The 63,057-nt window shown below is 48.0% G+C and overlaps 1 protein-coding gene and 1 non-coding gene across 4 annotated transcripts; both read left to right on the top strand.

Annotated features, from left to right (window-relative positions):
• The first annotated feature begins 5,064 nt into the window (after positions 1-5,064).
• CMTM7 (CKLF like MARVEL transmembrane domain containing 7) lies at positions 5,065-51,803 on the top strand. Of its 3 annotated transcripts, XM_043442726.1 has the most exons (5): positions 5,077-5,308; positions 42,301-42,474; positions 46,162-46,260; positions 49,541-49,622; positions 51,202-51,803. In XM_043442726.1, exons 1-5 carry the CDS (start codon positions 5,150-5,152, stop codon positions 51,210-51,212), a joined length of 525 nt encoding a protein of 174 aa, XP_043298661.1. In that variant the 5' UTR covers positions 5,077-5,149; the 3' UTR covers positions 51,213-51,803. The 3 variants fall into 3 exon arrangements, with proteins under 3 accessions (XP_043298660.1, XP_043298662.1, XP_043298661.1); XM_043442727.1 differs by lacking the exons at positions 49,541-49,622; positions 51,202-51,803 and adding an exon at positions 46,741-46,860 and having other exon boundaries at positions 5,074-5,308; XM_043442725.1 differs by lacking the exons at positions 46,162-46,260; positions 49,541-49,622; positions 51,202-51,803 and having other exon boundaries at positions 5,065-5,308; positions 42,301-42,855.
• TRNAG-UCC lies at positions 23,145-23,217 on the top strand. The gene has a single exon. It is a non-coding gene; the product is annotated as a tRNA-Gly (tRNA).
• Positions 51,804-63,057: the final 11,254 nt, after the last annotated feature.

Genomic DNA, 63,057 nt, shown 5'->3' with positions numbered 1-63,057 from the left:
AGGTCTCCCATGATGCAGGCAGACTCTTTACCGGCTGAACCACCAGGGAAGCCCCAGGGACCTTAAGGGTTATACTGTATCCACCCTGCCTGTGCTCCATCAGTGAAACAACAAAAGCCTGGATGACAGCACATCTGTTGACAGCATGGTTTACTGACTACTTTAAGCCCACCGTTAAGACATACTGCTCAAAAAAAAAAAAGATTCCTTTCCAAATATGACTGCTTACTGACAAAGCACTAGGTCACCCAAGCGCTCTGGTGGAGATGAATACGAGATTAATGTTGTCATGCCTGCTAACACAACACCTGTTCTATAACCGAAGGATCATGGAGTCATTTTGGCTTATTATTTAAGAAATATATTTTGTAAGGCTTTGACTGCTGTAGATAGTGATTTCTCTGACAGATCTGGGCAAAGTCAGTTGAAAACCTTCTGGAAAGGACTGTTTTTTAACAACTGATGTCATTTAGAATATTCGTGATTTGTAAGAAGAGGTCAAAAGGCCAACATTGCCAGCAGTTTGGAGAAAGTTGGTTCCAGCCCTCGTGGAGGACTTTGGGGGATCGAGGCTTCAGCAGAGGAAGTAACTGCAGATGTGGTGGGAATTGCAGGAGAGCTCGCTAGAAGTGGAGCCTGGGGCCTTCCCTGGCTGTCAGTGGTTAAGACTCCGAGCTCCCAATGCAGGGGGCCCAGGTTCGATCCCTACTCAGGGAACTAAGATCCCACATGCCGTGGAGCAGCCAGCAAAGAGCCAACCGGCAGATGGGGCCCAGTGCTGCCTCTCCTCTCCTGATGAAACTTTAATGTGTGAGGAGTTGCTTATGGATGAGAAAAGACAGTGGTTCCTTGAGATGGAATCTGCTCCTGGTGAAGATGCTATGAAGACTGTTGAAATGACAACAGGGGATTTAGAATATTACATAAACTCAGCTGCTAAAGCAGCGGCAGGATTCAAGAGGACTAACTCCAATTCTGAAAGAATATCTGTGGGTAAACGCTACCAAACAGCACTGCCGAGTGCAGAGAAATCATTTGTGAAAGGAAGAGTCAATCTATGAGGCAAACTTCACTGTTGTCCTATTTTAAGACTAAGACAGCCACTCCAAAATTCAACAGCCAAAATTCAACTTATTTTTTTAGCAAATAAGTATTTTTAAATTAAGTATGTACATTGTTTTTTAGACATAATGCTATTAGTAGACTATAGTATAAACAGAACTTTTATATGCATGGAGAAACCAAAAAAATGTGTGTGACTCTCATTATTGTTATGGTCTGGGACCAAACCCACCCAGTGTCCGAGGAAAGCCCATATCAGCCTAAATGCACACAGATGCACAGTGAAAAAGGGCAACCTGAGAAATATTTCCTAACTTGGTGTTACATAAATATTCTGGCTACATTCTGCTGCCGAAGTAATTGTAAGCAGACAGAGGTAAAAGAAGGTAGGTTACTCTTCCAGAGTTGATGACTTTGGACAATGAGAAAGATCAGAATATCTGTTGTTAAAAGTAAACTTACGTATTTGGTGTATATAAAAGAGGGAAAGTGCTTGGCAACCCAGAGGCGATGATTTTTCAGAAACTTAAGGTGAGTGGCAGGAAAGTTGAGGCATTCATTTCATTTGGAAGGTGTGTTTCATGTCAATAGCAGACTTCTTTTCTAGAGTATTCAGACTAACATTTAAGTCAGGATGTAGCAGACCTTGCCACTGCGTCCTCAGCATCCCTTCTTCCTCTTGTCATCTGACTGCCCTAGTTTTTTTTTCAGTGTCCACACCACCCACTTACACCCCAGCGACTTCAGGGAAAGCCAGCTCCACTGTGCCCTGGGATGGAGCGTGTGGCCAGGGCTAAGCCCATCCCACCCTGGCCGCAGCAACTGGCTCAGGAGCATGTGATCCAGGCTTGCTGGGGAGTTCTGAGGAAATGTACAAGCGGAAAGTTGACAATTATCTTGTGACCAGGAGGAGGAGCCAGCCATGGGATGAAGGCAACTGGAAGAAAGATGAAGATGGAAAGATACTTCAGGGAGACACAGTGGAACTGCCAGCTCCTCCTCCAGCCTAGCGGACAGAAAACATCTGTACTGTGAGAAAAGGAAGTAGGTGAACACTGCATAGGCTGTGGGAGTGAAGTGGCACAACATTTCCAGAAACCTGAGTGTGTGTGTGTGTGTGTGTGTGTATATGAAGAGTCTTAAAAATGTTCATTCCCTTTGATTTGGGGATCCTTCTCTTAGGAGTCTTAAGATTCATGCCTAAAGATGCTAATCCTGGTCTTATGTATAATAGGAAAAAAAAAATTAGCCTAAAACCCTAACAGTGGGAGAATGATGGGTCAATGAATCATTGAATGAAACTTTATAAATGAATGCAGTGTAACCCAAGTTTATTCAAAATCAGAATTGGCTAGCACCATCATTGATGATTTAACTTTGTATTTCTCTGGGTCAGGAAGATCCCCTGGAGAAGGAAATGGCAACCCACTCCAGTATGCTTGCCTGGAAAATTCTATGGACCAAGGAGCCTGGTAGGCTACAGTCCATGGGGTCGCAAAGAGTTGGACACGACTGAGCAACTAACACTTGTATTTTTAACACATTTTTTAAGCTGTGCTTGAACTGTGGTTGGTAGGTTGATTACAAAATTGAAAATCAGTTGTTAAGCTGCTGTCTCTTTAAATATATAGAATGAGGAAAAATAAGCTATACACACACTAAAAAAATCAATGCTGCCACAAAAAAACTCTTTGTGAGGAGTTTCTAACAGGAAAGTGTGGTGTAACTCAGAGCTTAATTGTAAAGGATCATGCGGTGATTTTTAATTTCTTTGTTTTTCCTGGAAAAGAAAAAAAGAATACACAGTGAGCATTTCTGTTCAGACTTAATTTAATACAACAGTGAAATTGATCTGACCTGTTTGATGGTCACAGTTATTCTTGGGCTGCATGGCTGTGCTGTGCTCAGGTGTGTCTGACTCTTTGCGACCCCATGGACTGTAGCCAAGTTAGTGGGCCCCCTCACTCTTGTGAGTGCACCCACCTAAGCCCTTGCTCCCCAGGGGGCAGCCCTTCGCACCAAGAGGGCATCCCATTGTGTAGACATCTCCATGTACTTGGCCACAGGTCTGATCTGTGGAGCCTCTTACCCTCCAGGCCAGCACATGGCTCTTGTGCTGCTAAGCCTCTCACTCCAGCTTTTTAAAAAAGAAAAAAAATTTATTTGGCTGCACCAGCTCTCAGCTGCAGCATGCAGGATCTAGTTCCCTGACCAGGGATCGAACCCCAGGTCCCCTGTATTGGGAGCGTGGAGTTTTAGTCCCTGAACCACCAGGGTAGTCCCTCTCACTCAAGCTTTTAAGTGATCATGATAAAGTGATTAACACAGAGTGGGCCACCACCAGTGATCTAGGCTGGGTGGCACGTGGGCCAGGGGCAGTCAGAGAAACCCAGCCCAGTCTCAGCTCCACTGGACTTGGAAAAGACAGTGGTTCTCAAACTCTGAAATGCATCTGAATCACATAGGAGGTTGAGGGCTGACCTTGCCAGAACACAGGTTGCTGAGCCTCATACCCGGAGGTTCTGATTCAGCAGGTCTGGGCAGATGGAGGGGGGAAGCGGTCAGATTTGCATTTCTCACAAGTTCCCAGGTGATACTGGGAACACATATTGAAAATCACTGATTTAGAAGATTGGTGGCCCCTGGAAGGAAGCGTAATCCAGGGCTGGTTTTTTTCTGCTTCCCTGAAGCCTTCACAGCAACAAAGACCTCTTGTCATCTCCACAGTGTGTTGTGAGCCCTTGGAAAAGCACAAAAGTGAAGATGTGAAACTATATAGAAAATGGCATGCGATATCAACTTCATGCCTGTGGCGTCTGGAGCTGTCACAGAGCACCTGCACGGCTGTCCCATTGTCACAGCAGCCCTGAGATGCAATTACCTTTGTTTTAGAGAATGAAATGCAAGTACCAGGCACTATGACTGTTGTCCAAACAGAAAAGAGATATTGGAGGCAGTTTCTTTTTTTGGTCATGAAAATTTTCTAATGTACACAAAAGTAGAGAACGTGGCGTCATGAATCCCCAAATGCTCCAGCTTTGGCAATGACTGGTTCTCAAACTTGAGCGTTCAGTAGAAACACCTGGCAAACTTGTCAAAGCAGAGATTTCATGAGTATCTCTACATTCTAGAATTATCAAAGGACTTCTCCAGTGGTCCTGTGGTTAAGATGCCATGTTCCCACCGTAGGGGGCCTGGGATCTTAGTTGGGGAACTAAGATTCCAAATACCACATGGTCCGACCAGAAAAAAAGAATTATCAAGACTTTGCCAAATTGACAGTTCTCTGTTGACAGGATAGCACAGGCATCCAGTGACCTCAGGAGGTAGGTTTTTGTGTTCTGTGGAAACATTTGATGGTATAACAAGTTTGATGACTATCTCCTTTGGTATGATATGCTTGCTCATTTGAAACATAACCCAGAACGCGGGAAACAGCATCTCTCTTGGATAGCTGTTTGACAGCTTCTTCTAGAGATAAACCTATGCACACTTTGTGACCCAGCAAACCCAGTGATAGTTACCCGCCCCCCCAGAGAAATGAGAGCTTCTGTCCACCAAAAAAGTGGACAAACGAAAAAGCAGCAAAACGAATCTATAGCGACAGGAAGTGGGAAAAGAGCGATGGAACTTTTCCCCCGTGGGCGGTGATTATACAGATGTACACTCATACAGAACAATTAATGGAGCTGAACACGGAAGGTTTGGGCATTTCAGTGAGTGTAGTTTATACTTCAGGGGCCCTTAGCACACATCCGCAGCCGCGCCCACACCAGATCCCAGGAGGCTCAGACCAGCTGTGCCCGGCCTCGCCCACCTCGGAAAGGCTAACACTCGGGGCATCCGTTTCCCTCGCCCCCTCCAGTCCAACTTCCGCGCCTCCCCGAGGGCGGAGGCTGCAGCCACCTTTCAGCTGCGCCCCGGCCTGTGGGTGGGTGGGCGTCGCCCGCGCGGGCCCGGGGCTTTGCGCCCCGCCCACCAAGGCCCCGCCCCTCCACACAGAGGCCCCGCCCACACAGGCCCCGCCCCTCTGGTACTGGCCCCTGGCCTCCGCCGCCGGAGGCGGCCCGCGGGCAAGGGCCGCGCGATGTCGCACGGAGCCGGGCTCGTCCGCACCACGTGCAGCAGCGGCAGCGCCCCGGGAGCCGGAGCCGGCGCGGGGCCGCTGGGCGTGAGCTCCTTGGAGAATCTGCTGGATCCCATCTACCCCCGCACCCACGGGGCGATACTGAAGGTGGCGCAGATGGTAAGAGAGGCCAGGGCGCGGGCCGGGGTCCTGCGGCGTGACGCGGAGAGCAGGGTCCGGGGAGCGGACGCGGCTGCGGCGGGAGCATCGCGCCCCGGGCGGGGTCGCGAGTCACCCCAGTCAAGTTGAAGGGGGCTTCCTCCGGCGAGGAACTCGGCGCACCCCCCCGGCCTGCTCCCCCGGCCCCTGCTCCGGGCTCCCAAGTTTCTCCAGCCGCTCCGCGGGGTCGGTCTGCCTGGGACCGTAAGAAACCACGGCCAAAGTTCCCGAGCGTCTTCCTTCCTCTTCTCGGGCCGCGCCGCTTCGGACCCGCGCAGGGGGTGGGGAGTGCCAGGGGCGGCGCTCAGGCCGCGGAAGCCGACCTCTTCCAGCGCTCTGGCCGCCGCGTCTTCCTCGCGAACCCCGCGCCGCTGGGCTTCCTGCCACCCGAGCGGCCTCGCCCGAGCGCGGGGTCCACGGCCCGGCCTTCCCGGGGGCAGAAGGCGCGGGGACCCTTGGGGCAGCTGTCCCGGGCCCTGCCCCTCGACTCCCAAGGGAGGGCTGGCCCTCGGGGCCGCTGGACGGCAGTGGTCACTGGGGAGGCCTCTGTACTTTGTTGGGGAGTGGGCATCTCCGGAAAGGGAGCCGGGCGGGACAGAGGCGGGGGCCTCCAGCAGGGCAGACCTTGCCCCGGCGTGTTCCCCATTCTTCTCTCTCTTCCCAAGTTTTTCTTCCTCACAAGTTTTAAACCTGAAACACCTTTCCCCTTCGTCTGATGTGTTTGGAAACTCGGCCGGGCTCTTTTTGATTCCACTCCTGATAATGTTTGCAGCGAGAATGGTAGAGGAGAAAGTGGTAGTTTTGAAAGGAGGGAGGCATGGGGCTTATACACAAGGCCACAGACCCAGAGGCCGGGCCTGCCTGGACACAGCGTGAGGGCCTCACAGGCATCCACAGCTCTGTTACTCTGGGGGCCAAGGGTGTGTAGAGGGGGCTCTGGTTTCCTGCTTAGGCCAGACCTGAAGGGAAGAGGGACTGAGTTCCCTTTTCTCAAAGAAGAGCATCTAGATGGACTAAAAATTAGGAAGTGGAAGTATTTTAGCTACTAACCAAAATAAATCATGTGCAGCTGTGTTGGCTTTGAGTAGGGCATTTTGGGGGATTCAGACTGAGAGATCTGATCAGCCAAATAGAGGGGACCTACCTACCTCCCCATCCTTAAGAAAGATGAATGGGAGCCTTGGAAGGTGTATCAGGAGCTGAATGATGAGTTTGGTGGACAAAGATTGGGGTCAGAGCCTCTATTTTCATCCATAAGTTTAATAGACACACACAGTGGAGAAGAGAAACCTCCCCTTCATTCAGCTTCTAAACTAGCCTCTTACCTTTGGCCCTTGGGCCAAGTTGCAGGTGACAGTGATGGCCTGATGTCCCAGAGAGAACAGAGACTTGGAGAGTTGCATCTCTGAGTGCCCAGAAGGTTCTTAACACCTTCTTCCTTCCCTGGGGACTGCCCTGTGGATGCAGGCTGGTTTGAGCAGACCCTCTGGGAGTGAAGTTGCTGTTGCCATGGTCATATTACTACACAGAGACCATTTAGGGCTGATCTCCTCCTCCTCCTCCTCTTCTCTGGGAGTCCCCCCAAATCCACTACTCGAGGAAGGAAGGCCCATCTGGATCCTCACAGAGTGTGAGCTGGAGGTGGGCCTCCTGGCATCATCCAAGTCCTTGAGGGGCCTGAGCTGGAAGGAGTGCCCTGACCCCTGCAGGCATCCAGAGGGCCTTCCTGGGGCTCCCCCAGCACCCCTCATCATTTTATTTGTTCATCAGACTTTGGTGAGTGCCATGTTCACCTCTGTTTCTCCGGAAACAGATGGCTGTGACAAAGCCCTTGCCCTCAAGGATTCTGTGGTTTTGCTGAGAAGACAGACTTGTCCCCAAACTGCCTGGTTGAGGAGTTGAAAGATCTGTGGTTGCCCACATAAGGAAGGAAGGACGGAGGGAAGATTAAGGTGACATTTGAGTTGAATCTTGAGTTGAGTGTGGGTGTGTCAGGCTGGGCATGCCCTGTTGGCCTCCTAGTGACTTTAGTCCGGCGATTCTGGGCAGGGGGACGTAGAAAGGAAGGAGGTAGGGTGAGAAGAGGGCCAGTGCTGGGCAGTTCTTCCTGACATTTAGAGAGGGGTTTATCTCTCTTATTGAGCATCTGCTCTCTTCTTACCTCTGTAGAAGCCAAGCCTGTGGAGTACAGCCGTTAACAAGATAGATCCTTTCGGCAGAGACTGTGACATTTGCAGAACCATAATAAGGACAGAGAATCAGAATGTAGTTTCGTAAGCAGTGAAGATGGCAACCTTAAGTGTCTTCCAGAAACTTCCTTTTTTTAAAGTTTTATTTTCAGTCACGCTGTGCAGCTTGTGGAATCTTAGTTCCCTAATCAGGGATTGAACCCAGGCACTCGGCAGTCAGAGCACCGAGTTCAAACTACTGGACCACCAGAGAATTCCTAGAAGGTTCTTTTATTTACTCAGTAAATATAGAGCACCTGCTGTATGCTAGGACAGTGTGGAAGGCCCAGTGAACAAGAAGGGTCAGGAACAGCCCCTGACCTCTTTATAGTATAATTGGGAAAATAAACATTAAGTGGTTTTAAATATAAAATTGTACACTGGGACAAAAGTTATGAACAAGAGGCCCATAGAGCAGCAGTCCCCAACCTGTTGGGCACCAGGCACCAGTTTCATGGAAGACAATTTTCCATGGACTGAGGGCGGGAGATGGTTCAGGATGATTCAAGTGCATTACATTTATTGTGCACTTTCTTTCTATTATTATTACATCAACTCCATCTCAGATCATCAGGCATCAGATCCCAGACGTTGGGGACCCCTGCCGCAGGGAATTAACTGGGAGGTCTACCCTGTCAGGGAGGTAAGAAAGGGCTTTTCTGTGGAAGGGATATTTGGAGGATAAGGGAACAGCATTGCCAGAAGAAGGAAGAGCACAGACAGGGGCTCAGTGACCGGAGGAAGGAGGAGTGATGATGGTTGGAGGGAAGGGGACAGGGCTGGGAATGGTGTGAGTGAGTCTGGAGAAATATGCCAGGACTAGCCCATCCAGGGTCTGCCGGAGCGTGCTGAGAATACACTGCTTGTTCTGAGATTATCCTGGAAGTAATCATATCAGTATCAATTCACTATTGAAGCGATGGTTCTCAACCTGGGACTGCACAGCCCCCTGGGGTCATTTTGGAACTTCATGGAAATTGTCTTTTGGTTGTCTTTGGGATTAGGATCGTATCCAGGATGTGTTTCATTCATTTCAGCAAAATAATGAAGGCATGACAATTACTTAACTATCCTAAAGAGAGGTGTTATCAGGAATACTATTGAAGGAGGAGACTAAGTAGGTGTGTGAGTCTGGGGAGAGTTCCTGAGTTTTCCTGGCTTCCTAAAGACTTTCTAGGAGTGTGGGGCAAGTACAGACTTCCCTTGGGTATTCACAGCCCACATCCCAGATGGAGTTAGACGGTGGGGGATCGCAGCCTCTGATACAGCCATGAAAAGACCTGTTAGTGGAGAATGAGCAAGCATAGCCCAGAATGGCTCACCTTTCATGTTCTGTCTCAGGTCTGTGTGGAAGGAGGAGCCCCAGTTTGGTTCCCAAATGCAGTTGGCATTCCCATGCCCTGTTTCATGGCAGCTGGAGGGTTGTGAGCAGCAAAGAACCTCATGTCATGAGTTTTTGACCCTTTGGGACTTCCCTGGTGGTCCAGTGGCTAAGACTCCAAGTTCTTAATGCAGGGGGCCTGGCTTTGATCCCTTGTCAGGGAACCAGATCCCACATGACACAACTAAGACCTGACCTAGCCAAAAAATAGTCTTTCACCCCAACCCAATCCCAATCCAACAACAAGAAACTGCTGTCCATCAATGGTCAAACAAATAAAAATAATAAGACGTAACTTACAGGCTTTATTCCCGATAACAGAAGTAATACTTGTTCATTGTAGAAACTTCGGGAAACCAAGAAAAAACTAGACCCTCCCATTCCCTCTCCCCCCGGGTTTATTACTGAAAGTAAAATTTTACACTATTTCATAGGCGACACACAATTTGCGGTTGCTGGTTTTGTCTTATTTTTAGAAAAGTAGGATGACACGCTACAGTTTTGTAAAGTGCTTTTATTTGCTTAACAGGTAATGGGTGATTTTTTCATGTCACCTAAGGTTTGCACGCAATGAGGTTTTCAACAGTGTTTTTGCAGCCAGTTATAAGTGCATCATGGTTTGTGTGACCAGCCCCCTCCCCTGTTTTTGTGGCTCGAGGAGCTTCCAGTTCTGCCTGTGGATGAACAAGACAGTGATGAACCGCCCTGCGGAGAAGTTTTGGTGTGCAAAGCCATTAATCCTTCCTTTGGATAAATGGCCATGACCTTTCACAGAGAGAGAGATGGAGTGCGTCTTGCCCTGCTGAGCATGCTGGCATTAAACAACTCTCTAGCCTTGTTAACGTCCAGAAATCAATGATTGTCTCTGTATCATCCAGAAATTTCCAGGAGCCAAATGTGGTAGTAATAATATTTTAAGTCACAGTCTTCTTTTCGGTGTCTGATGGTTTAGAAAAGAAACAGGTGGGCTAAAAGACTTTGTTAAGGGTTTTATTTTCTTTTTTTAAGAGCTTCATAAGAAAAGATTTATTTCTTTGACATTAACATCAGTCATTGGTTGCTGGTGTGAAAATATCTCCTTTTTAATTCTTTGACTCAAGGGTGATACCGTTGGTCAGAGTAGTCAACGTGTCCTTTTCAAAAGCAAGAGGTCTTGGAGAAATCTGTGTGTCCAGAATGAAATAAGAACTGTATAATGTCCATTGCAGTCTCTCTCTTTTATCACATACTTTTGATGTGGACCATTTTTAAAGTCTTTGTGGAACTTGTTACAGTGTTGCTTCTGTTTCTTATGTTTGGGTTTTGTGGCCACGAGGTATGTGGGATCTTAGTTCCCCGACCAGGGATCAAACCCGCACCCCTCAGTACTGGAAGGCTCAGTCTTAAGCACTGACCCACCAGAGAAGTCCCTCTTTTCATCCAATACTTTGAAAGGCAGTTGTGTTTAAGCAATGGCAACAGCCTCCACGTACATCGGAAGGATGACGACACCTCATGGGTGTGAGGATTTATTTATTCAGGCTGCAGACCATGTGGATTTCCTAGCTACTGGCAAGAGTTCCCCTGCAGGACACCCCAAATAACTGCACCCCGATCCGGAGCCACTGGCCAGAGGAGAGGGTCCTGATGAAAACAGCAGCTGAAGGGGTCCATCAGGCTAGGGGACGAGGGTGGGGGTTGGGGGGCTGTGTGTGGTCTCACATGAGTCCAGACAGTCTCACAGGGTCCCTGGCATCACCGTGGATCCTGGAGACCCTCCAGAACATTCCGAGGCCTCCCTATGTGGGTCAGCGCATTCATTTCAGTTCTTTCCTCCCTTCCTCCCAGGCACATCCCCTGCTCTCCAGGCTGACGCTTCCTGCCTGGGGGCCCCTGGCCGCCCATCTGTTTCCTCACCCTGCCATCTGCCCGCGGCACCGGCCCAGGCCTGCCGCCCGGGAGCCTCCCAGTGACCCGCCGCCTGCCTCATGCTGTCCTCCTTTGTCACCAGTTTGGCTCAGAGGTTTCTTTGCCCGCTGCTCACTCCCGGGCATTCCTCTGCCGGGTTCTTAGCAACCCCCTGGCATTGGTGGCCTGGCTCAGGGCCTGGCACTGGCTGCTGGCCCTCCATCCCCTAGCCTTCCTGAGAGATGAGGGCTCGCAAGGAGAAGGGGCCCTCTTCCCAGCGCAGCCGCATCCTCTGGACCAGCGGCAGTCCTGGTCCAGCCTTTGACCTGGTCTGCGTTTTACTTGGCAGTGACAAGGCTCTTCCTTTCCCTGGGGCAGCCTTTTCCCTTTAAAGAGATAGGTGGACAGATTCATTGATAGAGAAAGAGAGAAGTTGTCTCGAAAGTGGTTGCCACACATTACCTGCAGAAGAGATTGCTGTGAAACTTCAGAGTAATGCGGGTATCACTCTCATTCATAGAGGTGGAGACACTGAAAGGAATTCAGAAGGGAGTAGGAAAGGGAGAGGAGAAATGAAATAAATGCTTTTGGGCACAGGGTGACTTGGACCTTCTGGAGTGCAGAGAATGACCTCCATACTAAAGAGAGCATGACCTCCATACCTTTTTACTCACTTCTTCCTCTTAGGTTTTCTTTTTTTTTCTTTTCAATTTTTATTAATTTATTATTTTTTTTGGCTGCTCTGGGTCTTCGTTGTGGCATGCGGGCTCTCTAGTTGGGGTGCTTGGGCTGAGTTGCAGCATGTGGGATCTTAGTTCCCCCACCAGGGATTGAACCTGGGCCCCCTGCTTTGGGAGCGTGGAGTCTTATCCACCAGACCACCAGGGAAGTCCCCTCTTAGGTTTTCTTTATTCCCCTAGGGAGGCGGCAATAATGCTAGTATTGTTTAAAGGGAAGTCTTTTTAAAACTTTTTCTCTCATATGATGAAAGTGATACTTAGCTAATAATAATAGTAATAATAATAGCATTTATCATACATTGAGTTCCTGTTAGGTGACAATGACTAGGCTAGGTGTTTTACATGTGTGGGCTTATTCAGTCCTCAGAATAGGTAGTTCCTATAATTATCTGCATCTTACAGATGAGGAAACAGAGAAATTTGGCAACTTGCCCAAAATCACAAAGCCATAAATAATGAAGCTGCATTTGGGGCAGTTTGAGTCTAGATCTTGAATTCATAAAAGGACAACTTGGAGTCACTCTTTTTCATTATCAATATGCCATGAAAAGTTTCCCGTGTCTTTAAACCTTTTCTTTTTTTTTCTAATTACTTATTTGGCTGTACTGGGTCTTGGTTGTAGCACAGAGGCTCTTTGATCTTCTTTGCTGCATGCAAGATCTTTAGTTGCAGCGTGTGGGAGCTAGCTAGTTCCCAGACCACGGATTGAACCCAGGCGCCCTGCCTTGGTAGTGCAGAGTCTTAACCACTAGACCACCTAGGAAGTCCCCTCATGTTATTAAATCTTAGCTGGAAAGGATGCTGTGGTAACTACATACGAGTCCATTATTTGGTTAGAGGACCCACCTGGCTCCTCTTTGGTGGGCAGGCAGTCACAGAGTTAAAAGGAGGTGCTCTGAGATGTGCCAGTAGATGCTGGTGACAGTTTCACCTTTTGCCAGAGATGAACTCAGTCTGAGTGGGGAAATCCCTCTCTGGGGAATAGGACAGACAGAGTGTGTCGTATTTTAGAAAGCATTTCACATATTTCTCTCTGGGCCTCTGGAAGGCTTAAGAGGAAACCATTAGTAGCACTTCCCTGGCTCCCTGCTCAGAGAAGTAAGATTCTGCGTGTCACGTGGAGTGGCAAAAAAAAAAAAAGTGAAATCATTAGTATCATCCTGGTGTTATGTCCTAAGTTCCTCCCAAGAGAAGAACTAAAGGGCGAGTGTCTGCTTTGTCATGTTAGGCAATTTCACATGCAGTTTCCCTTGGCTAATCCTTAACGACTATTTGTTAATTATTTTCCCTTATTTTCATTGAATGAAGGCTGAGAGATTTTGTCACTTGCACAAGGTTGGAAAATTCTATTTATTTCTGGAGCCAGAATGGGATCCTAAGTGTGGCCACAGACTAACCCTTCCCCCCTCCATGGTGTGCTATCCCTCTGTGTGTGGCAGGCAGGCTCCAAGGCTCCCCCTCTGTGGCTGACACACCCTAGGGGGACCCCTCCCGTGAGTCCCTTGTTGTTCAGTTGTTCAGTTGTCTGTGATTTGTTGTCAGACTGTCAAGTGTCATGACTGTTGGCATGTTGTAGATCCCATGGGCTGCAGCATGCCAGGCCTCCCTGTCCATCACCAACTCCCGGAGCTTACTCAAACTCATGTCCCTCAAGTCAGTGATGCCATCCAGTCATCTTATCTTTTGTCATCCCCTTCTCCTCCTGCCTTCAATCTTTCCCAGCATCAGGGTCTTTTCCAGTGAGTCAGCTCTTTGCATCAGGTCGTCATAGTATTGGAGCTTCAGCTTCAGCATCAGTCCCTTCAGTTAACATTCAGGGTTGATTTCTTTTAGGATGGACTGGTTTGATCTCCTTGCAGTCCAAGGAACTCTCAAGAGTCTTCTCCAATACCACAGTTCAAAAGCATCAATTCTTCGGCGCTCAGCCTTCTTTACAGTCCATCTCTCACATCCATACATGACCACTGGAAAAACCGTAGCTTTGACTAGATGGACTTTTGTTGGCAAAGTAATGTCTCATCCCATGAGTCACAACCCTATGCAGTTCCATCCTCTGAAGTGTGGACCGGACCTTCGACTTTTTCTCACCATTCAGTTCAATTCAGCTCAGTCGTGTCCAACTCTTTGCGACCCCATGAGTCGCAGCACGACAGGCCTCCCTGTCCACCAGCAGCTCCCGGAGCTTACTCTAACTCATGTCCATCAAGTTGGTGATGCCATCCAGCCATCTCATCCTCTGTCGTCTCCTTCTCCTCCTGCCCCCAATCTCTCCCAGCATCAGGGTCTTTTCCAATGAGTCAACTCTTCGCATGAGGTGGCCAAAGTATTAGAGTTTCAACTTCAGCATCAGTCCTTCCAATGAACACCCAGGACTGATCTCCTTCAGGATGGACTGGTTGGATCTCCTTGCAGTCCAAGGGACTCTCAAGGGGACTATCAAGAGTATTCTCCAACACCACATGTCAAAACTGCAGTTTTTCGGTGCTCAGCTTTCTCACATTCCAGCCCCTCTCACATCCATATAAACTACTGGAAAAACCATAGCCTTGACTAGATGGACCTTTGTTGGCAAAGTAATGTCTCTGCTTTTTAATATGCTGTCTAGGTTGATCATAAATTTTCTTCCGAAGAGTAAGCATCTTTTTATTTCATGGCTGCAGTCACCATCTGCAGTGATTTTGGAATCCCCCAAAAATAAAGTCAGCCACTGTTTCCACTGTTCCCCATCTATTTGCCATGAAGTGATGGGACCAGTGCCATGATCTTACTTTTCTGAATGTTGAGCTTTAAGCCAACTTTTTCACTCTCCCTTTCACTTTCATCAAGAGGCTTTTTAGTTCTTCTTCACTTTCTGCCATAAGGGTGGTGTCATCTGCATATCTGAGGTTATTGATATTTCTCCCGGCAATCTTGATTCCAGCTTGTGCTTCCTCCAGCCCAGCATTTCTCATGATGTACTCTGCATATAAGTTAAATAAGCAGGGTGACAATATACAGCCTTGAGTACTCCTTTTCCTATTTGGAACCAGTCTGTTGTTCCATGTCCAGTTCTAACTGTTGCTTCCTGACCTGCATACAGGTTTCTCAAGAGGCGGTCAGGTGGTCTGGTATTCCCATCTCTTTCAGAATTTTCCACAGTTTATTGTGATCCACACAGTCAAAGGCTTTGGCATAGTCAATAAAGCAGAAATAGATGTTTTTCTGGAACTCCCTTGCTTTTTGATGATCCAGTGATTGTCAATTGATCTCTGTTCATCTGCCTTTCTAAAACAACTGAACATCTGGAGTTCACGGTTTACACATTGCTGTAGCCTGGCTTGGAGAATTTGAGCATTACTAAGTGTGTGAGATGAGTGCAATTGTGCAGTAGTTTGAGCATTCTTTGGGATTGCCTTTCTTTGGGATTGGAATGAAAACTGACCTTTTCCAGTCCTGTGGCCACTGCTGAGTTTTCCAAATTTGCCGGCATATTGAGTGAAGCACCTTTACAGCATCATCTTTCAGGATTTGAAATTCTCAGCATTAAGGAATAGCAAAGGAGATGTGATGTCATTCCCCTGGTTATGTGATGTGCCAGGGGGAAGGGATGCTGCAGATGTAATTAAAGCTCCAAGTCAGTTGATTCTGAGTTGATCAAGATGAAGTTATCTTCAGATGAAAGTCCCTCAGTCATGTCCGACTCTTTTTGACCCCATGGACTGTAGCCCGCCAGGCTCCTCTGTCTGTGGGATTCTCCAGGCAAGAATACTGCAATGGGTAGCCATTCCCTTCTCCAGGGGATCTTTCCCATTCAGTGATTGAACCCGGGTCTCCTGCATTGCAGGTGGATTCATTCTTTACCATCTGAGCCATCAACCTGGCTTAATCAGATGACAGTCCTTAAGAAAGACACTGGGTTCTTCCCAAAGGGAGAGATTCTCTTGCTGACCCCGGAGAACTAACCTGCCTTCCTGGGCCCAGCGGAGGCCACGTGGGGTGCAGCTATGGGTTGTGTCTAGAAGCTGAGAGCAGCCCTCAGCTGAAATCAGCCAGAAAATAGGACCCCATAGTTGCAAAAGCGCATGAGCTTGGGTGAGAACTCCAAGCCTCAGAGGAAACCCCAGCCAAGCCCCCACCTCGACCGCAGCCTCATGAGACCCTGAGCAGAAGACTAGCAGAGCTCCCGACTGCTGGAAACTGTGAGATTTTAAATGAATATCAGTTTAAGCTACCTACTTGGGGTAATTTGTTAGGCAGCAGGAGATATCTCATACACCCACAGAAACCCGTGTCTCCTGCATGAGATCTGGTGCTTTCACGGCTGCTCCTCAGCCAGAAAAGAAGGGGAGTGGAGCGTCAACAGCCGTGCAGGAGGTAGGAGGTACAGTGGCCATTGAAAAAATATATTTACTTTACTTGGCTGCATTGGATCTTGGTTACGGCTTGTAGGATCTCTGTTGTGGCACTTGAGCTTACCCTGTGGCATATGGGATCTTAGTTCCTGGACCAGGGGTCGAACCCATGTTCTGCACATTGCAAGGTGGATTCTTAACCATCAGACCACCAAGGAAGTCCTTACAGTGGCCATTTTTACCATAACAATTAGATAAGTTTTTATCTCGGCTGTGGTCTTGTGCAGTCAACCTGTTGGTTGGAATCCTTGCTCTGGGCATTGTGCTAAATGCTTCAAAAGCCAAGAATTCACTCACTGTTAGGACCCAGGTTCAGATCTTCCCTGGTGGCTCATATGGTAAAGCGTTTGCCTATAATGCCGGTAGACCCCAGTTGAATCCCTGGGTCGGGAAGATCCCCTGGAGAAGGAAATGGCAACCAACTCCGGTACTCTTGCCTGGAAAATCCCATGGATGGAGGCTGGCAGACTACAGTCCATGTGGTCACAAAGAGTCAGACTCAACTGAGGGATTTTCACTTGAAGAGAACATTCTTTTCATCAGCTCAGAGTCAACTGATTTGGAGCTTTAATTACTCACCTCTGCGGCATCCCTTCTCCCCAGCATGTGACATAACCATGGGAATGACATCACATCTCCTTTGCTATTTCTTAATGCTTAGAACAGTATTTCCACTTTACATACAGATGAGGAGACTGTGCGGGGAGTTTAAATACCTTCTGTGCAGAAGAATGGCCATAAGACAGGCCTCCACTGCCCAGCAGTCCCACTGTCCTCCAGGGTCCCTTCCTAGAGCCATTCTAAAAAATGAAAATGCTGATCCTCACAGTAACTGTGGTTTTACAACTGTTAAAAGTGTATTTCCTATTTTTGAGTAGATAACATTCACACCATCAAGATTTTAAAAGTGCATAAACTCTTCCAGTTTCCACATTTCCTTCCTGGAGGCTCCCACTGATAACTGTTTTCTAATATATCATCAGGAGTTATTCATAGTTTATGTTTCAGTGTGTTCTACACACAGAGAGGTAAAATATTAATCTCTCCATTGGCTTTCCGCCTTGGGGATCATTCCGTATGCATTCAGAGTGTTCTCATTCTCCTCATGTTCCTTAAGAGCTGCGTTGTGTCCCAGAGAATGGATTGACCATATTGTTTTTTAACCAATCCCCTGTTGATGGGCACTTGGGTTATTTCTCATCTTTTGTTATGTCGAAGTGCTGTCGTAGATACCATTTTACATATCATAGTTCTCTGTGTGTACAAGCTTATAAGAAGGAGAAATCCCTGAAGGTGGAATTCCTAGGCCCGCCAGCTGTTGCCTGCCCTTGGCCATTTTTTCGTCTGTTCTGTAACTCAGATTCTCAAACATCTCCTGTGATCTCCTCCCAGGGGGTGTCAGAGGTTTTCCACATCCACTGTCATTGGGAGGCTCTACTTGGGGTTCAGGGTTCAGAGTTCAAGCTCTCTAGACTCGTACTTGACTTAAGATGTTAGGGACCAGAAAAGCCTGGAGAACAAGAAGACCTGTGTGATCAGCATAGTTAGAATTTCCCAGAATCCATCACAGGGAGTGTTGAAGTCAAGCTTCTTAAAAATAGAGCTCGAGATGGGGATTCTTTTACTTATTTAATAATATGTATTTTTATTGGAGTATAGCTGCTTTACAGTGTCATGCTAGCTTCTGCCGTATAGCAGAGTGACTCGGCTGTGTGTGTACACGCACCCCTCTGTTTTTCCTCCCTCCCCATCTAGGTCCCCACAGAGCTCTGAGTAGATCCCCTGTGCCTTGCAGGAGGTCCTCAGTAGTTCTCTGTTGTGTACATGGATTGTGGATCCCAGTCTCCCAGTCCATCCCACTCTCCCGTCCCGCCTTGGTGTCCATGCTTTCGTTCTCTGTGTCTGTGTCTCCGTTTCTGCTTTGCAAATAAGATCACCTCTGCCTTTTTTTCCCCCCTAGATTCTACATATGTGGGTTAATAGCAATATTTGTTTTTCTCTTTCTGACTGACTTCACTCTGTTTGACCGTCTCTAGATTCGTCCATGTGTCAGCATATGGCACAGTCCTGCTCCTTATTATGGCTGAGTAATAACTCCTGCAAAAATTGCCTGAGTGAGGGCTGCAGTCCAGGGCAGGGGAGGACTAGACCATGGGTTTGAGAAGTCTAGCCTCAGCCTGATCTTGGCGGGAGCTCTGGAGAGTGAGGGGTCCCAGAGAGATGCTCCCATTTGGGGCAGTGGAGCTGGGCTTTGGTTCTGTTCATTGGCTGCAGACCAGAGAAGGGGAGTCGATAAACTCAGGATGGGGGGCCTCTGAGCCAGACAGCTCCCACTGTGCAAGGAAAATCTTTAGAAGGTTGCAGGTGGGCGGAGTGAGCTGCGCCCTCTGCGGTAGCTGGGATGTGGACACTGACCTGGTAAAGGGGAGCTCAGTGGAGCCGGGGTGTCCCTGAGAGCTCAGTTGGTGAAGAATCCGCCTGCAACGTAGGAGACCCCGGTTCGATTCCTGAGTCAGGAGATCTGCTGGAGAAGGGATAGGCTACCCACTCCAGTATTCTTGGGCTTCCCCGGTGGCTCAGCTGGTAAAGAATCCGCCTGCAATGAGGGAGACCTGAGTTATATCCCTGGGTTGGGAAGATTCCCTGGAGAAGGGAAAGGCTACCCAGTCCAGTATTCTGGCCTGGAGAATTCCATGGACTGTATAGTCCATGAGGGGTCGAAAAGAGTTGGACATGACTGAGTGACTTTCACTTTCACTTTTCACTCACTTTCAGTGGAGCAGCGCCTGCCTGTGTTTCTCGGGAGCCTTTGGAATGAACGGCTTTGCCTCTGGTTGATCCCTGACAAGGCCCTAAGGTGGTGTGCTCTGGGGACACGCAAACCTGACCGAAGCCTCCCTCCACCTGCAGAACTGGTTTATCAGTATTTTTCCCTGGGGCACACCCTGGATCTGCAAGGCCAGTCTGCACCGAATTCGGATGTTACTTTTTGCTGTTCATTTAAACAGTTTTGTTATTTTTGTTTTCAACTCTCATTTGAAACGAGGGGAGATGAAAAGAAATCAATATTTACTGAATGAAAAAATAAAATCAATAGGAACCAAAGTTATTTCTGTAACCTTTCAGGAAAGAATTGTGAGCAGTATCATGGTGGTATAAATAACTTGACCATATCTATTTTAACTCCTTGGAGGGACCTAATGATTTCAGAGATGGGGGCCTTATTGATATATCGTGTTTGTTGTGAGTCTCACATGGGGAAGGTAAGAAGAAGCACCACTGACCTTGTGTTGACAATGTGCCATTGGTTTTACAAGGGTCCTCAAGTGTCATCATTATGGAGCAGTGTTGACTGACTGCCACTTTGGGCAGAGGACAAGCTGCAGTGTATACGAGAGAAATTAACACAACATTGTAAATCAAAGCAAAACTGCAGTGTAGGGACGTCCCTGGTGGTCCAGTGGTTAAGACTCTGCCTCCCAATGCAGTGGGGCATGAGTTTGATCCCTGACTGGGGAGTTAAGATCCCACACGCCTCTGGGTGTGCCTGAAAAAAACACCCTGCAGTGTGACATGCATCCCCTAAAGCTGATGGGCGTCTCCTTGCGGACGGAACGTCTACCATCACAGTTTGTTGTGTACATTTGGTTCCAGACCACCGCAGTAAAGTGAGTATCACAGTAAAGTGAGACATGAATTTTTTGGTTTCCCAGTGTTATATAAAAATTATGTTTGTACTGTATTGTGGTCTATTACCTCTGCAATAGCATTATGTCTAAAAAATGTACATACCTTAAGTGAAAAATATACTCTATTGCTAAAAAAAAAATGCTAACCATCATCTGAGCCTTCATGTGTCATTGTCTTTTTGTTACTGGAGGATCTGGCCTTGATATTTGATGACTGCTGACCGATCAAGGTGGTTATTGCTGAAGGTCAGGGCAACTATGGCAATTTCTTAAAATAGGACAACAGCGGAGATTGCCGCATAGATTGACACTTCCTTGCATGAACGACTTCTCTGCAGCCTACAGTGCTATTTGGCAGCACTTGACCAAATAGTGGAGAACTTCTTTCAAAACTGGAGTCAGTCCTTTCAAACCGTGCCACTGCTTTATCACCTTAGTTTATGTAATATTCTAAGTCCTTTGTTGTTATTTCAGCAAACTTCGCAACATTTTCACCAATAAACTTCACAACTCTGTCTCAAGACACCACTTCCTTGGCTCTTCCGTAAGAAGTGACTTCTCATCCACTCAAGCTTTATCAGGAGAGGCAGCAATTCATCCTCATCTTCAGGGTCTACTTCTAATTCTAGTTCTCTTGCTGTTTCCACCATATCTGCAGTTACTTCCCCTACTGAAGTCTTGAAACCCCTTGAAGTCATCTATGGGGGTTGGATTCAACTTCTTTCAAATTCCTGTTAATGTTGATATCTTGACCTCTTCCTGTGAATCATGAATTTTCTTCATGGCAGTGACAATGGTGGATCCTTCCCAGAGGTTTTCAGTTAACTTTGCCCAGATCCATAAGAGGAACCCCTGTCTATGGCAACTGTATAGCATTACAAAATGTATTTATTAAATAGTAATACTTGGAAGTTGAAACGACTCCTTGATCCATGGGCTGCAGAATGAATGTTGTGTTGTGTGATAAGTCACTTCAGTCATGTCCAACTATTTGTGACCCTGTGGACCTAGCCTGCCAGGCTCCTCTGTCTGTGGGATTCTGTAGGCAAGAACACTGGAGTGGTTGCCATGCCCTCCTCCAGGGGATCTTCCTGACCCAAGGATCAAACCCATGTCTCTTATGTCTCCTGCATTGGCAGGCAGATTCTTTACCTCTAGCGCCACCTGGGAAGCCCAGCTATGTAGCCTTACAAAATGTATTTTTTAAATAATAAGACTTATAGCATACTAACACTTATATATGGAATTTAGAAAGATGGTAATAATAACCCTATATGCAAAACAGAAAAAGAGACACAGATGTACAGAACAGACTTTTGGACTCTGTGGGAGAAGGCGAGGGTGGGATGTTTCGAGAGAACAGCATCGAAACATGTATATTATCTATAGTGAAACAGATCACCAGCCCAGGTTGGATGCATGAGGCGAGTGCTTGGGCCTGGTGCACTGGGAAGACCCAGAGGAATCGGGTGGAGAGGGACGTGGGAGGGGGGATAGGGATGGGGAATACATGTAACTCCATGGCTGATTCATGTCAATGTATGACAAAACCCACTATAATATTGTAAAGTAATTAGCCTCCAACTAATAAAAATAAATGAAAATAAATAAATAAATAAAAATAAAAACATTTCTTGGCAAAATGCCTATTTACATTAAAAATAAATAAATAAATAATAAGACTTGAAAGTTGAAATGACCCGTGAGCTGCAGAATGAATGCTGTGTTAGCCGGCATGAAAACAACATTGACTTTGTACATCTCAGAGATCTTGGATGACCAGATGCCTTGTCAATGAGTGGTCAGATTTTGAAAGCAATCCTTTTTCAGAGCAGTAGGTCTTAAAATATTTAATAAACAATGTTGTAAACAGATGTGCTGTCATCCAGGCCTTGTTGTTCCATTTTGAGAGCATAGGCAGGGTAGATTTAGCGTAATTCTTAAGGGCAGCAGGATTTTCGGAATGGTAAATGAGCATTTAATGTTGCAATAGCCCAAAACAAGAAGATGAGCCTGTCCTTTGGAGTCAAGCATTGACTTTGTCTCCAGCTATGAAAGTCCTGTAGAGCATCTTCTTCCCTGCATGCGTGCTCAGTCCTGTCTGACCTTTGCTACCCCATGGATTGCCAGGCCCCTCTGTCTTTGATATTCTCCAGGCAAGAATACTGGAGTGGGTTGCCATTTTCTTCTCCAGGGATTCATTCCAACCCAGGATCAAACCTACATGTCCTGCATTGGCAGGTGGATCCTTTACCACTGAGCCACCTGGGAAGCCTGCTGTCTTCTTCCAGTAGAAGGGTATTTGTCTAAACTGAGAATTTATTTTATAGTGTGGTTAACCTTCGTGAATTATCTTATCTAGTTCTTCTGGAGAACTGGCTGCAGCTCAGCATCTGCACTTGCTGCTTCACCTTGCACTTTGATGTTAAGGAGACGGCTTCTTTCCTTCCATTTCATGAACCAACCTCTGCCAACTTCAGATTTTCTTCTGCAGCTTCCTCACCTCTCTCAGCCTTCCTGGAATTGAGGAGAGTTAGGGGCCTGACTCTGGATTAGGTATTGGCTTAAGGGAACGCTGTGGCTGGTTTGGTCTGCTACCCAGGCCACTGAAACTTTCTCCACATCAGCAATAAGGCTGTTTTGCTTTCTTATCATTATGTTTTTTTGCTGGAGCAGCACTTTTCATTTCCTTCAAGGATGTTCCCTTTGCATTCACAACTTGGCTAACTTTGGCGCAAGAGGCTGAACTTTCAGTCTGCCTGGGCTTTCAACACACATTCCTCACTAAGCTTAATCATTTCTAGCTTTTGATTTAAAGTGAGAGACGTGCGACTCCTCCTTTCACTTGAACAATTGGAGGCCATGGCAGGGTTATTAGTGGCCTAATTTCAGCATTGCTGTGTCTCAGGGAGCAGGGAGGCCTGCGGAGAGAGCGAAAGACGGAACGACTGGTCGGGAGACACAGTGCTATTTGTCCCCAGGGCTTGAGCGCACATTTCCCAAGAAGGCCCTTCTCTTACAAACTGCTCTACGGTTCGCTCTCAAGAGATCTGTGACATCAGTTCGGGTTTCACCAGTTGACCCACTAACGTCCTTTCTCTGGTCTAGCGTTGCCTTCAATGATTGTGTCTCTGCAGTCTCTTCAGTCTGGAATGGTCTGTCTGATTTTTCCTGACTTTGACACATGTGAGGAGTCCAGGACAGAGCAGCCCATCATTGGATGTTAAAGTCAGTGTGGCGGGAGCCTCTGACTCTTGGCGTTCCGTAGCCACCACGGAGGCAGGAGAGAAAGAAAGGGAAGAACATGTGTTTGGATCGTGGTGACCTTATCTCTATTTTACTACTTCTGTTGTCACAAAAGTCCCTTTCGCAGACTTGCTATCCAGAGCTAATAGTTCAAGTTGGACTTGATTGCATGTCCTATTAATAATAATTAATAAAACACAACAGCTTAGCTCAAAGATAACATCCTTGGGGGACTTCCCTGGTGGTCCAGTGGTTAAGACTCTGTGCTTCCAATGCAGAGGGCACAGGTTCGATCCCTGGTTGGGGGACTTAAAGGTGACATTCTTAGAAGAGTGGCTAAAGTTGCTTGAAGGATTATCACCCACCACATCCTGTTCTGTGAACTTGCCTGAATTACCTCACTTAATCCTCAACAACGGCCCTATCCTCTAGGTACTATTATTTTTCATATTTTTGGCCAAGCACCCGAGTCCATAGTACTTACACCGTCAGATATGGAGTCCGGCACAGGTACTTAGCAGTTCTCCAAAAACCAGGCTGCTTCTGCCGGGCTGCAGGCTCGTTTCTGGTTGATGGCTGTGCAGAGGCAGCTCATTGTCACCAACGGAGTGAGCAAGAAGGGCTGTTGGTTACTTCCTCTCTGAGGCTCTGCCAGGAGCAGGATCCTCTACTTTTTGAATGCAGGGGACTCCAAGCCCTATTTTGCATATTTAAAGATAAAGAATTGAAACAATCCAGGAGTCTGTAAATAGCCTGCTTTCCCTCCCTAACCCTACCCCTCCCAGCCTGGGAAGAATTTCCCAAAACCCCCACCTAAGGTGGTCCCCCCAGCCAGCCCCGCGCGCCGATTCCACCCAACTGCTGCCCCCGGCACTCTGTCCTGTCGCCCAGTTCTGCTTTCTTCCCAGCACTTCTTCACCTGAAATCCCCTTTCTTTCTTCTTCCTCACTTGGTGGTGGTGGGCTTTTCCACCAGGACGTGACTGAACCGCAAGGGGGCAGTGACCACCCTGTCTGGGTCACCAGGGGATGCCTGGAATTTAGAAAACACTCAAAATCTTGGTTGCTGTTGTTGTTTGTCTTAACTTAAAAAAAAATTTTTTTTTTTAATGAAAGTATAGTTGATTTGGGGCTTCCCGGGTAACTCAGTGGTAAAGACTCCACTTGTCAATGGAGGAGACGTGGGTTCGATCCCTGGATTGGGAAGATTCCCTGGGAAAGGAAATGGCAACCCTCTCCAGTATTCTTGGCCTGGGAAATCCCATGGATAGAGGAGCCTGATGGGCTACAGTCTCTGGGGTCGCGAAAGAGTTGGACATCACTGAGTGACTATGCAACAGCTACAATAGTTGATTTACAATGTTGTATTCATTACTGCGGTACAGCAGAGTGATTCAGTTATACACACAAATACATTCTTTTTTAAAAAATCCTCTTTTCCTTGGGACTTCCCCAGAGGTCCAATGATTAAGACCCTGCACTTCCAATGCAGGGGGCCTGGGTTCTATCCCTGGTTGGGGAACTAAGATCCCATGTGCTATGGGGTGCAGTCACACAAAAAAATTTTTTCCACTATAGTTCTTATAGGATATTGCATATAATTTCCTGTGCTATGCAGTAGGACCTTGTTGTTTATCCTTCCTATATAGAGAAGCTTACATCTGCTAACCCCAACCTCCCACTCCATCTCTCCCCCACCCCTCCCCCCTTGGCATCCACAAGTCTGTTCTCTGTGTCCATTCAGAATCTTTTTTTTTTCCTTGCATGAATGAAAGAAGATTTTCTTTACCAAAGCCTCTGTGAATAGCACTCGTTTCAGAAAAGTCAGCCTGGGTAAAGTGCTTGAGAGATGTGGATCTTCTTCTGAAGACCCAAAGCTAGTTATTAATCATGATCATGAATGGTGATAACGAGGGGAGAGGGGTGACCTGGCTATGGGAGGGCCCAAGTCACTGGCCTCAGGCCTGCAGGCCAGGAGGCAGAAGGGGGAGCCAGCGGGGAGAGGCTGAATGCCCGGCGTGGAGTTTCCGGTGGAGACGCAGTTCTGTGCTGGTGGCCAGTGTGGGAGAACCTTTCTTTTTTATTGAGTTGGGCTGACAGCTTTGCACTGACTCACACACTCAAAACGGGGGGTTCCGATGCCAGGGCAAACAAAGATGAGCCATGGGGTTAGAGAAGCATCTGCCGGTCTGTCCAGCTGTCAGGACTGGCTCCTGATTTAAAGCGTCACCAGCAAACTCTGAACAGTAGCATCGCCACAGTGGATTAAAGACTGAGGGCATAGTGTGCCTGACGCGGGCCGCTCACTCTCAGACTTCGATTTCTGGCTTGAGTGATGAGCCTCTGTGTGGTCCTGATCGTGGCGCTTCCCCTGGCAGAGGCTCAGCTTCGGGTCACTGCATCAGATGTTTATTTGGTGTCTCCTCTGTCCCAGCTGTTCGGGGGTACAGCAGTGAACAAGGCCGATCGTACCTTTCCCCTTGGGCAGAAGATGTAGAGGTGTTATACATCCTCACCCCCAAGGCCCCATTGTTTTAGGCGCTGCTGGAAAAGGAAGCTGGTGTTAACTGTGTGAGGACACAAATCTCATATCATCTAGAAAATTTATGCTCACTGAAAGAATTCTTTTAGACTGAACTAAATGGAGATTTTATATACTCTTGAAAGTCACTCAGTCGTGTCCGACTCTTTGCGACCCCGTGCCCTATACAGTCCATGGAATTCTCTAGGCCAGAATACTGGACTGGGTAGCCTTTCCCTTCTCCAGGGGATCTTCCCAACCCAGGGATCAAACCCAGGTCTCCCACATTGCAGGCGGATTCTTTACCAGCTGAGCCACCAGGGAAGCCCTTTTATATACTCTTGTGATTACCTAAAAAGGAAAATTGATGAAGGAAAATAAATCGGTGAAGATATTCCTAAAATGGCCCTTCTCTGTTAGCTTTTTTTTTTTAAGAATCTTTTTTTTTTTTTTAATATATTTTATTTATTGATTTTACTGCTCCAGGACTTAGTTGCAACACTCAGGCTCTTCATTCTTTGAGGCAGTATGTGGGATCTCGTTCACCGACCAGGGATCAAATTCAGGCTCCCTGCATCGGGAGCACAGAATCTTAGCCACTGGACCAGACCACCAGGGAAGTCCCTAAGGAGTCGTTTTTTTTTGTTTGTTTGTTTTTTAAGAATCCTTTTTTAAGTATTTTCGCATACTCTGGTCCTCTGTGTCATCAAGAGTGTGAGCAGTGCAGCGTTCCTTAGAAGAGTCCATGGAAGAACCGATAGCCATCGGTGCTGGGCTCATAAGCCAGCTGGCTTTTGACTCCTGGTTCTGGGAACGATGCCACACGTGCCCGGTTCACCATGTTGCCGTCTCCACCCCGCAACCTCTGGTCCCAGGGTTTCAGAGAGTGCTCTGCTCTGGCCTCGGGGGTTTTCTTACGTGTGCTGTGACGCCGTTCCCAAGTTTTGAGCCGGCACATGGCAGGCAATGGTAACTGCTTCACGACTGCTCTCCAGCCTGGCCAGCAGAAGGTGTAGGCCCATCTCTGGCTGGAGGGAACTGAAAATGTGAGAGACGGAGCATCTCTGAATCAGTGACGTGTGGATAGTGTGAGGGTGATGAGCCTTCTGCGGGAGGAGGCGGAGAAGGCCGTGATCTCAGCTAACCGGAGTCCTCCCAGCCTGCACTCATACCTGCCTGGGAAGGGAACCTGAGGCTGAGATCTGAGCCTGGGAAGAGAGTTCCGAAGGAGGCAACAGCCTGTGCAAAGGCGTAGAGTCGGAAAATATTCTTGATCAGCTCCCAAACTGGGCTTTTGGGTAGTGGTGCAGTATGGAAGCTCTATTTGTTGTTCTGTTGCTCAGTCGTGTCCAACTCTTTGTGACCCCATGGACTGCCTGTCCTTCACTATCTTCCGGAATTTGCTCAAACTCATGTCCTTTGAGTTGGTGATGCCATCCAACCATCTATCATCTGTCGCCCCCTTCTCCTCCTGCCCTCAATCTTTCCCAACATCAGGGTCTTTCCCAATGAGTTGGCTCTTCTTCATATCAGGTGGCCAAAGTAGTGTAGCTTCAGCATCAGTCCTTTCAGTGAATATTCAGGACTGATTTCCTTTAGGATTGACTGGTTTGATCTCCATGCAGACCAAGGGACTCTCAAGAGTCTTCTCTAACACCATAGTTCAAAAGCATCAGTTCTTTGGCACTTAGCCACCCAAAAAGCCTGCCAGGCTTTGATTGGGATTGTATTGAATCTATAAATCAGTTTGGGGGATGGCATGTTAACTATATTGCATCTCCTGAGCCATCAAAATCTCTCCTTTTATTTAGGTGTTCTTTGATTTCTTTCATCAGTATTTTGTAGTTTTTAGCATACTATAAAGTTAGATTTATATCTAATAAATATTTCCCTTGTTGCTGCCACTATAAATTGTCCTGTTTATTTCAACATTTAATTTCAGTTGTTCATTGCTAATATATAGATCTACAGTTGATTTTGGTACTGATCTTGCAACCTCTGACATTGCTAAGCTTATTTGTTTTAGGATCTTTTTCTGTAGATTCTATTGGGACTTATAAGTAATCTTGTTGTCAACAAATAAAGCTGTTTGGTTTTTTTTTTTTTTTTTTTTACAATTTATTTATTTATTTGGCCATGTGACATGTGGGATCTTAGTTCCCTGGCCAGGGATCAAAGCTGTGCCGCCTGCAGTGGAAGCACAGAGTCCCAAATAAAGTTTCATTTTTTCCTTTTCAGTCTATATGCCTTTTATTTCTTTTCCTTATTGCAGCCCGCAGAAGAACATGGAATATGAATGGTGAAAAAGGACGTCTTTGTTGGCTATCTTAGAGGGAAGCTTGCATTCTCTCACCACCAAGTACACTGATTATTTTGGTCTTGTCGTTCAGTTGCTCAGTCGCGTCCTACTCTTTGTGACCCCATGGACTGCAACACACCAGGCCTCTCTGTCCTTCACCAGATTATTTTGTAGGTGGCCTTTATCTGGTCAAGGAAGTTCCCTGCTATCCTGAAAGTTTTTATAATGAACGGATATTGAATTTTGTCGAATGCTTTTTCTGCGCCAGTTGATAAGAATATTCAGGTTTTCTTCCTCTGTTAATGGGCGTCTCTTGTGGCTGAGCGCAGGTTCTAGGTGCCCAGGCTTCAGTGGTTGCCGCTTGCGGGCTCATTAGGGTGGCATTCAGGCCTTCAGGCGCTGGGGCTTTAGTGATTGGGTGTGTGGGCTCAGTTGCCCTGCAGCATGTGGAATCTTCCCGGGCCAGGGATCAAACCCATGTCCCCTGCACTAGCAGGCAGATTCTCATCCACCATACGCGAGGGAAGTCCTGTGCCCTTATTCTTTGGCGGCTTTTGATAGCCTGGAAAGAGTTGATCCAGCAGCTTGTAATGCTCCGCCGAGACTTGGGCGCACTGGTAGCCGAGCTCGGGTTCTTCTTTTTGCTCTTCCTGTGGCTGCAGCCCTTTGGGCTTTGCCCGTGTCTGACTTCTGCACACACCTTAGAACAGGATAAAGTTGTGAAACTCAGTTCAGACACAGGATGCAGGAGGAAGCCCTTGACTCCGTGGCTAGATCTAAGTTGACTTGCCTCACCTTGCTGAGGCTCTGCTGAGTGCCCGGCCCCAGGGCAGCCGTGGGGACAGTATGTCCCTGCAGCATTTCTCTGAGCGGGTCTCTTAGCAGGTGCCCAAGAGGAGGCTTTGTTTAGCAGGAACTGTTTGCTCCTGTCTCTGTCCTCCCGGCTTCCTCCAAAGGCATCGAGACCAGGGCGGAGGCAGGACGGAAAACCTCTGTGTCTCACCAGCAGGCAGCTTCCAGCAGCCAGGAGGCCTGCAGGGAGCCTGCGGGCCCGGGAAGGGGAAACGTGGGGACGGGCTGCGCTCCAGCCTAACCGGGGTTGTTTCGTAAGCAGAGGCCGAGGGGGTGGGGAACTTTCTGGAGGAAAGTCTTTGTTTTCACCTGGCACACGGGTGATTTGAAAGTGAGAAAGTCGGGGAGAGTGAGGCATGGGAGAGAGGCTGGCTTGGGGGAGTGATGTTGCCGAAGCCGGGGGTGCGGGTCACTGTTAACTGTGCCTTTGAACCAAGGGTGTGGCGGCTGGAGACGGAAGCGGTCAGGGGCCAGGCATATACTCCTGCCCGTTGTCTTGTCCCCTCTGGGGAGTCATTTTCCAAAACCCGACCAAAGAGCAGCAGAGGGGACGCTGACGGCCCTCTGGAGGCAGGGGGCCTGGCGCGTTTTATCTTTCATCCAGGGCTCTGTTTGTGCAAAGGTCTAGACAGACAGCTCTGCCAGCCGGTTTGGAGCCTGTGGTCAGCAGTCTGAGGAATCCGAGGCAGCCATCTCCCATTTGAGCTCGCGGGGGAGTTTCCTGTCTGCCCCCGAGAGCTGTGATGCAGGAGGGGCTCCCCACGTCACCCCAAGGCCCCCCCGGACATCTGTGCCACCTGTCACCCGCGTCCCTTCCTCCCCGCCGCCTCTGTATTCCTCCGGCTGGATTCTGCTCCTTATCCAACCCTGCCGGACACAGGCTCCCCCTCTCTGAGCCATCTCCACCGCCTGTGTTTTCTAAGCCTGAAGTTCCACTTGTGGCTCTTCCTGCTCAGTGATCTTCACTGGCTCCCCACTGCCCACCCCTACTCGCCCCTACCGTCTTCTTTCTCTCCAGGACCTGTTGCCCCCTTTCCTGCGCCAGTTTAGTTTCCATCACACAGGGAGGGTTTGCTAACAGTGGACAGCTCACCCGCCCCCAAATATCTGCCCCATGCTTCTCCAGCCTCACCTTCCCACCAGGTTCCCCCCGCCGCCCGACCGCCTCCGCTGGAAGCCTTCTTCGCTTCTCCACGTGTTCGAATCCTGCAGCCCCTGAGCCCACCCTGAACCACACCTGCTCTTTACAGAGGACGTGCCTGCCTTCCTGCCCTCCAGCAGCCTTCCTCACAGATGGTACCTCCCTGATGGCGTTCGTCCCGGTTTTCTTTTCTTTTTTTTTTTTTTTAAGTATTTATTTGAGCTGTGCTGGGGCTTAGCTGCAGCATGCGGGATCTTGAATCTTCATTTGGGCATGTGGGCTCTTTAGTTACAGCATGTGGGATCTAGTTCCCCGACCAGGGATCAAACCCGGGCCCCCCTGCGCGGAGTCTTAACCACTGGGCCACCAGGGAAGTCCTCGTCCCCTTTTTCTTTTAATGTCCCCGTGTCTGGGTCTGAAGCCCCTTGTCCTTTGAGGCAGGGCCCGGGTCTAAACTGTCCTCACGGTGCACTTATTGCCTGCTGACAACTCGCGTGCTTAGATGAGCCACCGGTTAACGATTGCCGTCTGCTCAGAGCTTCTCAAACATCATCCCGTGTTACTCTTCTCAGAATACATCCGCAGGGACTTTTAATACTTGGTCAAATGTTTACTAGAGCACTACCAGCCATTCTAAGTGTTTTGCTCGAATTGTCTCACTTAATCTTCACATCAACTCTTTGTGGTAGGTTTTCTTCTTACCCCATCTTAAAGATGAGGAGGCTGAGGCCTAGCGAGGTTAACTGGCCCATCAGGACTTGTGTTTGTTAAGTGAGTGAGTGACCCACGGGGTTTGCTGGCTGTGATTCCAGCTCCTTTCAGGCGCACTTGTTCCGACTGAAGACCAGCCTCTGGCTTACACTCAGGTTTCCTTCTCCTCTCTCTGGGCACCATATGACAATAATATACCCTAATCGCTGTGGTTTTCCATCAGTGATACATGCTTACAATCCCTCAGTGGCTCTTGTGTACTTGCTTTGTCATTTTTTATCCCAGACTAATTTCTTTTTCCCCCAGGCCGGTACTGAGTTGGCATCATGCTGCCTGGGTTTTTAATCAAGGCAGCCCACACCCACAGTGTCAAATCCAGCAGGCACTTACTTCTGGCAGGCGCCCAGGGCTGGATGCCAGGCCTGCTGCTGGGGCCGGACCACACAGCTTCTCCAAATATTTACTTCACCAGGATCTGGCCAAAGCATTGAATGGCGTAACTCACTCTCTCCTGCGTCAAGGTTTCCTTAGGATCGTCCTTGGCAAAATGGAAACCAGTGTAGCCTTGTGTTCCTAAGCAGGGCTGGGAACATCGTTAGGACTCAATAAATAATCACTGAATAAATAACTTTATTCTTCTTTCCACTGTAAAAACTGGGGTCACCCGAATGGGAAACCAGGGAAGTTCTGAAAACACATGCGTCAGTTAGCGGTTGCTGCATGACAAACAGCCCTAAAATCTTGGCGGCGTCACATGATGGGGGTCACTGCAATTGGCCCCGCTGATCATGACCCCAGCTTGCTTCTGTGTCCGGAGGCTGGCTTTTCATCCGATCTGGACTGGGTCCATCTGGAGTAACTGGGTTTCAGGACTGTCTGAATGTCTGCCACCAGACATTTCCTCCTTAGATGCCACTGCAGAGAAGCCCAGACCAAGAGCTGGTGGAGGTAGCCTGTGACTGTCAGTGGCATTTTTCGTTTTTCTCAGCCGAGCCCGGAGCATCCAGGCTGGGACCTAGCAGCTTTGAGTCTCCTGATGTGGCGGGAAGTGGCGTCGTCACAAAGCACGTGGTGGGGTACCTGCTCCCCAGACTTAGGGGCCTGCCTGTGCTCAGCACTGTGGAGACAGTCGCTGCCCTGAATTTGAAGAAGATCAATATATAGATGTATCTGGTAGGAAGATCTTCTCTTCAAATGAAATCTTAACCAGAAAGCATAAATAAGTGGTTCTCACCAAGCTGAGCTGCTTGGGGTGGACCCAAGAGAATTCAGAGATGGCCATCCAGGGCTCCTTCTTTTTCATTTTTGCTGCCTTATGCAGCCTGTCAGATTATAGTTCTCCAATGAGGGACCATACTTGAGTCCCTCACATGGGAAGTGCAGACTCTTAACCACCAACAGAGTCCTGGGTCCTCCTGCATCTCCTTCTTAGATGCCACTGCAGGGGAGCCCAGACTGAGAGCTGGCGGAGTAGCCTCGGACTGTCACTGGCATTTTTTCATTTTTCTCAGCTGAGCCCGGAGCATCCAGATCCAGCAGAGCCTCTCGTTGAGGACCATCCAGGTTGAGCATCGTTTTGGGGGTGTGACATGGGATGGAGGTGGGGATTTATGGAGCCGTCCTCAGCCATCCCCACTGCAGCCAGGGGCTGCGCTGTGTAATCATCAGCGACCGGGTTCTTGGAGGCAACAGCTGCCTCCCAGCTGAGCCGCCCGAGAGCTCTCGGCAGAGGGGCTGTGTCTACGCCAGGGTCCCAGGTGGGGACCCAGATGTGATCCCTCACCTGGGCCCTCTGCTGCCCTCTGAACGGACCTCAACTTCCCTTTGCACAAGAATCAAAACACGAAACCCAGAACAATGCATATGCAACTTTCAAAACAGGCCAGGCGGGACATTTTTTTTTTTTTGGTTTAAGTGCCTACTCTAGCTACTATGGTTGCACCGCAAATTGCCGCTAAAGTTAGTGTGTGTTAAACAGCCACTCGCTAGGCTCACAGATTCTGTGGGTCAGGAGCATGGGCGGGACACGGTGAACAGGGCTTTGTCTTTGCTCCATGGTGACTGGGCAGCTGGGAGAACTTGAGAGCTGGGCCGGAGGAGCCGAAGGCTTTGCTTTCTCGTGCGTTGAGCTCGGTGCTGACCGGTGACCCACCCTCAGCTGGGGCTTTGGCCAGACGCCCACTCTCAGCCTCCCCGAGTGACCTCTGGTGGGGGAGCTCCAGGGGTGCATTTGCAGGTGGGGTAGGGGCTCAGGAGAGTTGCATCAGCGTCCCTGGTCCAGCCGTGGAAGGCCAGCGGGGTCACTTTCACCACCTGCCAGGAGGCCGTTCAGGCGACCCAGGTTCAAGGCAGGGGATGTGTTCTGCTTCAAGATGAGGAGCAGCCAGGGTCTAGAAGAACACAGGACCCTGGAATTGTTGCTACGTCTATCCTCTGAAAGCACAGTCAGCTGGCATGCAGTAACGAGGGGTGAGATGTTCCTTCTACCCCTCACTGCTGAGGCTGAGGGCGTCAGAATATCTGGCTGCAGGGAATTTAAGCCTCTTGTGCAGTCCATCCTGTCTCCTACCCCAGACCATTGAGTCCTCAGGGAGAGCTTTATTAAAACTTTGCCAATGAAGTCATCTGCCCTGTCCCATGTACGTGCGTGCATGCTAAGTTGCTCCAGTCGTGTCTGACTCTTTCCAACCCCATGGACTGTAGCCCACCGGGCTCCTGGGATTCTCCAGGTAAGAATACTGGAGTAGGTTGCCATGCCTTCCTCCAGGGGATCTTCCCGACCCAGGAATCCAACCCACATCTCTTTCATCTCTTGTGTTGGTAGGCAGGTTCTTTACCACTGGGACCACCACCTGGGACCTCAACCTGGGGAGAAAAAACAAACATAAAAGGGGGCAGAAGCAGGGTTCTGTGATTAAGAACCAAACTGTGGAATTGGATGGAAAAGACTGAATCCCTCCTCTGGGCAAATAGCTCTATGGCCTGTGATGGGCACTTCCCACATCTCGGTTTCCTCATCTGCATAAGGGGAATCATAGGAGCAGAACCCAGGGCCAGGCTCGTGGGAGGTACCTGATGCACAGTAGCCATCCCTGAGAATAAGCTTCATCATTTTAGCACTTTGTAGAAAGCTCACATCCCAGCAAGGGCCGTTGACCCTGCCCCTGCTCCCCCCAGTCCTGGAGAAGATTCTCTGCAGTCTCTCTCTTTTACTTTCTTTTCATGATTCATCAGGGAACCTCTGAGAAACACTAGCTCCTAATCTTGAGTCAGACCCTAGGAGGGGCGGGGGGGGGAGGCGGTCACACAGTGGGGTCTTTTCATCCCATTCTCTAGATTTTAGAATCTTTAAAAGAAAGAAAGAGAGAGAGCATTTCATGTATTTTCTGTTTTCCCCCATTCTAAATTAATACTGTGTTTCCTCAGTTAAGGGCTTCCTGTTTCAATAGGATAATTTAGTAAAGATGATGTTACTGGATCAACAGATGTGCTAATTCTTTTTAGATACATGACAATTGGGTGTTAAATCGGGCAGTGCCTCCCAAGCCTGAGCTTAGTATTAGTCCTCATGTGTTAGGTCAGTGTTAACTGTTACTTCATGGTTCACTGCATGCGTGTTTGGGGGTGAAGCACCAGGACGCTCCGTGTGTTACTCGAAGTTATTCTCATCCCATCTTTACCTGCATTGCCTGTGGCGGCAGTCACCACCAGCTCATGCCCAATCCTCCTTGATTTTTTTTTCCTATACCTCGTGGCAGATGAGATCTTAGTTTCCTGACCAGGGATGGAACCCTTGCCCCCAACAGCAGAAGCTCGGAGTCCTAACCACTGGACCAGCAGGGAATTCCCTCCATCCTCCTTGAATTATACCTTCACCTCCTTAGACTTCCCTTTTAATTTGTAATAACTTTATTGATGTATAATGTACATACCATAAAAGCTCCTCATTTCAAGCGTACAATTCAGTCATTTTTAGTAAACTGACAGAGTTGTGCAGCCATCACCATAATCCAGTTTTAGATCTTTTCCGTCATTCCCAAAAGATCCCTCATGCACACTTGCTCCCATATTATTCTGAAGAGGCAGCTCCTTTACTACTGTATTTATCTCATCCATAAATATTTCAGGGTATATGTGTGTGTGTCTTTTTTTTCCCGCATGGCACGCGGGATCTTATTTCTCCAACTAGGGATAGAAACTGGGCCTCCTGCTTTGGAAACGCAGAGTTTTAACCACTGGACCACCAAGGAAGTCCCAGGGTGTGTCTTAATCATCCAGTGCTCTGCGTGCTTGTTGTGGTGGCCCCTGCTAAGGCCCCTTCCCGCCTGGGAAGCAAGCGGACCCCTGAAAGCAAACCTCTGCGTTCAGTGCTGTCTCCCGTAACTCGAGCCAAGGCGACGTGATTGCAGAGAAGAGGCTGCCGTCCACCTACAGGCCGTGTTTACCCTGGGGCGCTGGTGAGAATCCAGTTTTGCCCCAAATTCAGTCCTGCACCCATCATCGAAGGCCTCCTCGGTGCTGGGCCCTGCCCTTGCGCCCACCGCTGAACTGCGTACAGAGAAGAACGCACAGGGCTGGGGTGGCCAGCTGGTCACAGCATCACTCTGGCCCGATCCGCACCTGAACACGTGTGTGCGTTTTGCAGAGCTTCCCTGATGACCCCTTGTGTCTGGGGTCAAAGCTTGCGCTTGTTTCAGATGCACAAGAGAAGCCTGAACGTGCGGGTCTCCTCCCACGTGTTAATGGTGGGGCCTGTCCCAGGGGATGCTTTCTCCTTTCTCTCTCCCCTTCTCGGCATGAGGGGGCAAGAGCGTGGTCCTGCCGGGTGCCTGCAACATGGAAGGCCTCGGGAGTGGGTGGACTGTAAACTGTATTCATTCATTCCAGCCAAAAATATTAGCTATGGAGAATCCATGTGCCATTCAAGGTCCTGACTTTGGAACAACAACAGTGAGCCAAACAGACCAAAACCCTCAGCACCGTGGGGCTTACAATCAGGGGTGACAGACAATAAAAACTAAACAGATGAAATACACACAGGGCTCTGAAGCAGAATAAGTGAGTGAGGACGGACTACACATGATAAAATACTTATCTTTTTAAAAAGCAGGGTGTAGGGACTTCCCCGGTGGCCCAGGGGTTAGGACTCCACTTTCCAGTGCAGGGGGCATGGGTTCCATCCCTGGTTAGGGAGTTAAGATCCCATAAGCCTCCTGGCCAAAAAACCCCAAAACATAAAAAAGAAACCAGAAGTGATATTGTAACAAATTCAATAATGACTTTCAAGATGGCCCAGGTAAAAAAGAAGTCTTCTAAAAAATGAAAAGCATGGTATAAAACAGGGTATAGAGGTTTCCTTGGTGGCTCAGTGGCAAAAAAAAAAAAAACAAAATCTGCTTGCCAACGCGGGGGACACAGGTTTGATACTTGAACCAGGAAGATCCCACTTTCTGCAGAGCAACTAAGCCCATGGGCGACAACTACTGAGCCTGCACTCTAAAGCCACAGCTGCTGAAGCCGCACGCCTAGAGCCCGCGCTCTACAACAAGGGAAGCCACTGCAATGAGAAGCCCCCACTCAACGCAACTGGAGGAAAGCCCACGCAGCAGCAATAAATAAATAAAGTTTATCTAGCGCAGCCAAAAATAAATAAAAATTATCTTAAACAGCTGTACATAGCGTGCAATCCATTCTTTGAAAGGGAAAAATAATATGTATGTGTTCAAAACATCCATGTGTAGAAAGAAATACCCTAAACTCCAGAGGTGGTAGTTATCTCTGAGAAGTGGGATTATGGGTGATTTTTTTGTTTTCTTAGACACTTCATGCGTTGATTTTCTATTCTGTATAAGTATCGATCATGTAATTAGAGTGACCCTGTTACTTAAGCGGGACGCCTGACATGACTGTCATTTCTAAAGGGCCCCCCCTTTCTGAGCCAGAGCCCCAGAGCCCTGCCTCCCGGTGTGAGAGCATTGGAATCAAGGCAGGTTTCCCTTCTATTATCCAGGATCCCACAGGCTGTTCTGTGCTTGCTCCCAGCGGGAAGCAGACAGAGGGCTCAAGCCCTTGGCTGAAAGCAGAGGCCAGGAGCCAGGAGAAGGGCCTGGAGAGACGCAATCAGGTCCCATGGGCAGGGCGGTGTTGTGAGGAGCAGGGGTGCACAGCCATGTGCCTTATTTTCCTTATAAAAGGATAACAACAGGATTTGCCTCCTAGGACTGCTATGAGGATGAACGTGGTTAAAAACTGTAGAGCACTTACCCCTGGGCCTGGGTATAATGCCGTTAAAGATCTCCACGAGGTCTCATAAAGCGCCTTTTACAATCCTTTGGCCACCTGATGCGAAGAGCTGACTCATTTGAAAAGACCCTGATGCTGGGAAAGATTGAGGGCAGGAGGAGAGGGGACGATAGAGGATGAGATGGTTGGGTGGCATCGCTGACTCAATGGACATGGGTTTGGGTGGACTCCGGCAGTTGGTGATGGACAGGGAGGCCTGGTGTGCTGCGATTCATGGGGTCACAAAGAGTCAGATACAACTGAGCAACCGAACTGAACTGAACTGAACAACTTTGGGGATTTTTTTTTTTTTGGCCAGTGCCTTGCAGCTTGAGGGATTTAGTTCTCTGACCAGGGATCCAACCTGTGCCCCCTGCAGTGGAAACGTGGAGTCCTAACCACTGGACTGCCAGGGAATTCCCCATATGTGATCTTTATGATACAAGAAAATAAGTGAATTTTACCACGGAACAGTCCATTGGCACATGCCTTTCCATGAGCTGGCGCGGGGCCATTTCCTGGAGGCTAGAGGAGGGGGCTTCACCGACAGGCAGGGGTGCGTCTACGCGAGCCAGGGCAGAGCTCAGCCACAGCTGGAATATCGCAGTCTCCTGCCATCCTCCCCACCCCAGGCAGAGCCACCGATGGGCCCGCTTACACCTACAGATACATTTGCCCATCACTGCATCATCTCCCACATCTCTGACTTTTTGAACAAGCCAGCTTTCATCTCCTGGCCTTTTCCAGAAAAGCCTCTTAGAGCGGGTCTGCGGCCTTTTGGTCCTGCCTTTCATCACTTACTTTCCCTCCTCCTGTCTGTGTCTCTCACTGAAACATTATTCCAAGGTCAGAAGAAAAACCCTGCGAGAGGGTGGGGTGGGTGAGCTGCCGGCACCCAGCCCCGGCAGGCTCTCACACAAAGGTGCGTGATGCCATCTGCAGCCAGACGTGGGCAGGGTGTTAGGGGACAGACCTGCCGAGGGGATGTCCCTGGGCAGTTCATCTCCTGAGCACCGCCGCTGGAGGCTTGTCCAGAAATTGTCCGTCTTAGACTTCAGAATTCCATTTGCTTTTTGAAGGAGACCCACCCAGCCTGAAAGCCTGGGCTCACTGCCTGGCACGTGGCCGTGGACTTCAGATCTGCCTGTGTTAGTCTCCAGAGTTCTCAGGGGATGACAGTCATTTCTCTCGGGTGGTTTCATCTGTGAAATCGAAACTCATGCTTTCACAACACTCATCTCCTTCCTAATAGTAAGAATTCTGATAGCACGGAGTCCGAAAGAACTCAGTCTAGGGGAGAGGGGGTGGTTTCTCATCTGAGGCAAAGCCAGGGTCTCTCCAAACAGTGCCATGGCAGATCCGAGAGACGTGGCTTTGAGTTGAAGGTTCTTGCACCGTGACTTTTAAACCCCTGGACTTTTATATTAGATGCCTTATTTTCAACTTGCGTGACAGTTTGTTATAAAAGAACAGATTGGGAATTCCCTGATGGTTAAGACTCAGAGCCTTCACTGCCAGGACCTAGGTTCAGCCCACAAGCCGCGTGGCACAGCCGGGGAAAAAAAAAAAAAAAGACAAGACCTATATGAGAGGATCTAGAGAATTCCTTGGATAGAGGGCTACAGTCCATGGGGTTGCAAAGAGTTGGACATGAATGAGCAACTAACACACACAGGAGGTACCCAGAGAAACAAGTGAGTCCTTCAGGTGGTATCACACTGATAGTACTCTCAACAGAACTAATTGTGTCTTCCAGAAATTCTCCAGCCTGCTTCACTTCAGTTTCTCTGAGTTCAGACTTTTTTAACTGGGAACACGAAAAGGTCCTAATAGATAAACAATAAGGACTTACTGTACAGCGCAGGGAACTATATTCAGTATCTCATAATAACCTATAATGGAAAAGAACCTGAAAAAGTACATATATATATGTATAACTGACATATATATGTTTGTGTGTGTTTATATATATGCATATATAACTGAATTACCTTACTGAAGCTAACACCACATTGTAAATCCACTCTACTTCAATTTTTTTTTAATGAAGGGGGAAGGGGAAAAAGAGGTTCTGAGAGGGCTGATTATGGGGGCAGCGGAGTTGTCCACATCCCAGCTCTTTTCTCTGCATTGTCTGTTCTTTCTCTTGCTTCACCCTTCCACGTGCCCCCTGAGTGTCAATCTGGAGGATTCAAGGCATTTGCAGAGGTTACTGAGGAGTTCCTGAAAAGTCTAGAATACAGTGCACTAGCTAAGATGCTGGCTAGCTAAAGTAGCAATGATGCCTCCTTGGGCAGAAAGGAAGCTTTTGGTAGCGTGCACGAGTATACACCATCTGCCCTCTAAATGAGATTGGCCAGAATTGGGCTTTACTGGAGAAGAATGCATGACTGGCGGCCTGAGACCCAGGGATGAGAATTCGGGGAGTCTTATTTCATAGTCAGGGTTCCCAGAGAAGATGGAGATAGTTTGGGGTCATAGAGCAATCGTGTACTTCTCGGCTCAGCCCTGGGGCTCGAGGGGAAGACCTGCCTGGGCCCCTTCTGTTGCTTGGGGAAACTTACCCCCGTGTCCGCAGACTCAGTCCCAGATAAAGACTGATAAAAATGATTCTAATCTGTGCATTCAATGAGGTGCAAAATTGCTTCTCCACCTCGAAATCACACTGCATAATCCTGGGTTATTTGCATTTTAAGTGAATTAAACCACCCCAGCCTGTGTGAGAGGATCCTTGCCAGGTGGGGGGACTCCCCCACCTAACTCCCCAGATAGGCGAAGGCTGGAAATGGAGGGGGGGGGTGTTGATGGAGCAGCAGAGCTGTGACCATCAGGCACACTCCTGGGTGAAGCAAAGTCTCCCTTTGGAGCTTTAAAACAGCTTCAAGGTGTGAGTCGTTATATCATCCGTGGCCAGTGGGCTGGAGAGGAACCGAAAAAATGAAACTCCTCAGGCTGCTCATTAGCGAAGGGAAATATGCAAACGTTGAGGGTCCCTGAGTGTCAGGGCCACATTCTTCTGCTTTGATCTGTTAAGTAGAACACTCTTCACGCCCACTTCAGGCCTCAAGCAGAACGTTCTCTGCTGGCTGATGTCTCTGTAACCTAGGACCTTGATAGAATGCTAGCAACGAGGAGCTTTAGAAAACAGCGTTTTTAGAGTTGGCCAGCCTTAGATTGATTTCGTGATTGAATTCTCATGATAGCCGCTCACTTTCTGCAGTGAGGTTTCTCCACGGCAGCACCGTAGCTTGAGGGCTACACTTGAAGCCAGATAGTTCTTTATTATGGGGGCTGTCCTGTGCATGGAGGGGTGTCAGCATCCCCCCACCACACACACACGCACACACACACTGTGACAACCAGGAATGTCTCCAGACATCACCAGCTGTCTCATGGAACACAATATTACACTCCCTTGAACAGTCACTGTTCTGTAGGCCAGAGGCAGTATGAAAGATTTAACCTTTGTCCTAAATTGGTTGCACTTTTAATATTGACTGAGACTTTACATACATTTAACACCTGTGTTATCAGTTCATCCCCTGTTTGGGCTGAGCAACACTTTCTTCTCTGTGAGTGGCCTTCATAGCAACTCAGCCTTCTCTTCCCTCTTCCAGTCTGCCCTCCCGTGTTTGTTTGTTTGTTTGTTTTGGCCATGCCGTGCACATGCGAGATCTTAGTTCCCCAACCAGGGATTGAACCTGGATCCCCTGCATGGGATGCATGTCGTCTTAACCACTGGACCACCAGGGATGTCCCTCCCATGGTATTCTTATGTTGCTAATAATCGACCCGACCTGCGCATTCATTACTAGGTCATGAGTTTATTACTTGTGCACACTCATTCATTCAGGCAACAATATACTTACTTAGCGAGTTCCCATAGCAGGCCCCAGGATGGGGCAGGGTGCGGGGCAGGGGGGGCAGGGCATGGAGCAAGCACCACCCTGTAGCCGGGATTCCCACACGTTTGATGATGCCTCTGGCCTCCTCAGGTCATTTGTGGTCAGGGCTTACATTTTGGAAAGCAAAACTGCATCCGAAGTGGAGGAACATGATCCCTGGAATCAGTCTTAAGACTCAAATCCCTCTCCCACTGCTTACAAACTGGGTGTTAGTCACTCAGTCGTGTCCGACTCTTGGCGACCCCATGGACTGTAGCCCGCCAGGCTCCTCTGTCCATGAGATTCTCCAGGCAAGAAGACTGGAGTGGGTTGCCGTTTCCTTCTCCAGTGGATCTGCCAACCCAGGGACTGAACCCAGGTCTCCTGCATTGCCGGCAGATTCTTTACTGTCTGAGCTACCAGGAAAGCTCTAACTGGGTAGCCGTAGGCTGATGATGGAGACTGTCTGTCTCCATTTCCCCACAAGCAGGAATGGGGGGATTTTGCTGACTTGGCAGAGTTCTGGGACGTCTCAATGAGATCATGTACATCAAGCAATCAGTACATGGTAACGATGAGGAAAATTGTAAATTTTCTATGGTAGAACAATCAAACTGAGACATAAGAAAAAAAAAAAAAAAGCCAGCAATAACTAAGGACATGCCCTCTTTGTGGACCTTTCCCAAAGTGCAGTGTGAATCTATGTTATTCATTAACCAGACCTCCTCAAAGCAGAAAGATGAACTCAACCTTTGAGAAGAAGGCCTCTTTCTTCAGATTCTTTATAACCCTATGATTAATATATTTCTTTTCCATCTCAAACAAGGGGTCACATTGACCAAAGGCTTATCTGTACATGCATAATTGAAAAAAACAAAAACACTTCAACGAACTGTGTACTCAGTGCTAACCTGTCAATATGATACATAATTTCTTTGCCTTAAAAACGTATAAAACTGCACCTCTCACTTCTGCTCAATGGAGCAGTTCTCAGAGTTTCTGAGAATCTGTTTGCCGGGTTATCATCCTCGGTTTGACTCGAATAAAATTCTCTTATCTGTCTTCTTAGCTGGATTGTTATTTGATTTCTTGTCAACAGCTACTTACCTTCTGCCAGCTGGTAGGTTATTTGTATGAACTGACATCTTGGTGGGTCAAAAATAGTCAAGTATTGGCAACTTCCTAGGTCAACCTAATGGAACGCTGGGGTCCACTGTCTGACTCTGTGGAGGTTGAGCAGATATGGGAGTGGTCCTGCCTGGTTATTTCCAGAACCCCTGCCCTCTCTCTAAGGTTGCACCCTGCTGCTACATAGACTACTTAGAGCGGACACGCCACTCCCTCCCATCCTGTGTTCACAGTGGCTTATGTGTCAGAAGCTTGTCCTGTGGGGGAACTGCTCTGTTCCTTGCCAATTTGTGAGGAAGTAACCTCAACTGTGGCAGCTCCTCAGTCCCCTGTGGTTGGTTGTGTTCCTGGTGTTTTGTTTTATAAATCTATCTTATCAACGTATTCATTTTGTTTTGTTTTCTGGGCCTGTGGGATGTTAGTTCCCTGACCAGGGATCGAACCCGGGCCCCCCGCAGTGGAAGGGCAGAGTCTTAACCACCGGACCTCCAGGGAAGTCCCTGTTGTCTTGTCCGTTCCCTGGGTGCCCATCTCGGGCCGGCACTTCTCTGATGTGTCTGTGTTCCCACCCCAGGTCACGCTGCTGATCGCCTTCATCTGCGTGAGGACCTCTCTTTGGACCAGCTACAGCGCCTACAGCTACTTCGAAGTGGTCACCATTTGCAACCTGATCATGATCCTCGCCTTCTATCTGGTGCACCTCTTCCGCCTCTACCGCGTGCTCACCTGTATCAGCTGGCCCCTGTCGGTAAGGGAGCTGCCGGCCCGCTCTCCCCCGGCGCGAGTCAGGACGCAGGCTGGGTGCTTGGACCTGACGGCATCCTTCCCGTCTACCCACCCCGCCTCCTTGGCTGCCTCAGCTCTGAATTTCCCACTGTCGGGTGGCCCTCTCTGCCTCGTGTCCTACTGGCCTCTAAAACTCACCTTCAAGCTGCAAGAAGGCTGTGCTTCTCATCGCATGCTGGTTTTCTCAAGTGACAGAAAATGGGCTGAATAGGGGGTGACTTGGAGGTAGAATGTGGAAGCAGGAAGCTGATAGAGGTGGTGGGTATTTACACTGTCCTACGGATAAGATCTGTCAGCTAAAGTGGACAGGCAAAGTGTGAAGAAAGATATCAGAAGTTGCTAAGGTTTCTTCTTCCCGTTATATTATTTTTAAAACGGCTTTATTTACACTTTGTTGACATGTCATACAATTACTGATTGAAGTGTACAGTTCAGTGGATTTCCGTATGTTTCTAGACTTGTGCAACCGTCGCCTCATTTTTAGAATATTTTCATCACCTCAAAAAGAAACCCTGTACCCTTTAGCTGTTACCTCCTACCCCTCATCTCCTCCAGTCCTGAGCTACTGCTAATTGACTTTCTGTCTCTATAACTTTTCCTATTCTGGAGATTTCATGTAAGTAGACTCATAGATGTGGTCTTCTGTGACTGGCTTCTTTCACTTAGTAGAGTGTGTTCATGGTTTATCTATTTATAGCATGTATCAGCACTTCATTTCTTTTTATAGCTAAGAAATAACCCATGGAAAGGATATACCACATTTTGGCTTTTTGTTGATTTGTTTGTTTGTTGCAGGTGCACCACGTGGCATGTGGGATCTTAGTTCCCCGACCAGGGATCGAACCCATGCCCCCTGCAGTGCAAGCATGGAGTCCTAACCACTCAATCACATTTTGTTTATTCATTTATCATTGATGGATATTTGGGTTGTTTCTACCTTTTGGCAATTTGAATCCTGCTGCTGTGCACATTTGTATACAAGTTTTGTGTATGGACATGTTTTTATTTTGCTTGGGAATATACCTAAGAGTGGAATTGCTGGGTCACATGGTAACTGTTTAATTGTTTGAGGAACTGCCCGGCTATTTTCCAAAGTGGATATAACATGTTGCATTCCAGCAGTCTTCTCGCTTTTTCTTTTTCAGGATTATTTTGAATTGTAGTTCCGTAAGAACTTTATAATCAGCTTTTCAGTTTCCACAAAGAAGTTAGCTGAGATTCTAATAAGAATGACATTGAATCTGTAGATAAATTTGGAGAGTATTGCCATTTTAATAATATAAAGTCTTGTGATCCATGAGCATGGAAGGCTTTTCCATTTATTTAGATCTTCTAAAACTTCTTTCAACAATGTCATGTAATTTTCAGAGTATGAGTTTTATACTATTTTTGTTTAGTGTGTTGCTAAGTATCCTACCCTTTGTGATACTATTTCAAATGTAATTATTAATTTCATTTTCGGATTGTTCACTGCACGTGGATGGAAATACAATTGATTTCTGTTTATTGATCTTGTATCCTCAATTGTGTTGAAATCATTTATTAGATCTAATAGACCGTTCATTAGTGGATTCCTTAGTGTTTTCTATCTATGGGAGCATACTGTCTGTAAATAGAGATAGTTTTACATTTGTTTGCAGTCTGGATGCTGTTTACTTCATTTTCTTGGCTTATTGCAAGAAGTTGAATGTTGAAGTGGCAAGAGTGGATATCATCTTGTTCCAAGTCTTAGGAGGAGACTATTAGTTTTTTATCATTCAATGTAACATTAGCTGGGGTTTTTGTAGATAACTGTTAGTCACTCAGTCATGTCCAACTCTTTGCAACCCCATGGACTGTAACCTGCCCTGCTCCTCTGTCCATGGAATTCTCCAGGCAAGAATACTGGCATGGGTAGCCATTCCCTTCTCCAGGGCATCTTCCTGATCTAGGGATCAAACCGAGGTCTCCTGCATTGCAGGCAGATTCTTTACTGTTTGAGCCACCAGAGATGGTATTTATCAAATAGAAGACATTATCTTTAATTCATTTGTCTATTAAGACAATCATACAGGATGATGAATCCCTCTAGGATTTTGTTATTGTACTGATTTTCATATGTGGAACTAACTTTGCATTCCTGGGGGAAATTCTGATTGGCTGTGATGTATAATTCAGTTTACATGTAGCTGGATTTGGTTTGCTAGTGTTTTGTTGACATTTTTGCATTGGTGTTCATAAGAGATATTATTGGTCTGTAGTTTTCTTGTGATTTCTTTGGTTTTGTTATCAGAAGTGTATTCTTCTCTTATGTTTTTAGAAAAGTTTTGGAAGAGTCGGTATTGATTCCTCTCTAAATGTTTGTAATTCTGCATGGAAGCCATCTGGTCTGGGCTTTTCCTGTGGGTAGTGTTTTTATTATTCATTCAGGTTCTACTATTATAGATCTTACTCAGATTATTTCTTCTTGAGTCATTTTCAGTAGCATGTTTTTCTAGGAATATCTCCATTTCATCTAACTTATATCACTTATTGGTGTACAACTGATCACAGTATTCTTTTAAAATCCTTTTTATTTCGTCAGTAGTTATGTCCCCTCTTTCATTTCTGATTCTTGCCATTTGAATGTTTTTCTTCTCTTTTTTTTTTCCCCTTGGTCAGTCTAGCTAAAGTTTTCTCTATGTTGTTGATCGTTTCAAGGAACCAGCTCTTGATTTCATGGACTTTCTCTGTTCTTTTCTCTGTAGCATTTGTTTCTGCAGTGATCCCTATTTCCTTCTTTCTTCTTGTTGTAGGTTTTAGCTTGCTTTTCTTTTCCCAGTGTCCTAAGGTGAAGGTTTAGGTTATTCATTTGAAACCTCTCTTCACTTTTAATATATGCCCTAACAGCTACAAATTTCTCTTTAGAGCACAGTCCGCTCTCAGTGGCCCTAAGCCCCAGTTCGCCCTTCTGATCTGGTGTTGGTAGGGAAGGGGCAGCATGAGGCGAAGCATCCTCTTGTTTTCAAAAGACAGAGACCCCCACCTCCTCCAGGACCTGCAAAGGGCATAAAGAGATGGCCCTATGGACCCAAGGGAAGCAAAGATGGAGTCAGCCCTTCCTGCAGACCCTCGGCAGTCTGGCCTGAGGGCATGTTTTCAACAGTCAAGAAGAGGGAAGACAAAATGTGGATAGAACTGGGAGGACTTTTGTCCGCAGAATGGGGAGGCCCTCCAGGCAGCCACCAAAGCCAGCACGTTGCGAGCCCAGACCTTTCTTTGCAGCGGAAGCGAAGGCACACATCTCTTTAAGGGGCTTTTCTTCTCAGAGCCAGAACTGCACTGAAACGCTGCAGCCTGGAAATTGCAAGCAGCTCATTTGCTTGTTAGTAGCTTTAGCCTGAAGGTCAAGGTAACCATGGACAGCCTGACCTCAGGAGTGGAGCCATCCTTAGGGGACATCTCTGCTCACCTGGGAAGCATCTCTGTCTCTGCCGCCTCTCTTCCTGCCTGCCCAGTGTCTTTTCTCTCCTGCTTGGCCTCATCCTGGCCAGCCGTCCATCCTTGTTGCCTGTGAACTCCCCTGCCCCTGCTGGGGTGTTACCAGGAGAAGAGGAAGTGTCTGTCCTTCTCTCCTGAGAACCGGGAGCAGAGCTCCCTCCCCACTGACCTGCTCTGTTTCTGCCCGCAGGAACTCCTGCATTATTTAATCGGTACCCTGCTCCTCCTCGTCGCCTCCATCGTGGCAGCTTCCGAGAGTTACAGACAGAGCGGACTGGTGGCTGGAGCGGTGAGGACGCTTCCCAGGAGGCGGCAGGGAGGAATTCCTATTCTGAATGCCCACTTTCTTCCTCACAGGGCGGCAAAGGGATTGTTCTCTGGGGACTTTCTTTCTCAGGACTGGTCTCCACCTTGATCCATCGGCAGTAGTCCCCAGAGAGCCTGAAATGTGGGCCCATGGCAGAGGGCGTCAGGTGGTGATGGGCAGGGCTGTGCAAACTCAAATGGCCCCAGCGGCCCAGACCTCTTTCTCTTACGGCCACTCCTTAAATCAGGGGATAAGTAGGTTTTAATTCTCATGCTTGCCCTGGTCATTTGCTCGGGGCTGTCTCAGCCCTGTGCAGGGAAGGGTTCTGCACAGGGAAGTTCCCTTTGGGGCCCAGGGAACAGTCCTGCGATCAGCTAGTGATACCCACCATGAGTCTCAGCTTTGCCATTCCTGACTATTCACAGTATTCAGACCAGGAAATAACACTTCTGTACCTTTCAGAGGTGAACACTGACCCACTGGCTAACCTGAATGGAAGTAGCATGAAGTGGACAAAAATAGAGCATGGTGGGAGCTACATGTATTTATCACCCAGAGACACACAGATGTGTCTGTGTGAGTGTGACTCACTCAGTCGTGTTTGACTCTTGTGACCCCATGGACTGTAGCCGCCAGGCTCCTCTGTCCATGGAATGAATTCTCCAGGCAAGAATACTGGAGTGGGTAGCCATTCCCTTCTCCAGGGTATCCTCCCGATCCAAGGATTGAACCCAGGTCTCCAGCATTGCAGGCAGATTCTCTACTGTCTGTGCCACCAGGAAACCCACATGTGTCTTAGAAGTCACATATGGGAAGCCATATTCTTTAAAAGATCTATAGGTTCCTGTCATCTGATTTCTGATTTAGCTTATTGTTTATAGTTTGGAAGCCTGTGGGCTACAACCAATTTGCCTCACTTTTCAAATGAGTTTGAAGAGAAGCTGTCTGTGTGATATTCACTCACTTCCATATGGAACTCAAAATCTCTTGACTTTGGGCTGAGAGCCAGTGAGTGCCTGGGATTCCACCAACGGGTGGAGTCTGCAGGGGGCAGAAGGTCCCTGCAGAGGGGCAGCCGGACCTCTGAGCACTCATGCCCCTTGAGCTTAGTCATTCAGTCGTGTCTGACTCTTTGTGACCCCATGGACTGTAGCCTGCCAGGCTCCTCTGTCCATGGGATTCTCAAGGCAAGAATACTGGAGTGGGTTGCCATTTCCTGCTCCAGCGGATCTTCCTGACCCAGGGATTGAACACTTGTCCCCTAAATTTGTGCCCCTTAAGCCCCTCCCATACCCCTTCCCCACTGTGGAGGTTAGTTTCCAAGAAGAGGGATAGTTCCCACCTGCCCGCTGACAGAGGAGCTTTATGCTTACCGTGGTTCAGGACCACACGGGCAGAGTCCCACTGGGTTTTCTGATTCGGGTGGCGCGTGACAGTAGTAGCCCTGGACTCCCAGCAACCCCCACTTGTCCTCCACCTGTCCTGTGGGAACCAGCCTGGACCCAGAGAAACCAGAAGAAATGAAAAGATACAGTCCCTGCTGATGAGAAAGTGATGCTCTTGCTTAGGAGGCCGGGGCCATGAGACAATTAGCACACAAGGCCCTGTCGTCCAGAAGCACATTATGTAGCCCTGTAATAAACTGTTCAATTATGCAGTGTGAACAGTTGGGGGGCAGGACAGTGTATAATGTGCTAATTGTGCAGAACAGACAATGAGAGGCCGGGACAGGCTGTAATAGGCTGATTATGTGGTGCAGACAATTGGTACAAAAGGAACCAGGGAGATGGATAAGGGGGAAGAGGAGGCTGGGGGGGTGCTGGGCAGGGCAGCCACTTGGGAACCAGCAGGCAGGCAGGATAGTCCTGCGCTTTGGCTGGCTGCTCTGGGCCATTCCTGCTGGACCTTCAGGGGCCCCGGCCATGCACTTGGGGGGCCTGTGGACACCTGGCAAGGTGAGCAGAGAGGAACCCTGGGCTCAGACCTCTGGTCTCATCTGGCAGAGCTATGAGGGTTGAAGGAAGTCATGCATCTGAACGGCTTAGAACACTGCCTGGGATGAAGTAAATGCTCCATCAGTGTTAGTACCTGCCACTGCAGTTGTTGTTGACCAGAGGTCCCCAACCTCTGGGATCTAGTGGCTGATGATCTCAGGTGGAGCTGATGTAATAATAATAGAAATAAAGTGCACAATAAATGTAACGTACTCGAATATCCTGAAACCATCCCTCCTCCCTGGTTCATGGAAAAATTGTCTTCTCTGAAGCCCAGCCCTGGTGCCAAAAAGGTTGGGGACCTCTGTGACAAGTCGGGAAAGGCTACAGGCTTCCAAGTCCCAGGCAGAGACACCTGAGTCTGTGTCTGCTTCTCACTCCATCATTTAATAATCCTCCGTGAGGTCCTTTAAAGTGTTAGTGAAATTGTTAGTCACTCAGTCATGTCCGATTCTTTGTGATCCCATGAAATGTAGCCCTCCAGGCTTCTCTGTCTGTGAAATTCTCCAAGCAGGAATACGGGAGTGGGTAGCCATTTCCTTCTCCCGGGGATCTTCTGACCCAGTGATCGAACCTGGGTCTCCTGCATCGCAGGCAGATTCTTTACCATTTGGGAAAGTAAAGAAGGTAAAGAACTTCCCCACCAGGGAAGCCCGGGAGGCCCTTTGCCTACAAACGAGAAGTCTGCGCAGGGCTGGGTGCTCACAACGGAACGCAGGAAGGACAGGCATGCCGCTTGAACTTATTTTAGCCCAATGTTACTTAAATACATGTCAACCTGGCGCCAGGTGTGGGGGCCTCAATTTCTGGCTCCAGCACAGCTGGGAAGCCAGACAGAACAGAAAGCCTTTATGGGTGAAATGCATATGATGCCACCATACCAAGATCCATTTGAACATTAAATGTTAAGAACCCCAAATAAAATGTACTGTTCCTCCTTTTTCTGTCTTCTTAGTCCAGGATAAAGACTGGTGGCTTGGCCCCAGCTGGGTTGTAAACATAAACCTGAGCGGGGGCACGTAGTTGTCTGGAGAAGAGGTGAGAGGTGGTGCCCAGAGGCCTGGCTGCGACCCAGTTGCAGGCCTGACCAGGGCCAGGGCATCACCCCCGTGCCTGCGTGAGGACAGGTGGCCAGGTCAGATGAGTCCCCGGGCTCCCTCACGGCCACAGCCAGTACAGGAAACAGGCACAGGGATGAGCCGCTGAAAGGGCTGCCTGCGTGACTGGCCCTTGCCCTGGGCACCTCCTGGCCCCTCTCTCTTGCGCAGATCTTCGGTTTCCTGGCCACCTTCCTCTGCCTGGCGAGCGTGTGGCTGTCCTACAAGATCTCGTGCGTGACCCAGTCCACAGGTGAGTTCTGGTCTGAATACAGATGACCAAGAAGGTTCCCTGTGCTCAGGAATGGGAGGATATGGGCTCTGGAGCTAGGCAGTAGGGGACCATTGACAGAGCACCATCTTGTCTCCATGGTGCCCAGGGTCACCCCAACATTCTCATTCTCTTGATGGCAAAGCGTTTTCTTTAAATGAGTTTCCTAATGACAAAAATAAAAGGTAGTATATTTAGAAAATAGAAATTAAAAAAATTTTTTTAAAATAAAAACCATTATCACACTACCAAGAAATGGCACCTGCTGGGTATCTGTCCCTTCAGCATTTCCTTGCTCTGAATATACAAAGAGAGAGATGTGCCATTGTTTTTGGGGCCGTGCCATGCAGCTTACGGGAGCTTAGTTCCCTGACCTGGGATCAAAGCTCCTTTCAGTGGAGGTACAGAGTCCTAACCTCTGGACCGCCCGGGAAGTCCCAAGAGATGTACATTTATTAAAGGATCAGACTTCGTGTATGATTTTGCAAACTGCTCCTCTGTTCCTGCCCAGCCCCTTATCGGTCACTTTCTCCACATAATTAAGGGTCCTGCTCGTGGTGTAGCACTGGCTCCTTTGCATGTCAGCATCGTAGTTCACTGAAATTGTCTCCTATTTGGGCACATTATATATATATATATATTTTTTTTTTAATTAAAAATTCTTTCCTACTCAACAGTGCTGTAATGAACATCCTTGTAAATATATCCCCACACACATAACCTAATGTTTTTTCACCTTTAGAATAAATTCCTAGAAATAGGATTGCTGAAAGTTGAACCAGCTATACTTTACTTCTTTCTTTGAATAGCACTCTTGCTCATTCTTTTCTTTGTTTTTAAAACATACATTAAAAATATCAAAGCGTCTTACGGAGTGCTTGCCACAGTAGAGCTTCATTATCCTCCTAATACTGTCACTGGCAAAAAGCTAACAGAAGGCTGGGTGAAGAGTCAGTCACCAAGGACCACGGTGGTAGGATTCCCTTTAGGAAAAATGTCCAAAATAGACAAATCCACAGAGGCAGAGAGTGGAGTACCGGTTGCTTAGGGCTGGGGGCAGGGGATACAGGAATGACTGCGTGTGCGTTTGGGGCTTCTTTTGGGATACGATGAGACTGTTCTAAGATTGTGTGGATGGTTGTACAATTCTGTGAATACAGTGAAAACCACGGAATTGCACACTTTAAATGAGTGAACTGTGTGGTAGAATAATTATATCCCTGTGAGGCTGTTTAAGAAAGAATGAATGACGAAAAAAGAATGTGAAAAAGTTAATAGGTAATGTCTAAAAGTGATACATCAATCAACGTTGATATAAATATGTTAAAATTACGGAGGAAGACCCGAAAGAAATAGCTAAAGGAGTTCACGTACCTCTGAGAAAGAAGCCTGGGGTGGGGAGGAGCGGGGAGGGGACTCTTTTATTTAGTTTTTACAACCGGACTGAAAAAGCCAAAGTAATTCCCCAGCCTTGGTGTGGGCGGGGGAACGCAGCGCATGCGCAGCCCCGGGGCAGCCCTGCGGGCCCGGCCCCCTCAACCCTGCCCTTCCCTTCCCCCAGACGCCGCCTGACGCCCCCAGGGCCCCCCAGCCCTGTAGGAGGCCCTGCAGGACGTGTGACCCCGCGGATGGAGGGTCATGAGCTGGCGACCCCAGAAGAAACCGGGGTCTCGGGCCTCGCACCGGATCCCTCGGGTGGGAGGCGCGGGAAGGGCTCTTCTTCCGGCTTCCAAGCGGGTCCAGCCCCTCTCTCCAGCCTTCCACACTTCATCAGAGAATATGCCTCCCTGTCTGGGAAAGAAAAGCAGCCGCCAGGAAAATCTGATCTCTTCCTCCAGCTTTAGAACTGCCTCAGGGACTGATGCCCCCCACACCCCTCCGCTTATGGTGATGGGGGGAGGGGGTTCTGAATACTCCTGTGAAGCCTGTTCCTCTCCCCAGCCCTCAGGAGGGGCGCTGCCTTAAACTCTCTTATGAAAACACAGCCATCATCTAATTTATCTCGCTTGGAAATTCGGTCTTGAAAGTGCACTCTTCCTTAAAAGCGAGGCCTCATGGTAGCACCATGCGGTCAGCCGGTCCCCAACTAGGAGGTGTCACGGCCCCTTTCCTCTTCTTCCCATTGTGTATGTATGTTTTTAAATAAAATGTCAACTTGGCCAATTGCAGGAGTTCTTATTAAATTAGAAGAAGGCTGTACAACCAGAGTGAGGCACGTGCTACCTGGGGACCCACGACGTTCATGTGCCCTCTGGAGGGGAGAAGAGGAAAGAATGCATATCATCCTGGCCTCAGAAGACTTGTGTATTTTCAAAGTACATTGATATTAAGGGTGGAAGCCAGCATAATTCACATAAGACTCAAAAGTAACTTGAGCAGCCTTAAAAAGTAAATTTTGACACATGGTACACCATGGATGAACCTTGAAGACATTCTGTTAAGTAAAACGAGCCAGACATTAAAGGACAAATACTATATGATTTTAGTTACATGAGGTGCCTAGAGTAGGCAAAATTCACAGAGACAAAGTAAAATGGTGATTGGTTGCCAGAGTCTGGAGGGCGGAATTGGGAGTATTTAAGAGGTTGAAGAGTCTGCCTGCAATGCGGGAGATCCAGGTTCGATCCCTGGGTCAGGAAGATCCCCTGGAGAAGGCAAGGGCAACCCACTCCAGTATTCTCGCCTGGAGAATCCCATGGAAGGAGGAGCCTGGTAGGCTACAGTCCACAGGGTCAAAGAGTCCGACACAACTGAGCGACTTCACTTTCACTTTCAATGGGTAGGTACAGTTTCCCTTTGGGAAGGTGAAAATATTATGTTCTGGTTGGGTCTTCCTTGGCAGTCCAATGGGTAGGCTCTTCACTTCCACTGCAGGGGCTGTGAGTTTGACTCCTGGTTGGGGAACTAAGAACTCACATGCCACCAAAAGAAAAAAGAAGACATTCTGGAGATGGTGGTGATGGCTGCACATTAATCTGAATGTAATTAGCACCTGAAAATTGTTTAAATGGTTAACATTTATGTTATATATATTTCACCAAGAGTTTTTCTTCTTTTAAAGCAACGCAGGACCTTCTGTCTAAGGCTCCTAAGTAACTGATAAGCTTCTTGGGAAATGGAGAAAGACAGAGACACAGTTCTGCCCACCCACAGCAGGCATCCCAGTCCAGCAGAGGCCAGCACCATGTTCTAACAGCTAAGACTTGCGGGTCTAGAGAAAACAGGTCTGTCATCTCAGGGGCAGTGCCCACAAGCAAGCCAAACTCTGTCCCCACCACCCCAGCTCCCAGCACGGGGAGGTGACCCACCAAGCAGTCCCAGCCAGGCTGGACCAAGCGGAGATATGAGAGGAGGGATGTTTGGACCCATAGTGGGAGGATGGTTCCACTTCAGGGGGCATGAGACCTGCCCCAAGGACCAAGAGCCAGTCTTAGCTCACCATGACCACTGCAGACCCAGGAAAGGGTGTTGACATCTGTGGCATCAGGGACCCTGGGAGGTGAGACCAAAGTGGGTCAGCCCACATGGTCTCCCATGAACAGGCAGCAGAGCCCTGGGGAGGGACCTGGAAGGTGAGGTGATGCCCTCCATCGGGCAGGCCTCTGCACAGACGTTTCCTCACCATCCACAAGAAAAGACTTCTGCTCACTGAGGCTCCCAAGTGTGGCCACAGAACTGCCCCTTCCTCCAGGGGCCCCATGAGGAAGCCCATCTGTCCTGAAGGCCAGGCGGAGGAGTGGGGAGACCCCAGGAGAAAGCCGAGGGCACATGAGGTCAGGGCTGGAGATGGGGTTTGAGTCCAGGTCCTCACCCTGGACCGGGAGGCTCGGCCTGGACTTGAAGGCTCCATTCTCAGCCTGGGCTGAAGCATCAGGATGCTCAGGTGACCTGAAGCTAGCCCACTCCCTGTGCCACCACCTCCCAGGCCTCTTCTCTAGCCTGGGTTGCTACCTTCTGTTGCCATGGAAATACCGCAGGCCTTTGGGTACCACTTCCTCCCCACTGTAGGGCGGTTTCTGAACTGTAGCAGTGAACAGGGGTTCACAGAGGTCAATCTTTATTTTAAATATTTTAAAGAAAGTTATCCTATTTTTAAAATTAACTCATTAATCTGGCAGTGTTAGGTCTCAGTTGAGGCACTTGGATCTTTTCCTTGCCCACTCAAACTCTCTAGTTGTGGCATCAAGCCTCAGTAGTTGCAGAACACTGGCTGAGTTGCCCAAGGCATGTGGGATCTTAGTTCCCCAACCAGGGATTGAACCCTGGTCCCCTACATTGCAAGGCAGAATTTTTACCACTAGACCATCAACGAAGTCCCTGGATATCAATGTTATGTGCAAAATATATATTAACATCTTAAGATGCACACTCCTCTGTTGATGGCAAACGCTGATAGTGGGAACCCCGCCTCACACAGCCCTAGAAGGCTGGCCTTGCACCTTGGCTGGTCCAGGGAGACACCAGGAATGGGAGGTGAACTTCTGAGAACCTTCCAGGATATCCTGGGCAAGCCAGGCTTCCTCCAGCGCCAGCCACTAAAACAGATAGGTGAATGAACAGAAGAGGCTACAGCCCCATTTAGCGCCTTCCTCCAAATGGCATGTTGTTCCAATTAACCTCATTACTCTCATAGACTGACTTCATTAGAAGTCAGTGTTATAAAGGTAAATGAGCAATTTATATGAATGCCATATTTCCAGTTTTATATAATGGAATTTGATGTGTGATTTAGATTGACATGGGGGACTTATCTGCTTTAAAAAAAAAAAAAAAGAGGCACCCCTTGAGCTGAAAGGAGCTGCCTGGCTGCCCACTAGACACCAGACAAATGGACAGGGTGACCAGTTCAGGTTGTAGAAGGCAAAAACACCAGGAGAAACTTCCTCAGGAGGCCGCGGTGACAATACCTGGTGCCTCTGGACCTTGTAAGGAGACTGAGGCAACCGGTAGCTTGTTGGGGATTCACTGTCAAGAAAAAGAGACCATGATTAACTCTGTATAGAGTTGTGCAAAGAAGGAAACGCTATGGTATGAAGTCTTGCACCGGATTCAGTTCTGAAGAGGGATTAAATAGTCAATAGCCAGAAAGCTATTGATTTGGTCGAAACTATCAAAAAAGGAAAAAGAAACGCCGGGCCGGGGATGCACGTGGAGGGGCGGCCGCAAGCGCCGCCGGGGTCGCCAGAAGCCCCACGTGACTGAGAGAAGTAGAAATCTGGATTTTTAGGCCAAATAAAACTTGCGTGGGCTGGCTGCAGCTAGTTTGCAGAGCACCCCCGACTCCTAGTAGGGGTCCTCGGGCAGGCAGGGGAGGCGCGGGGGCGCAGGAAGTCAGCTGCTTCCTGCGCCCGCTCGGGCGGGGCCCTCCCCGGGGAGCCGGGTCCCCCGCCCGAGCCGCGCCTCTGCTCCCCGCGGGCTCGGCTTCCTTCTGCGGAAAAGCACCCGGCCCCGCAGGTGGCTGCTCAGCTCCCCGCGGCCGCAGCGCCGCCTTCTGGTGGCCGTGGGGAGCGCCGCCGCCCGGCCCGGAGAGCCGAGACATCCGAATCCAGGGTTCGGGATCAGAAGTGCAGCTTGCAGGTTTTATTGGAACTTCAGGCACTCAGACGCATCATAATCCCCTAGTTAGTGATGCTCACGCGCTGATCACTGGCTTCTGACCACACAGCTTCTGACCACATTTAACTGTAACTACACGCTTCCCACCCCATCCCCGCTCCTGGTTCTCCTTCCTTTCGAAATCTCCATTCACCCCACCTTTGCTTTTCTTACCGCATAATTCTAGTGTCGCTCGATGTATTGCCTAAAACGTGCAGATATAAGTGTGGCAATTCTTTATAATTAAACGAAAAGGACCCTATGCCGTAGGTCATCCTTTCATTGTGTTGCTGTAACAGACACCGCCCCCCCCTCGCGCCCCCACCTCCTTTCAGGCAACACTTGGCATCCTCTCGGCCCTTTTTCGCACCATCTCTTAATCCAGACAGGGACCACGTGTCTGCCCCGCAAAGGCTGTGACCAGTTCCACTCCAGCGCAAGCACAGAGCTGGGCCGCAGGCTTCACCGACAGCTTTTGACTGCCACACCAGAGCTTTCCCGTGGACCCCACTGTGGGTGTGCAGCCCGCAGCTACACGAGAGTTCCTGCCCGTAGGGGGATGCTGGCTAATTGGACCCAGCGGTCAGTGGATACATTTGTCCTCCTCACCCGGGACAGACTGGTCTGTGTTAGTCGCTCAGTCGCGTCCGACTCTTTGCGACCCCATGGACTGTAGCCCGCCAGGCTCCTCTATCCATGGGATTCTTAAGGCAAAAATACTGGAATCGGTTGCCACATCCTCCTCCAGGGGATCTTCCCAACCCAGGGATCAAACCCAAGTTTCCTGCATTGCAGGCGGATTCTTCACCGTCTGAGCCACCAGGAGAGCCCAGACTGTGCTGAGGCAGAGTTTATACAGTGTCTCCCATGGGACCCTGCAAACGCTCACACAGGGTGGTCCGTTCGGCAGCCTCCTACTGGCTGCGCTGCCCAGGTAGGGGTCCATCTGGGTCTGTGACTACAAGCCAAAAATAGGCCGCAGCTGCACCAACTAACTGCCTTACTGAGGGGTGACCTTGGAAGACAGTAGTGAAGGTTGCTGACCCCAGTGGTTGCAGCTCGGAGCATCTGACTCTCCCGAGGAAAGAAAGTACAGAGCCTGGAGGGAGCGGTGAACCGCCAGGGACAACCCCCCACGGCCCCCCGCAAGAAGTGGGTGGGCAGAAAGCCACCAAGATTCGCAAACAAGCCAGTCGTTTGGACAAGAAGTGAGTCACCTTCCCAATAAAAATCCTGGGTAAGGAGGCCACTGAATGCCAGGAAGAAGGCAACCCAGGAAAACCGCTGTGCAGATGAATCTATTTTACAACTAATGGCCAAGGCAGGTGATTGACAGCGATAAAAGGGGCGGGCAGAGCAGACCGAAGGAGCCGTGAGCCTGCGCATAGGAAACAACGCGAGAACCTGGAGTGAGCCCACGAGTCCTGCGCGCGAAGACCTGCTCGGTGCGAGCTGACCCCGCTGAGACCCGGTGAACCAAAGCCATGGGACGAGCGGGGACAAGACTCAGGTATGGGTCGGCTCTCCGGCTTCACCCCACGCAGGGGGAAGCCCTGCATATGCCTGAGCTTACGGAGTACTGGCTGTAGTTTTGTGGGGGGTGTTTGGTTGGCTTTGGCCTGGGCTGTGCTTGCCTCTCTTTCATAAGAACCTGCTCACGGGATCCACTCGTTGCGTCCACTGTTGGTGGCTCCTCTAAGAGTCAGATGCAGGTTCCAGGATGGGCTTTTCCCCGTAAAGTTCGCCAAGCGTAACAGTTGACACAGCGCCTTCTTCCTGGGAGAAGAAAGGGCCCACGGTCTTTTCACCCGAGGTTTCGGATGGCCAGGGGTGCAGCACGGAGTTTCCACGCTTCCTCAGGAGTTGCACCCCCACTGTCAGGCCGAGGGAAGCCGGGAGCTTTACCGTGGACTCTGGGTGCTTCGGTAAGAAGGTGGCCACGTTCATTTCCGCCACGCTCGACGCTCCCAACGTGGACGGAGCTGCCGCTTCCGTCATAACCTGGCTCTTAGTCCGCAGTCTGGGGTATGGCTGGTAGTTTATTCTTTTAATGGGGGTTGAGGGTGGCGGCGAGGGATGGATGAAACCTGTTTGCTTCCACCTGGCGTAGCACACAATACACTTATGGCCCTGAATTCTCCAGTGAGAGAGCATCAGTGGTTTGGACACAACTTGTTACCATGGGAACTGTTGGTGGGTATGCAGGCGTCTCTATAATGGCTTCACAGGCCAAACTGCTTTTGCTTAGTCACCCACGCTCCCCTCGGCTGCCTTCCAAGTAGCCCTCTTGGGAGCTGCATCACAGCTCAAAGAGACATTTCACAATCAATTAACAAGAAACTTGGTTGCAACCACAAATTGCGGCAAAAATCCCAGCTCCACTGGCCCCGTCGCATATTGTCTAATTAGAGACAGTACATCCCAAACCTGGGAATATTCCTGTAACCTCCACCCCCAGACGTCAGACCTGTGGCCGTATTTGAATGAGGGCCCCAATACCCAATAATCTTGGAAGCCCTTTAGGCACCCTGCCCTAGCACCTCCTTCAGACCAATGAGTAACAGGTGCTTGCTACTCATTGCACAGCTGATGGAGGCCTTTTACCATGACGGTTCCTCTGGTTCTCCTGGCCCTCTGAGCTGGAGGTGGTGTTTTAATAAAAAGTATAATAGACTAGCCAGAAGAATATAGAGGTTGAAGAAATTTTGGCCAAAAAAAAGTATAATAGACAAATAAAAAGTTACATATTTAAAGGAGACAACGTGGTGATTTGACATATGTCTACTTTCTGAAATGATTACCACAGTCAGGTTAACACATCCATCACCTCACAGATACCGTTTTTTTTTTTTTTACGTGTGTGGTTGAGTTTTTTTCTGTGTGTGTGTGTGTGTTAAGAAAACAAGACTTATCAAAACTTATCAAAAACAAGTCTTATGAACAGGCATTTAAAATGTTTAATATTGAACTAATACAATAATAAAACATCTGTGAAATTTTGAACGTTGTTGTTGTTCTGGATACAAAAGGTCTAATTTAGTTTAAGTAAGATCTGAAACACCTTTATGAAACTTATTTTGCTCAATGGGTATGATATTAAAGTTATGTATATATAGAGGTGAAGTGAAAGCTACTCAGCTGCTCTTTTTGACCCCATGAACTATAGCCCACCCGGCTCCTATATCCATGGGATTTCCCAAGCAAGAATAGAATACTGGAGTGGGTTGCTGTTTCCTTCTCCAGTGTGGTTGAACTTTAGAATTTGAGAACTTCCTCCTGCCATTGAGAAGCGACTGTGAACGTGACTAACCTCTGGTCAAAACAGCCTCCAACTTGACATCCTGCAAGTCTGAACTGAATTCCATAGGTGGGATGAGCTCTAGGAAGTTCTGTCGTGAAAACACTATGGATCTTGCAATTAAGCCCAGTCCCTAAGCCTTTAACTTCACCAACAGGTGTCTTCCTTCATCGAGTGCTAGTCTCATGAAAGTCAGTTCACAAGAGTCAGTGAAGAAGCCCATCCAGCTCCAAGGTGAGCAGGTCCTCTATAATGCTAGAGCCTTTCAGTGAAGGCAAACAGCTGATGGCCTGCAGCAGTGGGTGTCCCCTGTGATAAGCTGAGCTTCACGTGGGACTTTCTAGTCAGAGTACATTGCCCACCCCTGCTTTCCAAGGAATTAATGAACAATATCTGTATATCAGCTCATGAATAGTCACTTATGTCCCAGCTTTAATGGTCAGGTCTTTGGGCCCCCAGGACTGGATTTGTAAAGAGATCTCATATATTAGATGACCTCCCCTTGGAAACATAACAGTTTTCAAATTCAGTATTTACATTAAATGTATAGTTATATGAAATAACCACACCTAGAGAACAGTGTTGAGACAAACATACGTGGAAAAAACCAACATGTGTGGCCACTACCTCTTGTTGTTTAGTTGCTAAGTCGCAGATGACCCCATGGACTGTAGCCTGCCAGGCTCCTCTGTCCATGGGATTTCCCAGGCAAGAATACTGGAGTGGGTTGCCATTTCCTTCTCCAGGGTATCTTCCTGACCCAGGGATCAAACCCGGGTCTCCTGCATTGCAGGTGGAGCCATTACCCTTACTGCAGACCAATGGACTATGCTCAAGTCCACCATGGTTGTAACGGAACAACCATAAAGCTTGAGATGTCCAATGAGGAATCATGGAAGTAACTCTTCACTGTAAAGACTTGTATCGTTGGTCCACTATCCTAGAGTCCTCAGTGAGGTCTTTCACAAGGCCACCTGGTCTGTCTTCACCTACTGGCTGCTTGTACAAGAGTGATTAGCCCCTCTGTCTACCTGAGCTCCTATGCATTCAAGGGCTTTTGCACCTGCTTTGGTCTCAGCAGGTGAATGGGTGGATGTTTCATTTTGTTCAAATCTATGTAGATAAACTTGACCACTTTGTCCCAGATGTTTTATGGTCACCCTCCCCTGCCCACTGTCTACATCATTGGAAAGTAGCAACTCCTGGGCCAGAAAGGAAGATGATCTGGATCATCCCTGAGGTGGGGGTGACACATCTCAGCTGATCAGGTGTGAACATGGCTGACCCCAGAAGTGCACTGAGGTCAAGGGGAAATGGGTAACTTTTTTTCTCTTTTTACAAACATGGACCAGCAGTTTCAAATGTCCTTACCCCAGTATTCTAGTTCTCATGATGTCGAAAATCTCACCTTCACCTAAGCTGCTGCAAGGTCCCAAGGGCCAGTGGCCAATCAAGACAAGCGTGGAAGGTCCTGGAGGTTCATTTCCTCTCATTTTGGGAGCTTATTGGAGAAATGGCTCAAAAAGACTGAGTTAGCACAATAGAAAAATATACTGATTCCAGCTCCTGGGCTTTAAAAATAAAAAATTTTATTGGAGTTTAGTTGCTTTACAATGTTGTATTGGTTTCTGCTATACAGCAAAGTGAATCAGCTATGTATATACACATATGTTTTCTCTCTTTTTTGGATTCCTTCCTATTTTAGGTCACCACATAGCATGAGTAGAGTTCCGTGAGCTATAGAGTTCGTTCTCACTAGTTATATATTTTATACATAGTAGTATGTATATGTCGACCCCAATCTCCCAATTCATCCCACATCTCCCCCCCCTTGGTAACGATAAGTTTGTATTTTTACATCTGTGACTTTATTTCTGCTTTGCAAATAAGTTCATTTGTACCATTTTTTTCTAGATTCCACATATAAACAATATTATACATTTGTCTTTTTTGGACTTCACATTGTATGACAGTCTTTTTTTTAATGTGTTTTAATTGGAGGCTAATTACTTTAAAATATTGTAGTGTTTTTTGTCATACATTGACATGAATCAGTCTTGGGTGTACATGTGTCCCCCATCCTGAACCTACCTCCTACCTGCCTCCCCATCCCATCCCTCAGGGTCATCCCAGGGCACCAGCCCTGAGTGCCCTGTCTCATGCATCGAACCTGGACTGGCGATCAGTTTCACATATGGTAATATACATGTTTCAATGCGATTCTCTCAAATCATCCCACCCTCGCCTTCTCCCACAGAGTCCAAAAGTCTGTTCTTTACATCTGTGTCTCTTTTGCTGTCTCACATATAGGGTCATTGTTACCATCTTTCTAAATTCCTTATATATGCGTTAATATACTGTGTTGGTGTTTTTCTTTCTGGCTTACTTCACTCTATATGATAGGCCCCAGTTTCATTCACCTCATTAGAACTGATTCAAATGCATTCTTTTTAATAGCTGAGTAATATTCCATTATGTATATGTACCACAGCTTTCTTATCCATTTGTCTGCTGATGGACATCTAGGTCGCTTCATGTCCTAGCTATTGTAAACAGTGCTGCGATGAACATTGGGGTACACATGTCTCTTTCAATTCTGGTTTCCTTGGTGTGTATGCCCAGCAGTGGGATTGCTGGGTCATAAGGCAGTTCTATTTCCAGTTTTTAAGAAATCTCCACACTGTTCTCCATAGTGGCTGTACTAGTTTACATTCCCACCAACAGTGTAAGAGGGTTCCTTCCCTTTTCTCTGCACCCTCTCCAGCATTCATTGTTTGTAGACTTTTGGATAGCAGCCATTCTGACCTGCGTGAGATGGTACCTCATTGTGGTTTTGATTTGCATTTCTCTGATAATGAGTGATGTTGAGCATCTTTTCATGTGTTTGTCAGCCATCTGTATGTCTTCTTAGGAGGAATGTCTGTTTAGTTCTTTGGTCCATTTTTTGTTTGGGTCGTTGATTTTTCTGGAATTGAGCTACATGAGCTGCTTGTATATTTTTGAGATTAATTCCCTGTCAGTTGCTTCATTTGCTATTATTTTCTCCCATTCTGAAGGCTGTCTTTTTACTTTGCTTATAGTTTCCTTCATTGTGCAAAAGCTTTTATGTTTGATTAGGTCCCATTTGTTTATTTTTACTTTTATTTCCATTACTCTGGGAGGTGGGTTGTAGAGGAGTCTGCTGTGATTTATGTCAGAGTGTTTTGCCTATGTTTTCTTCTTGGAGTTTTATAGTTTCTGGTCTTACATTTAAATCTTTAATCCATTTTGAGTTTATTTTTGTGTATGGTGTTAGAAAGTGTTCTAGTTTCATTCTTTTACAAGTGGTTGACCAGTTTTCCCAGCACCACTTGTTAAAGAGATTGTCTTTTTTCCATTGTATATCCTTGCCTCCTTTGTCGAAGATAAGGTGTCCATAGGTACGTGGATTTATCTCTGGGCTTTCTATTCTGTTCCATTGATCTATATTTCTGTCTTTGTGCCAGTACCATACTGTCTTAATGACTATAGTTTTGTATAGTATGAAGTCAGGCAAGTTGATTCCTCCAGTTCCACTCTTCTTTCTCAAGATTGCTTTGGCTATTCAAGGTTTTTTGTATTTCCATACAAATTGTGAAATTATTTGTTCTAGTTCTCTGAAAAACGCTGTTGGTAGCTTGATAGGGATTGCATTGAATCTATAAATTGCTTTGGATAGTATATTCATTTTCACTATATTGATTCTTCCAATCCATGAACATGGTATATTTCTCCATCTATTTGTGTCATCTTTGACTTCTTTCATCAGTGTTTTATAGTTTTCTATTTATAGGTCTTTTGTTTCTTTAGGTATATATATTCCTAAGTATTTTATTCTTTTCATTGCAGTGGTGAATGGAATTGTTTTCCTTAATTTCTCTTTCTGTTCTCTCATTGTTAGTGTGTAGGAATGCAAGGGATTTCTCTGTGTTAATTTTATATCCTGCAACTTTACTATGTTCATTGATTAGCTCTAGTAATTTTCTGCTGATGTCTTTAGGGTTTCCTATGTAGAGGATCATGTCATCTGCAAACAGTGAGAGTTTTACTTCTTTTTCCAGTCTGGATTCCTTTTATTTCTTTTTCTGCTCTGATTGCTGTGGCCAAAACTTCCAAAACTATATTGAATAGTAGTGGTGAGAGTGGGCACCCTTGTCTTGTTCCTGACTTTAGGGGAAATGCTTTCAATTTTTCACCATTGGGGATAATGTTTGCTGTGGGTTTATCATATGGCTTTTATTATGTTGAGGTATGTTCCTTCTATGCCTGCTTTCTGGAGGGTTTTTTTTATCATAAATGGATGCTGAATTTTGTCAAAGGCTTTCTCTGCATCTATTCAGATAATCATATGATTTTTATCTTTCAATTTGTCAATGTGGTGTATCACATTGATTGATTTGCAAATATTGAAGAATCCTTGCATCCCTGGGATAAAGCCCACTTGGTCATGATGTATGATCTTTTTAATATGTTGTTGGATTCTGTTTGCTAGAATTTTGTTAAGGA

This window comes from Cervus canadensis, chromosome 22 (genome assembly GCF_019320065.1).
Source record: "Cervus canadensis isolate Bull #8, Minnesota chromosome 22, ASM1932006v1, whole genome shotgun sequence".
NCBI lineage: Eukaryota > Metazoa > Chordata > Mammalia > Artiodactyla > Cervidae > Cervus > Cervus canadensis.
Note: the sequence above shows the minus strand (reverse complement) of the source record. Positions and strands in the feature narration are given on the sequence as shown.

What these genes read in the sequence shown, in the direction of transcription:
- CMTM7 (XM_043442725.1), top strand. Translation starts at nt 5,150, where the DNA reads ATGTCGCACGGAGCCGGGCTCGTCCGCACCACGTGCAGCAGCGGCAGC. An exon ending in TACTGAAGGTGGCGCAGATG is followed by an intron (nt 5,309 to 42,300) that starts GTAAGAGAGGCC and finishes TTCCCACCCCAG; the next exon opens with GTCACGCTGCTGATCGCCTT.